Below are 72,089 nucleotides of genomic sequence, written 5' to 3'. Positions count from 1 at the left end.
TAAACTTCTCCATTCTCCGCTCACGCTAATTACTTGTCACTTTAACAACGTCACGTCTACCCGTCGCTGATTGGTCCACTCCGCTGTCTGTTTGCTGTGGCTTGCTCCGCCCTCGGAATTTGATCCGCTGGACGGTCGCCAGACTCAATCGCTGGAACAGCGGTGAGTCTGGTATACCAGACAAGGGCAAGACAGGTGAAATCTTTGATACTCTCTAAAGACAAATTCCAAATACATTGTGGTGCACCAAGCGCCCCCTAGCAGTCATTCTTTGTCCCGCCGACGCTTTGAGCCCTACTTTGACCCCCTCGGAATGCTTCAAAACTCACCAAACTCAACAACCAGGTGAACACTGGTGAAAACTTTGATAAAATGTAAAAAAAGAAAAAAATAAATAAAATATACGTAAATGTGTGTAGCGCCCCCTAGGAACAAAAGCAACATTTCATTTCTTCACATCAGTACTATATGAACGCTCCATACGCGACGCGGTGCCCAGACTGCCGTAGTACTACACCCAGATTTCTTTGGGTGGGCAGAGCGTGTCGGTGGGTGGGCACTGCCCACCCCTGCCCCCCCCCCCCCCCCCCCCCCGGTAACGCCCCTGCCGTAGCCTGATGTACATCGCCACAAAATCCTAATTACGCATCACGTCAACGCTTGGTGAAGTGACTTCAATGGCCTGTGATTGGTCTGGTCAGACTGTTGTTTCCAGTTTAGCGCGAAATCACCGCCATTTACAAACATTTTTGCACTACACTCAAAAATGGACCAAGCCGACTTGAGGATCATCAACGAGTTCCGCAAGTACGACCAGCTATACAATGTTTGTCAAGGCATTATAAAGATTGCCGAATGACAAGCAATTCATGGAAGGAGATTGCTGAAAATACGGGGCTGCAGGTCGTCAAATACATAAAATAATGGAAGCACCTCTGAGACAAGTATTTGGGTGCTCAGAAGTGAATGGCCACACGAAGCAGTGACCCAGCAGGGCAAAAACTGCCAGCTTTTATATCACTTTATGTCGTCTTTCTGGTTGGTGCACTTTACCATTTATTTTGTACATATGTTTGCTGTGAGACTGTGATTTATTTACATTTACACTTCAAGTATATGAAGAGTAAAGCACAGATTTGGTGTCAAAAGAGTTGCTTTGATTTTTAATTTTCAACAACAGACAGTTTACTCACTTGATACATCATCAGTGATTGAAAGTGCCTCGGCACGCCATTTCATTTTGCCGCGGCACAGTACCTTGGGGTGACTGAATCTGACGGTGCTTTTATGGTAAACGTGGTTACCATCAAGGCTTCCAACGGAGTTTGGAAAATTCCATAGCCGCCAGAAATCTGCTATGGCTTCCAACTGGCTGGTTGTAGGACGCGGCAAAAATCAGGTTGGAGGGCTTTCTACCATGCTTTGCAGACCTCGGACATAACACTGGACACAGTCCTCGACGCCAGTTTGAAGCTAGCCACCACAACTTGCTGGTTTCCATCGGAGGCTAGAATTCGTAATGTGACTGCCAGTCTCTGTGCGGCATCAACAGGCATGCTGTGCGTTGTCTGATGCAAAAGCAAAGGCTGTATACTGAGCAGTAGATCATCAAACCGGACCGTTGACATGCGAAAGTAGCAAAAGTGCATTTCCGAATCAAGACGCAGTGGGCAAATCAGTGTTGTAAATTCGCCGGTTCTCAACCTTGACTGGTTTAGTGGTTGGACTGACCACCGTCACCTATGCCTCAACATTTGTATGATCAACATTTGTTGTTGAATGTTGATGTTCCACCTCCGTTGCCATTGTTGTCTAACCGGAAGAAAACTAAAGGAATTTGACAGGAGTCCCCCAAAACCGTACTAACATACCCACATCCCTCTAGTGTCTTTGCGGTGAATTAAAGAGCAACGCATTCCCTTGAGGCAGAACTTCGAATGCTCATTGACGACGTAGGGTTTACGCCAGGGTTCTCCAAACTTTTTCCTGTGAGGGTCACACACAGTGCCCTTCATAATTATTGGCACCCCTGAAAAAGATGTGTTTTTTAGCTTCTAATATATATATATTTTAATTCAAATAATATGGGACCTTAATGGAAAAAAAGAGAAAAATCCAACCTTCAATACAAGTGCATTCATTCAGTGGGGAAAAAATCCCACATAAAGAAAAAAATTATTTGACATCAAATAATGTGTGTCACAATTATTAGCACCCCTGGTGTTAATACTTTGTACAACCCCCTTTTGCCAACAAAACAAGGTCTGGGGACTGAGATGGCCATGGGAGGAGCTTGATTTTGTGTCTGGTGAACCATTTCTGTGTAGATTTGGCCATATGTTTAGGGTCGTTGTCTTGCTGAAAGACCCAGTGACGACCCATCTTCAGCTTTCGGGCAGAGGGCAACAGATTTTGATTTAAAATCTCCCGGTATTTCAAAGCATTCATGATGCCATGCACCCTAACAAGGTTCCCAGGGCCTTTGGACCGAAACAACCCCACAGCATCACTGACCCACCCCCATACTTCACAGTGGGTATGAGGTGCTTTTGAGCTTTTTGGCAACAAACACTCTAAGTGGGCCTGGCGTGCCACGAAAGATGTGCATGCTGAAGGGCACTGTAACTTTTCCCTTCTCTGATGAGGGGCCGGGGTCAGTTTGTAACAGAAAAAGTGTGACGATTGCAGGAGTGCCTAAATGTAAAAATGTATTGTTTTTCAGAAAGCCACAATCAAATAACCCTTCTGGATTCTTCACGGAACAAAAGTAAATAAAATAAAAATAATAATATGATATAACATAATAATAATAAATAACAATGAGAGAAAAAAAACATTCAAAATGCTCTCTGGTATTGTTCAGGGGGCCTGACCAAATGTGGAGGTGGGCCGTAGTTTGGGGACCCCTGGGTTACGCCTTTGCTACGCCGTCACCTCAACACAGAAGCATAAATTAGGCTATAGTCCAGTCCAACAGCTTTGTTATCCTAATGGGTTGGTTTCTTTTCCCCTACTGTATTAAAAGAGCAATATTGTGAACTTTTATTTCAATACATTAAAGGTAAAAAGATGCTATATTTAAACCCATTCCATTAGATGACATTTATCATAATTAGATACAATATTACAAAATGGTTTCAGATAGATAGTTCATATGTAATAAACTATATGTAAGCATCACTTAAGTTTCTTTCTCCATTTCTTTCTCCTTTCTTGCCATTTTATATGCAAAGACATTCACATTTACATACCTTCAGACTCACTGGTACCTTCCGCATGGCTTAGGGGAAGTTTACACAGAGACACTCCGACACCAATCCATAACATTTGTGTTGTGAATTGGTCTCGTCTTTTGTGGTTGACGGTGAGACCGGGGAGCCAAGACGCAATTAAGCTTTTGATTGTAGGCTCCAAAGTGGAACGATTCATTTGCAGGGCTTGCTCCACAGCCATATAAAAGGAAATCATCGCAAACTTTCTTGCTGTAATGACATCATCACACCCCCATACCACTTTGGGCATGTGCAGTCGCCACGAATGATGGCCCCGTTGCCTTAAGTATCCCTCAATGTTTGGTTGCTTTGTTTTGTATTTGTTACAGAGGTTGTATGTCGTCAGTGGAGAAGCATTCAGTCCCTGTGAGAAATATTAGAACCAAAAAGGCAGGAACACTACTGCAGTTTTAATTGTGTGGCCTACGTATAACACCATAACCATAACAACATACGAGACTATTTGGAAAACACACCACTGCTGTCGACAGGCATGTCCGCTCGGCTTGCTGGGCTCAGTCCTCGGCCGCGGCGGCCAGCACTCAATGCTCGCTTAGCCGCACTGCGCCGTTATAGCGTGGCCTCCTGAATTCTCCGGGAGTTCCCCTCCCTTTCACCTTGCCCAGCTTGCACTTCACTTTCATCTCAACTTTCTTCATAATTATGGAGAAAAAAAACACATTTGACAGGAATCTACATATCTCTCTCTTAGACAGAATGCCATCCTAAGAGTTCATGCTCAGTGATGATGCACAGATAATAGGAAGCACTTTACAATAAGGGTCCCTTAACTAACATTAGTTGATATATTTTTAGACAATAACTCATGTTTAAGTAACATGACAATAATTCATTTAATCACTTATCTAACATGTATTAATTTATTAATTAACATGAATTAATGCATTAAGCTAATGCATTTTAAGACAATAACTAATGTTTAGGTAACATTACAATAATTCATACACTAGAAACCCCTATTAAACATTTAGTAATATATTAATTAACATTAGTTAATGCATAACCAGACAGTAACTAATAGTTTGGTAAAATTTAAAAAAAAAAATATAGGCCTATATAGGCTTAGGGTTTAGGGTTAGAGTTTGTTAACTTAAGCATTTATAATTTTTTAGTTAAGGTTTAAGGTTAACCTAACCTTAAGTAGGGTATTATTTAATTAACCATTACTGAATGCTTTTTGGACCCTTATTGTAAAGTGTAGCACATTTGTCCCTTAACTAAGAAATTATAAATGCTTAAGTTCCCACCCTTAACATTTATTAACCATTACTGAATGCTTTTTGGACCATTGTTGTAAAGTGTAGCACATGTGTCCCTTAACTAAGAAACTATAAATGCTTAAGTTAACAAACCCTGACCCTAAACCCTAAGCCTATATAGGCCTATATATTTTTTTAATTTTACCAAACCATTAGTTACTGTTTGGTTATGCCTTAACTAATGCAGTTACTAATGCATTAACTAACACTTTAACTCATGTTAATTAATTTATAAATAAATGTTAGATAAGCAATGATGTTAGTCATTGTAATGTTAATTAAAAATTAGTTATTTTCTAAAAATGCATTAACTAATGTTAATTAAGGGACCCTTATTGTAAAGTGTTACCAGATAATGTTCATCAAGTTAGACCCTTGCAAACTTGATGAAATACAATGTGCCAATGCGATTCATGGTTAATATGACGGGGAAAATAAATGGTGTATCTCAATTTAAAACAAAATGAAGGGGAATGAAATGATTGAGTGAGCGGGGGAGAAACATAGGTAGAGGAGGTGATTGTTTGTTATGATTTTGAGCGTGGCAGGTAGGAGGGGGTGTCGATTGGCAGATAGGTGGCTTCCGAGAGGAGTCACACAGGCATAATGAGATGCACAATGAGCAGGGACGGAGAGGAAAAGACCTCAGCGGGTGGGCAGGCACGCTTCATGCAATTTAAGTGGCTGCATTTATGAGGCACTCTGATGGCGGCATGCTAATGATGAAGAAAAGGAAGAGAAATGTGAGCAGGTGTCAACTACAAGTCCATCGGTAAGGCGTTTTTTCTGCAAACCACCCATTTTTCCATTTCAAAGCGATGAAAAAAAGACCACAACCTGGACTCAGCATGGCCTTCAATGGTTTAATATGGAGTACACACAAAATTGGAATGTTGAATCAAGTTATGAGAGATTGGTTGAAAGGAGCTATTGTGGAATTCATCCCAGCCTCTCTATTCTTTCCTGCTTCTCATGTGTCAACGCATCATGGCCAATTGCAGTCATGAAACAGAGTGAGACTAAAGGATATCAATGGCAGTGATGGAGGCCATTTACTTTTTTATTATTCCAAATTCCTAACCTAACGCTGACCCATGCTGTTGTTGCCCCTGGGCTAAAGCCCAATGTCGCTCACATTTGCTCATTAAGTGCCAATCACCCACTACTTGCAGCGATAATTTGCTAGCACTTCGTGGCACTGCAGATGTCACATAATGATCCCCCCCATACATGCTTATACGACCTTTATTATTCTGTGGAGGTGAGCTTGACATGGTTTACCCTTGACAATGAACTCTCGCTCTGTTCACTGGCGGTGAATTGGGCGAGTCTCTTTTTATTCCCGTCTCATGGCCAGAACTTGACTGCACTCCCACTGCATTCAATTTGTTTTGGCCTGAAACACAACAAATTCTTTATGTGACATTTCATCTCTGCCAATCAACCTCTATATGCTTTAAAACAACTGGGAGCGTAACCTTTGATTTACAATCTGAGACGTGGTCTCTGCATTTCATGCCATTTCCAACATGTCTACTAAAAGGAATAAAAGCCCAATGTCCATTTATGTAGCTCCTATGTGTTTCCAGCAGGAAACAAGACAGCATGCAGAGATATGTAGCTTTTACTCCTCTTGTGTCTTGAATTGTTTCTGAATGAAGATGAAAAAGAAGTGATGTGGATTTCTTTGGAAATATTGTGTTATGTGTAAACATAGTGTTTATTTTATTCAAATAATAATTCAGTGCTTTCAGTTCACGATTCAGCTGTAAGGGTTACATACTAAAAGTAACACATCCATGGAACCTGATAAACATGCAATTGTGAGGGACAAGCTTTACATTAAGAGAATGTACAGTCATTTCCTATAATTATACAAATGAGTGTGCGTAAGACATGTACTGAACATGCTATTGTACATTGACAATAGAAAGACAGCGCTAGTTATAGAAGGAAGGTTACTATGTACACTCCCATTATTACTTGATTTGCAGTCTCTTAAGATAATGGTGAAAGGGCATGTGTGTTAGTTGTCATGTAGCAGGACCCAGCAGCCATTAGTGAAATCACTAAGGGCAGAACCGTACACTGAGTAATAAATATTCTTGAGTTGCGATAAACTAGTTACTCAGAGAAGTATAATACAGTGTTTCTGTTCCAAGTTATAGATATTGTTTTCATTAAGCGAATAATTCATGGTAGAATCGTTTATCGAGGCATACACGTTATTAGCAGTAAATAAATCACTCAGGCAGAACTAATGGTTATGGTCATTCTATAGTGATGAATGTTTTCCCTTGCAGTGATGAAACAAGTCACATTTCCTAAAATATCAACAGTCCTTAGTCCCTTACACTGGCTGTGTAAACAGAATGCTGTAATTCCACTCCCAGTCAGCACAAAAATAATAATACAAACATTTTGCTATACAAGTTTAAAAGAAAGTTTAATACAATGCTCACTTGGTACAAGTGTAATTGCTTACAAAGAGTCGAAATGAAGACAAACTAGTATGCTGTATTAACCATTAATAACAATTCTAGGTTCGTATGGATGATTGTCATTGAATGTGATGAGGTGCACCAGCATAGCGGTGATCGAAATTAGGAGTGTCAGGTGTCAGCCATCGTGATCCTGACTTTAATTGACAAGTTGTCACAGTGCGGGCATTTTTCAGGCAAATAAATCATTCAAAGCACAATGGGAAAGAGACGTTTCATGCTTCCGTTCGAAGTATGAACACTCAAAATGCACAATGTGTATGCTCAGAAAGTACCGTATTTTTGGACTACAATTCGCAGTTTTTTTTTTTTTTTAATAGTTTGGCTGGGGGTGCGACTTATACTCTGGAGTGACTTATGTGTGAAATTATTAACACATTATTATATCATTTCACATGTTATTTTGGTGTTTTGGAGTAACACTGATGGTTTGGTAAACTTGTTAGCATGTTCTTTATGCTATAGCTATCTGAATAATTCATAATGGCTATATTACGTTAACATACCGGCCACGTTTACAGTTCGTTGTTCATGCATCATGTAACATTATCATACTGCACACCTAGCATGTTGTTCTCTATTGTATTTTTATTTAAAATTTCTTTTTATGATGACATTTCTGTTGTATGTGTTGGATTTTATTAAGTAAATTTCCCACAAAAATGCAACTTATACTCCGGTGCGACTTATATGTTTTTGTTTTTTTTTGCTCTTCATTGCACATTTTTGGGCTGGTGCGACTTATACTCAGGTGCGACTTATAGTCCGAAAAATACGTTGTATTTTAGAAGTAAGAATATTGACCTCTATGGGCACTGAATTCTTTACTTTGTGTTTGTGTATAATTGGTCCAAGTATGCATTGTACTGTGATGTGTATCTCTAAATTAAAGATGATTCGATACCTATCTCGATAATTGGGGTGCGATATGATTCAAGAATGGCTCAACTTTAAAGTGAAGCAATTCAAATTGGTCCGATTCAGTTTCTGTTGAATTGGATTCAGTATGATTACAGGGGCGGAGCTGGTGTGTTTGGTGGGAGGGGTCGGTGCCGGGCCTTTAGGGGACCTGATTTTGGGGCATAAAGTGGGCGTGATTGGAAAGAGGGGAGGGTCTAAAACAAACGTAAGATGATGCAGGGAGCTATTATATAGTGTTTAACTGTTAACATATCTCTGGTAGGACCCCCCGGCTTGGCTGGGTGTATTGATGGGCTCGTGTCGTTAGTGGGGGCCCACGAGTCACCAACAGTGACAAATCTCGCCTGAGTTTTAAGAGAGAAGACTCTCAAAAGAGTAAATGCAGCTTTCAGAAGCTGCATCAGAAATATAAAACAGATTTATAACTGTTTGAGTTTGCCATCGGCCAGTTCAAGCTACATTTAGACCGGTTGACAACCCCGTGTACCATTGCACATGCATCTTTTATAACCCCAATTCCAATGAATTTGGGACCTTGTATTAAACATAGATGAATAGAAAATAAAATGATTTGCAAATCATGTTCAACCTGTACTTAATTGAATACACTAAAAATAAAAGATATTTAATGTTCAACTCATATATTTTATACTGTACATATGCTAAACAGCCGAACATGTAAATAAAGCTAGAATGGTAAAGAATTCTGCCTACATTGCTTAGACAATTAGGCTATGTTCAGACCGCAGATGTCATGCACAATTCCGATTTTTCATCATATGTTTTCAAAGACCAAATGTGAAGTAATTTCATAAAATGCCAGATAGGATCACAATTAAAGTAATTAAACATTGTCCAACAAATAAAGCATGAAAAAATAATTTATATGTTGTATATTTGACAAAATTATCGGGTTTCCGAAGTTCAAGCCTGAAGGGGACGAACCCGGAAGTGACATGTCACACCGAGAACAGCGATGGCAGCGCTCCATACGGCCGCCATACAAAGCCCTTCAAACAATGATTCAAACAGCGATATAAGCGATAGATCGAGCGCAAGTGAGGAGATCCAAGTCTTTGAAGAGTTGGAGGAAGAGGAGGAGGTTGGAATTTTATGTTGGACCGTACATGTATTAGTCAGACGCTAATCAGGATGCAAACAATGTGCCCAGACTACCTGACATGGAATGGAGACAAGACCCATCGAGATTACAAGATTGGTAGGCTGTTATCATTTTTATGATTTGAAGCATGTCAGGTAAATAAACCACCTACTATTGCCTGGGATAAAAGAAAACTTTTGACGAATCCCCGATCATGTTGTGGAATGAACAGCAGAAGCTAGCGACGTTAGCTTTTATCTACCTGACATGTTTCGGCGAACACTCCCGCCTTCGGACCCTCTACAAAGGGGGAAGTGTTCGCCGAAACATGTCAGGTAAATAAACCACCTACTGTTGCCTGGGATAAAAGAAAAGTTTTGACGAATTTATAAGCGTAGGCAAAATGAACTCAATACAACTATGATCAGGGATTGTCATGAGTTAGCTTCTACTGTTCATTCCACAACACAATCGGGGTTTTGTCTCGAGTTACCATTCGGCTAACGTCGCTACCTTCTACTGTTCATTCCACAACAGTTGGCAGCTCTGCTTTGATCATCAGTCATCTATCCAAAATCACACTTACTTTTTTGCAAAAACTTGATCATAAGCAGACTGTTTGAGGAAGCAGGCATCTTCGAAGTGTTTGTAGCAGAGAACACTACTCGGTGATGGCGTGAAATTCATTCGCTTCGTGCGAACGAAAGATGTCAATTTACGTGCCCTGCTATCCTTTGGCCACTCATACAACCCTCTTTAAATTGAAAACTATACATCGCCACACACCGCCGTGGCATCTTACCGAGAATCAATGCAACAATACTGTTCTATGGCGGACTTCCCAATTCTCTTCGCAATTCTCTGTGTAACATAATTTCCGAAGATTTCCGAAGATTGTCGAAGAAAAGCATTTTCGTTGTCAAGGGCGTTGCTATGGGTTAAACAAAGAATCTGGAAGGGTTGCGTTAAAAAATATAACAAAAATATGCTTATAATTGTTTAGCCATTGATATTATTCAAAAACATGGGTGGCCAACCTTACTTCACATTTGGTCTTTAAGGTGTGCTTGTTCAGACTGCCTTTTTCCAATGAGCCTGGTCAACTCGCATCCAACATGCACTGAGCAAACTGACCTGCATGTGCAGAAGCATCAAAACAAATGACAACACATGCTGGCTCTACGTTATTCTAGGGTGACTGTATTTTTGTTTCCAAAAAGAGGACAAAAATAACACACATAAATAATCCCCGGTTTATTTTTATATTCAAAGGTTATACAGTGGGGAGAACAAGTATTTGATACACAATCAATGGGAAAACCGATTGGCAGTGGGGAGAACAAGTATTTGATACACAATCAATGGGAAAACCGATTGGCAGTGTATCAAATACTTGTTCTCCCCACTGTATGTACTGATAGCATGCATGACACACACGCATACAGTCAGAATGCTCTGACTCTCGGCAATGTAAGCAATATTGACATATCGCTCATTTGGTGCACAGAAAGAAAACAGAGCATTTTCAAGGCTTATTCTTTTTTTTCATTTTGTTTTTTTATGACTATGGTCAAGCTCACCTCCTCCCTAAAAAGCTGAGTTTAAGCTAGGTGCTAATGCTAATGCACAACTCCATCACTGCCGTCTTCCCTGCCTGTCTCACTCTTTGCTGACATAATTGCTGCATGAATTCCAATTTGGGGGACTTGAGCGCTCAGAAAATCATGTCCCAGATCTAATTTAAAACAAAAAACGAAAGTGACCTACATCGGATTTGAAATGGTCCACTTCTATGCGACTTGTCCTGTTCAGACCGTCAAGTTAATGCTTCACTTGAGTTATAAAAACATGAAGAAATTGGATTTGTGCATTAAGAAGAGCTGCGGTATGAGCCTAGCCTTGGTGTCCTCAGTTCCCAAACGTTTATTGATTATCATTATCAAAAAAAAAAAAGGTTACATAACACCATGGTGAACATGACCCTGTCCCAGCTCTTTTGTAACATCTGGCAGCTATAAAATTCTAAAATCATGATTATCTTCTAAGAACGATACATTAAATCTGTTTGGAATGTATTGTTTTTGTAGTGTATTTTATTTAATAAACATTGCACGTGTTTTGCTAGTCATTGTATTTTGTTTTTAATCATGTTGAACACAATGTCATCACTATTTTGGAATTTGGGTTGTAAAATTTTCACACTTTGGAACTTTGTGTGGAATCACATTTCTATGAAGTGACTGTCACTATCCCTCTTTGGCTAACTTTTCTGTTCTATATTAGCTTTACTTTAACTGATTAAAAATAAAAAGGCCCAGGGCAATGACACATTAACACTTTACAAAATGTCAAGTAGGGAGCCGCAAAATACTGTCCCACAATTGGCCCCGAGGCTGCAAGTTTGTGACCATGGCTGTATTTTATATGTTCATACATTGATGAACTTTCGTGAGGACTTATTGTGGTGGAGTTATAGAACATTGTTTCCCTACATGTTACGTAGCAGTGGGCTGTATGTCCTGTCTTTTTTTAGTGATTGTGTCCTTGGTGTTTTCAGCTCAACGGCTCTTTTATCTGCCACTGTGCACCCCAACACCACCTTCCCTCCTTACAGCATCATGTGAAAGGGTGACGACGGTACTCTTTCCCTTTCCCATGCTCCATTTCCTATTTTCCTCGCTTTACCTCCCCCCTTTGGGGAGACCACTGTGCAGTCTGTGTACGAATGACCTGTCTTATCATCAGCTCTGCAGCAAATGAATTTACCCCGCTCCCAGTTCCTGTTGATGGTCAACCAAGTCTTCCTTGTTCCTTTCAATAACACACCACTATCAAAGTCTTGACTTGCTGTGATGCATGCCACGGGGCTGCTGATTAAAGCTGAGACACCACTGATCTTGGCGTGAGTGAAGCCTCTGCAAGATTCCGACCACCTCCGAGGCAATCATGGGCAATTATTGCATGTTGCACATAGGAGGGAAGATTAATTTGATGTAAATGTCATGCATTTGAAATGGGGGGAAAGGATCACTGTGTACTGTAGAATATGGCAAAAATGAGGAAATTGGCAACTTGTCTAGAGCCTTGTGCATTAATTCTTTGGTTGCATTATACATTTTTACACTTAGTTACGTGTGAATAACAGAATGAATTCGGTAATTTGATATGACTGTGAATAAAAAAAAAAAAGCCATATAATTTGAGTCAAATAGCACTTTAAAGCACTTTGAATTACCTTGTCTAGAATTGTGCTATATGATTTAATTTGCCTTGCCAAGAATAGGCAAGGTTTATCATTTGGTAGATGACTCTATGACATACAAACATTTAGGAAATAATTATCTAAACAGATAAGTCAAAATGTTCATAGATGCCTAGCAGTATGACAATCATTTTAATTGGATGTTCATTGTGTGAAAGATTGCATCTATGAATTTGGATAATTATTTACTACTATGGTTTAACTAGAGTTGGGCATCGAGCATCGATGGGACCCGGTTCTAACACTCGGATGCTCCCGGATCCGTTCGAACTTTAAAATTTCGATTCCATGTTTCGATGCCCTGACCACCGAGCGGAAAAAATTGCTGCCAAAAACCACGAAGAGAAGCCACAAGAAGCGCATGTTTGTGCATTGCAACTTGATTACAACCATGGACACGGACAGTGTGGCGGTGCTCATAAGTTTGGCTCAACTTTAGAAAAAAAAAAAAAAAGACCAGTCAGTTCAGTGCAACATTTGCAAAACATGTATATCATGCAAAGCTGACTGCACGGCCAATATGATTAAACACCTCCGGCTTCATGGAATACAAGTGCCAACTGCATAGCTGAGTGCTACGTATTTGACATGATGTGCTGTCAGAAACAGGTGAGTAAAACAATACATTACGTCTGTCTTCTGCTGTCCCCGTGACCCGAGCCCGGAATAAGCAGTGAATGGATGGATGGATGGATGGATGGATGGATGGATGGATGGATGGATGGATGGATGGATGGATGGATGGATGGATGGATGGATGGATGGATGGATGGATGGATGGATGGATGGATGGATGGATGGATGGATGGATGGATGGATGGATGGATGGATGGATGGATGGATGGATGGAATAGTACGAGAATAAACCGTATTATTACGTCAGGCTACGGTCAATACCACATGTATATAGAACTAGATGCGACTGACAAACTCGCTGGCATTAGTAAACAGCCACCATCTTAAAGCAGTAGACGCCTCCGTTAAAACCAGTAGTATTAAAATATCTTCAAATTATAATCAATTGAAGAATTTATACTAATGCTTCGTCGTACCTCCCAGCTAAGGTACATGTATGGCAAAAGAATATGTATAAATGTTTTCTCAGTGAGCTTTTGAAAAAGAAACATCTTTGTCTAAGTGCACTCCTGTGGAAAGAAACTTGATCACATTCAAGTTCAAAGACTGATATTTATATACAAGTTAAAAATAGCCCTGTGAGAAGTTCATATAATTCATTAATTTCACATTATTTGTATTAATAATAAATAATAATAATATAAATAATAATAAATAATAATTAATTTTAAATTCATATAATTTAAACAATTGTTGAGTAGTTAAGAAGTTATTTTACATTAATATAAACTAATACATATTTAATACATATTTAAACTATACATTTTTTCACCCTGCCTCTTAAAAGAATCGGAATCAAGAATAGTTCGGAATCATAATCGAAACATGGAATCGGAACCGGAATCGTTCAATTTCAAACGATGCCCAACCCTTGGTTTGACACACAGAATTTTGTGCGCTGGGAGCACACAACCAAAAAATTACATTAAATTAAATTAAAAAATGAAAAGAGTAGACTCTTCTTTCAAAGAATTATACCATTATTAATTCTTTAAAACTCAGTAGGCAAGTAGTAGGCAGTAGGCAAGGCAATCAAAAATTACCAAAAAGTTGAGGAAATATTTTTATGGGAAGAAATATATCAAGTAGAAAAATGGCTTTTTTGGTTTTGCAATTCTTCAAAAACAACGAAAAGAGCAAATATTAATGAAAAAGGGCTTTTGATGGTGAAATAAGGATTTATGTATAAAAATGTATTGCTCCATTGGACTGCAACATCTTTTTTTCACATCTGTGACACTCATCTACCAATGTTCATTGTCTCAAAGTTGTGTTGATCTTTAATCCGATTAAAGAGTTGTGGCATACCTAATTTGCATGCACAGTTGCACGTCAATGTGTTTGTAGCTGTTGAGAATTCAGTGTTTTGTTGCTAATCAAAACAGCCGCCAATGCACATAAAAGTACAGGCATAACGATAAAAAGCTCATTGGTCAAGAGACAATGCACTTATTTACATAACATCCTATATTTACGTGCAGCGCAAATCTAGACTAGTGTGAGTGGCGTTTCAGATCTGGTGCTGATAATTTTATGGACACATGCAAGCATATGCCATGGAAAGAGAGCAGGATGTGCAATTCAAGAGCCGGAACACCGCAAATAAGAAAGCTTACTTCACATTTCCTTTCACAATCAGAGGAATTGTTGCTGTTGTTCGTCCTCAGCAAGATGGAAGGAGGAACAGGTTTGCTCAATGGAAGGGTGACATGTTTGGTATGAGAAAATACAAGCATACCTCACAAGGAGATTATTTGAAGTTGACTCGGGAAGGCTGTGTTGTGAAATGTGCACAGAGTAAGCTCCTCTCAATTCGTATCTGTGTGACTCTCCATCAACCCCCACCCACTGGTACCATGGCCCGTGGGATGCTTTTAGAAATATAGCAATGACATCACTAAGAGATAATTAAGTGTTTTATTATTTATTTGCGGCCCACTACAAACTTGATCGTGGCTAATCACAAACAGGGGTGAAAGTGGCTAGAATTTCTTGCCGGAACTCCCCGACGTGAAGGTTGCCAAAGAGCCAGAAATTGTATTTATTTATTTATTTATTTACCTAGGGAGCGGGTCAAATCTCTTAAACTACTGAAATGCAAAGAAAACTGTTTCAGCACATTTATTTCTATAACACATACAAAAACTGATTTTCATTCAAAATTGTATTTTTTCAATGATTTGCAAAATAAAAGTTAACAAAAACAGCAACAACCCCAACCTCCATCTCCTAATTTTTATTTTCCCTCATTTCATCACATACTAAATGCCAAATCTCAATTTTAACTACTTAAGAACATAGGATGCATATTAAAATTGGATTAATGTAAAGTGATGTAAACATGTACTTTTTTTTTTTTTTTTAATAGTAAAGATATAACATACACTCAGAAAAAGAAGTACAAATGACTTATATCATGCAGAGTGAAATGGAATATATTTTGAAGATCGTGCAAACATTGACTTTTTTAAATCATAAGGAAATGAATAAGTAGCCTAACATACTGTAAATGAACAAATATGAGTCCAAAGTGCACATTGACAGCTAAAATGTTCGGAACCTCCCCATCAGAGCAAATAAAACTAATTATGATAAATAATCCTCCTCAACTCTTTCGTTGCTCTTAAAGATTTGATCCATTTTATGTTGCATTGCCCTTTTTTTGTCGCATCGATTCAACAACCTTTTCTTTGCTGTTCCAGAAAACATGCACATTTGAACCAGTCAGAGCTAACTATCTCTGCTGATCACATGCCGTCCGTGGAATAAAATAAATAATAAATATTGGTGGAAACGAATTACGCTACACAAGCAATTTATTACGCTTGTTGTTAACACTTGTGTATGTAAATCTGATGTCGGTAGATTGTTTTCTTCTTGGAGATGAAATGCTTGTGTGGTATCTTAGCCTTTTTTTGTTTTTTTTTACATATTTTACATATTTTCAGAATCAAAGCACCGTGTACCGGAACAGCATTCTGGCTCTGAATCTTATACCGGAACTGCGTTCTGGCCCTGAATCTTATACCGGAACTGCATTCCTGACCGTTCTGCCCCACTTTCACCCCTGGTTACAAATGATTTCTCCCAAAAAGTAATTGCATTAGTAACTCAGTTACCTGAATGTGAAAGTGATTAGTTACTTGGCAAAGTAATTGGTGATAATTTTCATGTTTTTTTTTTTTTTCTAACGCATCTAGTTCTCTATACATGTTGCTAACGTTGCCGTGTCTGTCAATTCACATCTAGTTCTATATATGTGATATCTACCGTAGACTCATGTGGGCGTAGTTTGTAGGCTGTCGGCTACAGTCAGGTATTTTTGGAGCCACCTCGCATCGCGTTTGCAACGGCGTCACAACTCCCTTGCCTCCTCCCCACTCCTGCTCTTCTCTGTCGTCTCTGTGAATCCGTCTCCCTCAGCCTTTTCTCGCGTCATTCAGCCAACATAGTAACGCACGCCTTTCCATCCTCAGTAACAGTAACAGCGTTACCAAGATGAGAAAAGTAATTAACACTAGATGTCCCAGAGAATTCTGGTACTCTTTATAGTCCCAAGCAATGGCCGATTTGGCCTCTCCTCCGAAAAAACCCAGAGGTGGCCCAAATGACCCAAATGCTTTTGAATTAGCAAGTCGTTGTCTGACAGTCAACAGCCGTTCATATGGAAATGCAACCACTAGACATACATTGTGTTGGTATGCGGCCCAAATGGAGGGGAAGACACAACAGTAGTACTATACATGTGATCGTTTGTGTCAGTTCAAGTCAAGCTACATTTATGGGGTTTTGCACATTTTATTAATGTGTGTTGTTGTTACGGGTCCCGAAAATGGTACCACACAACAAGTACAATAGTCTGTGAAACAGACATAAGTGAATTGATTTCCGTTTTATTGAGTATGAAGAACAAACTGGACCTTTTACTCAAAGGTTTTCACACGTTTTCTTGTAGTAACTTCAGACAAAATGACCACAATTCATGCTTCATGCCCCTGATCCAGTCATTCTAAACTATAGACACAATCCTGCTTTAAACTCAAATTGCAGTTCTAAAACGCTTTTTTGCAAAACAATGTAAACATTTTGGCCATTCTTTTCTGTTTTTCTGTGTGGAGTATTGGAGAAGTGAGTTAAAAGTGATCCCAGTGCAAGCCCGGTTGCCTGAAGGACCTAGCGACGCCAATCCCCCAGGCCATGAGTCCACAACCGGAATGGCGATGCAACCTACTACGAAGCAGCGCAACCTTGCGATGAATGTTCGTCAGGAGTCAGCAGGGAACGAAAACTGCGACGAGGATTAAGTCGACAAAAGGAGGGTGGCGGACACAGCATACCATCGGTCCTCAGCTATTCCCTATCTTCTGGATCGAATCAACTGAATAAACTAATTACTGAATTATGAAGTAATCTATTGGATCTAATCTACATAACGAGCACATTGCCACGATCGACAATGGACTATTGGGAAAATGAACAATCAGAGGGGATGGTTATTATAAAAAGAAAAAAAAAAAAAAAAAACTTGTAATCATTACGAAATCTGAATGTCAAAAATTGATATTCGATATTTTCTACGACCTATACGGTATACTGGGGACAGGTTTCAATAAGCTTCGGCTTCTCCCGTCAGTCCTTTTCTTTTTGAGTTGAATTAATTGTAAACACATATAAATGCTGTATGTTTGTTTGGATTTGTCATGCCTAAAAGGAAAATAAATTTTAAAAAAATTGTAAAAAGCGTAAAACTCCATAAATAAAGTGTAAAACTCCATAAATAAATAAATGTAGCTTGACTTGAACTGACACAAACGATCACATGAATTGTGCAACCGTGGTGTGTTCCCCTCATTTTGGGCCACATTCTAACACAATGTATGTCTAGTGGTTGCATTTGCATATGAATGGTTGCTGTCTGTCGGGCAACGACATGCTAATTCAAAACCACTTGGGTCATTTGGGCCACCTCTGGGTTTTTAGGAGGCGAGGCCAAATCGGCCATTGTTTGGGAATATTAGAAGTATTTGTCTTTGGGAAAGGCCGAATTGGCCTCTGCTGGGTTTTCTAGTGTTAATTTGATGACTTACTACTGAAAAAAAAAAAAAAAAAAAAAAGGTCGTTAGTAACGCTGTTATATTCTAACACCGTTATATACAACACTGGTGGCCATAAAAAACATAAGAAGAGCTTTGCGTCTCAAAAATTAAATACAACTAATTTACAATCATTGTTGTTAGTAACGGCGTAGAATATAACAGCGTTACTAATGGTGTAATTTTTTTCAGTAGTGAGTAATCTAATTAATTACTTTTCTCATTATGGCACGCCGTTACCGTTACTGAGGATGGAAAGGCGTGCGTTACTATGCGGTACTATGTTGGTTGAATGACGCGAGAAAAGTATAAGGGAGACGCACTCACTGAGACGCCAGAGCAGCGCAGGAGTGGGGAGGAGTCAAGGGTGTTGTTATGCCGTCGCAAACGAGATGCGATGTGGCTCCAATAATACCTGACTGTAGCTGATAGCCTACAAACTACGCCCACGTGGTGCTATGGTAGATATCACATATACCGTAATTTCCGTACTACAAGGCGCTACTTTTTTCCCTCATTTTGAATCCTGCGGCGTATGCAATGATGCGGCCAATTTATCAGTTTTTCTAACAACCGCCAGGAGCGCTCGAGCATAAAATGTAAGTGTAAAACACGTGGAATATATGTGTCGAGGAAGACACTAGTTTGCACTCTTAGCCATATTTTAACTTTGTGCTTTGTGCACGAATAAAAGTAGCAGACCCTCATCTTTGTGAATTAGTAAAATTAGCAGACCCGCATCATGGAAAATGCTAGAAGAAATGGATATGACGTGCCGAGTTGAATTGAAGGCTTGGATGAGAGATCGTTTACCAAAACTGGCCGCACGTGAAGAGCAACTTTTGCACAAGTCTGACAGCGTGGAGCAGTATAAAAAAAATCCACCATCACCAACGGGTTTCGAAAAGCCGGTCTGCTGCGTGACGAAGAGGACGACACATGCTCAGGAGTGAGCTTGAGGAGTCAGCAACAACAGAAAGGCACGTCTCTCGCTCTTCCGCACCTCCCTTACTCCCGTAAGTCACATGCTATATTTATAACCCGATTTATTAAAGTATGTTATTAAAACTCAGAAAGCTCTGTGTATTTCTTCATAAATATCTCAAGTTACTATGTGGGCACACGCGGCTTATAAACAGGAGAGGCTTATGTATGTACAAAATGGTTTTTCCTTTAAAAATGTATTGGGTGAGGCTTGTAATCAGGGGTGCTCAATAGTCCGGAAATTACGGTATATAGAATTAGATGCGAAATGACAGACACAACAGCTTTAGCAATATGTATAGAGAACTAGATGCGTTAGTAAACAATCACCATCTTAAAGCAGTAGACTTCTCAGGAGGGCTCTGTTGTAGAGAACCTTCCTAGCGAACCCAAGTAACGTTTTATCTAAAACACTCCTAAATCGGCAAAATCTTGACTTGAATCTATCTTTAAATGATGAAACAGTTTTAAAACTTTCACATGTCGAAAGTAGACAGAAGGGAACTAATGCAATAACTGGATCAATTATAACAATTTTAACGGTTGATTCAGAACATTAAATGGCTTCCAAACATAGCAAAGGTTACTATCTTGTTATCGCAATATCCGCAATACCCCTGTGTCTAGTTAAGTTTAGGGTAAAGAATTTGCTAGGGCCACTTGTCCCAAAAATCCTTTAAACGTCACATAGCGTTACCTATGCTTTTTCTTGAGAAAAAAAAAAACATGAAAATTATCACCAGTTACTTTGCCAAGTAACTAAATTACTCTTACATTCAGGTAACTGATTTACTAACGCAATTACTTTTTGGGAGAAGTAATTTGTAACTGTAATCAATAATTTTTTAAAAGTAAGATTAACAACACTGTTTACAATGTTTTAAAAATGTGCAATCTCATCCCATGTTACAGTCGTCCATTTGTTCTTCCATGTTGGAAAGCGATTTTATTTGTTTTGGGTCATAGTGGAGCTGGATTTGGCCGCGAAAAGTCGGGTGAACGATGGACATATCACAAGTTTAAGGCAGGGCACATATTGTTTAAATACTGTACATATTTGTAATGAATTCAGTATTTTGCTACGTTACAAATTGTTTTTATATAGTGTATATTCTTTGTACTCTATAGAATAAATGAAATCCCTGCACTGTGATCAGTTCATGTATTTGTTGATAAGAGCTGGCACTAATCCCTTCCAGTAAATCAAGACTTACACATTTTTCAACTTGCCAGTGGGATGTGGGCAGATGCACCTGAAGACATGATGATTTGCTATGTTTGGTTAGGTACCCTGGAGACGCTCCGTCAGAACAAAGCTGTATACATTGATGAATATTCAGCTATAAACAGGAGACTAATTAATAGTTGAAAAAGACAGAATGTTGTACACATTCTGATAGTGTAGTAGGTATTTCTGTACAAGATAGATGGTAGATGATACTCAAGGGTACCTGGCAAACTAGCTCTATTCTCCTCATCATATAGCATATTATAGTACGGAGGAAAATATTGGTACATGTAGGCGACCTATACCAGGGTCTCAAACTTATCCCACAAAGGGCCATAGTGGCTTAACAAATGAGGTTTCTGCTGAAACAAGGAGCACCTATCTCGACACCAGATTGATGAAAAGGTGTCCTCTTGTTCGGTTGGAATGAAAATGTGCCCCCACTGTGGCCCTATATGGAATTGACCTACAGTATATTGTGATCAAATCATCACAAAACGCATGCCTGATTTAGGAACATAGATTGTGATCAAAATAGACATGTATCAAAGTTGGGTACTTTTTCTGCAGTAAATTGGTGGTCTTTTCTTAAGGCGCAAAGTGTCCTAAATCCCGCTGAGTGTTGGATTGGCTGTATTCAGTATGTGCACACACCTCCCTCCACAGGAGGTTAGCATAATGCCAGTGCCAGCTTCCACTTAAGACCCCAACCAAAAGTGGGACAAGGAGCGTAGCAAGGGATCAATGTTTACCCACCTGGCCAATTAGAAGACAGAAAAAACTACTAGATGTAGCCTGCATTCAGTAACAAGTACTGTTATGGCACTCAGCAGTTGCTAGGCAACACTATTATTGAGCAAACTTCTTGTGGGTACTGCTATTATATGTATAAATCACTGTAGTAATCTGCAGTTAAAGGGATCCATGGATAGAAAGACTTGTAGTTCTTAAAAGATAAACATTATAATGAGTTAAAATAGTTTGATATTGAAACCCGTCTTGATTCTTTCGTTTTTATACAATTTGTAAAATTAGTTTAACTAGGAGGTTGCCATTGTTGTTGACGTCCCGGGGTGGTGATGTCACACGGTTACGCTGCCGGGCTTTCAGAGTGCGACTCTAGTGACATAAACATGTCATCTGTTCAAACCTTTTAATTTGGACCCGAGAGGAACATTAATAAGCATGAGAGCGCTGTCAATGTTTCACAAAACGAGCAGCAAAAGGAAACTTAACAGGAAAGACGGGATGAGACGAGACAAGATTATAACATGGAATTGCACTAACCCGGTAGTAATCGTCTAGTGACAGTGACAATCTATGTCATCACCCCGAGCGTACATTGAACGCCTAAAATATAGCGCCCTCCGTAGGTCAAAACATGTACCAAATATTATAGATTTTTAAATCAATGGCAATATTTTAAGTGTTTCTAATAACATATTTTAGTAAAAGAGAACAATTGTGGCTTTTTAGAGCCCACAAGTCTTTAAGTCCGAGGTTCCGTTTAATATAAAGCGCCACAGTTGTTTGTGGAAGGGAAAAAACACCCGTCTGGTTATGTTTATTCTTGAAGAGTTCCCGAAACTGACTAAGATATACAGAGACAGATCAAGTTATGTACAGTAAATATATTTCTATTTTAAAAGTGAAGGCAGATAAGACACGGCATGTTTTAAGCAAGTGTCAATCTATCAGCTGTTTGCTAAGTTGTTTTCATTTGAAGCATCAATCTTGTTTGAAAAATTCGGCATTGTGGTTAGCTCACTGAAAGATGAGCTATGGGCTTCTGTCAGGAGGTGATCTATGCCCCGCTTGGCTGGGGGATGCCGTGTAAGCTGAAATTACGAGTGAGTTGACACTTTGGCATGCACAGGAAGATTGTTTATAAATGTACAACTGATTTCATATCCTCGACCCACTTTATATACTTGTGAGTATCTGAACGGAAAATACTACCATATGTGTAGCTTTTACTTGTGGCATATTGTGTAATATACTGTAGCATTTGTAGTGAATTGACTGTGTATCGTGCACTGCAAACACAAACACTTGATTTAAATATCATACTAAGCAGCAGTTTAAGAGTTGAAATTTGTTCCACCAGAAAATGAAGATGGGTTGTTTGATCTGGATTAAAAACTGAATCTGAATTATTTAGTTTTGAATTAAATGTATTTGTTTGAATATTCAATCCAATCTATTGACTCATTTAGATCTACCACTTCAAATTTTGATGGCTAAATTCAATTTCAGATTTAGAGTTACTCACATGAGAGTCCATTGTGGAAAAGCATTCGATCGCAGGTAACAAAATTTCTTCTCGGCCAATTAGCACATTTGTTTTGCGCATGTAACTCTTGGCATTCATGCGCACGTAAAAGGGAAATATTAATATACTGTCATCTTCTCAGTTATGTTTTTGTATGTCAAATTATAAGGAAAAGAAGGGAATGGAACTTGGAGGACATGTGGTTTTGTCACATTTCGTAGGCGCGGATGTTGTCGTTGTTGGGGTGATATGAGTCCAATCGAGTTCTTTCGAGCCACATTTTGGAGGTCTGCTAAACTGACAAGTCAGTGTTTATCTCAAAGATTCTGAGATCCACGCACATTTGCATATATGTCAGCTGCATTTCCTTCAAAAATACAAAAAAAAAAAAAAAAAAAATCAAAATAAATCACTCTGCATCCTTGTAGAAAACAATTTAATGCATTATTGTCATGGTTTTAAAGAAATTGTAGATAAATCAAAGGACAGTCTTTATGCAAGATGTAAGTGCATCATCTTGAAAGTGAATGAGAGGTTGTGATTGGCATCAAATGGAATAGGTGTTTCACACCCAGAAATGTGCAAACTCCCCTCTTTCAATTACACCTGTATGTCTACCAAATGATGAATACCTAATCTAGAGCTGTACTACGAATGAAAATGGAGCGCTTAAAATTACTGAAAATTTAAAATCAACTGACCATCAGAAAGGGACATCAACCTATAAATAACATTCCTGCATAGTACCACGGGCTATCAAGGGCTATGTACCGCGCTGGTTTAAGTGCTTTGTATGAATGTATGATATGTTCATTTCTCTCATTTAGAGTAATGCATTCTTTCTTATTTTACATTACTATCACATTAAATTATCATTTCTATAATAGTATAACCTTTATCCAAAAGCGACCCTGATAAGAAATCCAGCATATGCTGATTTATCTACCAATAAAAAACAGCACCAAAACACAGTCCAAATAGGTTCTGCTGGATTTGTTGTGTTTTGGTACTGTTTTGCTGGTTCAGAAAAAAAGCATATTATGGATTTCTTAGCAGGGGAGTAGTGTAAGAGATTACTCTTAGTAATGATATTACAGTTTCATAAGCTTGTAACATTGCTGCCACGACAAAATTCAATCTCTAACTATTTTTCTCTCAAAAGCACCTTCTCTGCTTTTCCTGCCTGTCTGAATTGGCACCGTTCATCCATAGTGTAAACAAATGCAACTGGATACCACTCTCAACAATTGGTTGTAGATCCTACGTGTTGAGTGCTGTAAATGCTGAGCTAACCTTACAAGTTGGCAGCCAGTGACTGGCCAATGCGTGGGGTGACAGAGACCCACCTGCTGCGATGCACGGCCCAGCATGACGTGTAGAGGACACGGGGTCTAAGCTTGGGAGCACAATGTGTAACCGGCAAGTTTCCTAGCTGCCGGCGACCACGTCACTGTTTGAAGGCTGCGGGGAGTCCAAGCAGGTGCCCATTATGCTAGCAGCAGCTCTGTGGCTAGTTAGATACTAAAATGTCACTTGCTGATATATAGCACTTTGTAACAGCAACGCACCTGCGTTATATATTACCTTTTGAGTAATGAGCCCCAACACTTGTGTAATAAAGACCCTGAAGAACATTCATCCTTTTTCTGTTCGCCTCGATCTTGCATGCATCTCAGGGAAAAAATGGAATACTGTATTTTCCGCTCTATAAGGTGCACCTAAAAGCCTTCAATTTTCTCAAAAGCCGATAGTGTGCCTTATAATCCGATGCGCCTTATACAGTAAATAGATCAATATTAGTTAATAATGGCATTGACATGACATTCCCTTAAAGCAGCTTCATCTAGTGCAGGGGTCGGCAACCCAAAATGTTGAAAGAGCCATATTGGACCAAAAAAACAAATATGTCTGGAGCCGCAAAAAATTAAAAGCCTTAAATAAGCCTAATAATGAAGGCACCACATGCTGTATGTATCGGAATTGTATATATTAGCCTCCTATCAAAATGACCAAGTCGGCTAAAAATACATAATGAACCTTCATGATTTAATGTTATTTTCACGGTAGTGATGCCACCTCAAGTTTAACTTCATTACAGTATTAATGAATTGTTTCATAGCTTTTATAAAATTATAGAAATGCAATAAATAAATCTGATTTTTGATGTCGTTATTAGTTTGAGGTTTCGAAAAACAAAATGGAACATGCATAACATGCCCCTTACTCGAGCTTTTCTTTGACTTTCTTTATTATCTCAGTTTTGATTTTGAAGTCTGCGCAGAAACATCATCAAATGACCACATATGCTAGCTCAACGTCATGCAAAGGTGATGATATTTTTGATTTCCATAAAGAGGACACAAATAACAACATAAATTGTCCACGTTTAGTCTTATATTCAAAGTTTATACGGATCGATAACATGCTGTCCGTGCATGACACACACACATACGGACAGTTTGTGACTCTCGGCCATGTAAGCAATCTTGAAATATTGCTCATATGGAGCCGAAAGAACATCGAGCATTCTCGGGCTTATCCTCAACCCATTTTATTTTTTTTTATAACTGTTGTCAAGCCCGACCTTTCCCCAAAGGCCGTATTCAAGGTGACAGCTGCACCGCTACCGTAGTGCGCCATCTCTCTCGCGCTTTGATGACGTAATTGCTGCATGAATTCTGATTTGGGAGATTACCAGTTCAGACCGCCACGACGTTCTGGAAAAATGTGGCCCAGTTCGGATTTAAACCACATACGAAAGTGACCCAGATCGGATTTGAAATGGTCCACTTCTATGCGATTTGTCTCGTTCAGACCGCCAAGTTAATGCCTCACTCGAGTCGGAAAAACACGAAAAATCGGATTCGTGTATTAAGACCTGCAGCATGAACCTAGCCTAAGTTCTTCAGAAGTAATGGAATTGCACTTTTTCTCTCAGTCACAACTGTGTGCTTGGCTGCCAACAGGTGTTGTGGCTTGTTAAGAATTAAGAACGTTAAGAATGTTTGTGTCATTTTTGTCCTCCTACAGAAACCATATCAAAACAAAAAATATATATTTCCCTCAACCATCTTTGTCCATTTTCAAACATTTTTGAAAATGCTCCAGGGAGCCACTAGGGCAGCGCTAAAGAGCTCTCAAAACACGAGTTGCCGACCCTCGATCTAGTGGATGCATAATGCAACCCCAGCAACTACAACTACTGCGCCTTATAATGCATTTTTTTAAGATGGGCCATTCATTGAAGGTGCACCTTATATTCCGATGTGCTTTATAGTGCGGAAAATACGCTAAATGGAAATTAAACGAGGAATATAACTCATAAAATAACTAAATTCTGCAGGGAGTAATGAAGTAATGTAGTGGGCATTACTATTTCTTAGATTACGAAATAATAGACCAATAGTAGACTGTAGACCAAATTGATGTAATTTCAATTATAATGTCCTCCAAACCATCAACGTGCCTCCTAGACCCGATCCCAACCAAACTCTTTTAAGAGACCCTGCCTCTAACTATTGATATTATCTTAAATATAATAAATACCTCATTAGTTACTGGCCACGTACCGCAGTCCTTTAAATATGCAGTTATTAAACGGCTTTTGAAAAAACCCACTCTTGATCCTGATATTTTGGCCAATTATAGACCTATCTCTAATTTACCATTTCTCTCCAAAGTCCTTGAAAGAGTGGTAATTAAACAGCTCTGTCAGCACCTACAGGACAATAGTTTATTTGAACATTTCCAGTCTGGCTTTCGAGCTCATCATAGCACTGAAACTGCATTAGTCAAAGTAACTAATGACTTGTTACTAGCCGCTGACGTTGGATTAGTCTCGATCCTGGTTCTGTTGGACCTGAGTGCAGCCTTTGACACAATCGACCATAATATCTTATTGCAGAGATTAGAATGTGACATAGGCATTAGAGGAGCAGCCCTCTGCTGGTTTGAATCATATTTATCTAATAGGTACCAGTTTGTCAATGTAAACCAGCAATCATCACCGTACTCTAGGGTTAGTTATGGTGTGCCGCAAGGATCGGTCCTCGGGCCCATCTTGTTTACGCTGTATATGCTTCCTCTAGGTAATATCATCAGAAAACATAGCATTAACTTTCATTGTTATGCTGACGACACACAACTGTATTTATCAATTAAACCTGAGCATATCAGGCAAGTGGACAAACTAAGCACCTGCGTCCGCGATATAAATACCTGGATGAGCACTAACTATCTTCTACTTAATCCTGAAAAGACAGAAGTCCTTATAATAGGCCCGAAAAGTGTGAGAGACTCTTTAACTGCCCAGATAGTCACTCTGGACAATGTAAGTGTAGCCTCCAGCACCACAGTTAAAAACCTAGGAGTTTTATTCGACCCTGACTTATCGTTTAAAGCTCACATTAAACAAACCTGCAGAACGGCCTTCTTTCACCTGCGCAACATAGCCAAAATTAGAAATATTTTATCTAAAAGCGTTGCAGAAAAATTAATTCACGCGTTCGTTACATCGAGATTGGATTACTGTAACTCCCTACTTGCAGCTTGTCCTAAAAGTTCCCTAAAAGGTCTTCAACTTGTCCAAAACGCAGCAGCAAGACTTTTAACTGGAACCAATAGAAGAGAGCACATCACCCCTGTGCTCCAGGCCCTTCACTGGCTTCCAGTCGAGTTTAGAATTAAATTTAGAATCCTTCTTCTTACATTTAAGACCATTAATGGGTTCGGGCCATCTTATCTCTCCGATGCTCTGGTTCCATACCGCCCCAACAGAACACTCCGCTCTCAGAATGCAGGTCTACTGGTAGTTCCCAGGGTTTCTAAGAGTACTGTCGGAGCTAGAGCCTTTAGCCACCAAGCCCCTGTTTTATGGAATCAGCTTCCAGCTAATATTAAAGAAGCCGAGACAGTCTGCACATTTAAGATTAGATTAAAAACGTTCCCATTCAGCAAAGCTTATGGTCAGGCTAGTTGAAGTCGGAGTAGACTCAAAGTTTAGTCTAAGCTGCACTAGAAGCTATAAAGCTGGGGGAAGTACAGCCACTGAGTTCTATCGCCTTTCTCACTCTACCTACCACTTATCTTACTTTATTTCTATTTTCTAATGTTAATATCTAGTTGTCTAGTCTCTTCATCACTAGTCACCTGGTGTCCCCTTTCCGCCCTCCCCTCTGGGGAGGGGCTATTTTTCAGCTGCAGCCTCCTGACTGTCCGGACACCAAGCTGGATGGACGTCCTCGTTGCTACCCCCGTCTCATCTGGCTAGATGGACCTCTTCTTGTTCCTTTACTCCACCGCATTTTTTACGGACTGTAACTTCGCCTGCTAATTCCCTTTAGCGGTCCTGGGGCTTCCTGTCTATCCGTCCTTGGAGTGGATCTCTCCTGACTGTGGTACTCCCCAAGGTTTCTCGTTTTCTCCCGAAGACTCTGGAGTTTTTGAAGTTTTTCCTTGCCGACATGGAGGGTCTAAGGATGGGGGATACCCAGGACTTGAATTTATTTATTCATCTTTGTTGCTTCGTTTGCTGTTTCTGATTGTGTATCATATTGCCTCTGCAAAGCCCTTTGAGACAACATTTTTGTGATCTAGGGCTATACAAATAAAATTGAATTGAATTGAATTGAATTGAATTAAAATATATTACTTTTTTGAGTAACGCCCCAACACTGTTTAATACATATACAGTAGCCTACAACAGTCATCATGCATGGTTGTCGAGTGGTTGGCATGTCCACCTCACAGTTCTGAAATCAAGGGTTCAATCTTGGGCTCAGCCCTTCCTGTGTGGAGATTCTCCCTGCCTGCGTGGGTTTTCTCTGGGTACTCCTGTTCCTCCCACATCTCAAAAACATGCATAGTAGGCTGATCAAAAACTTTAAAGTGTCCCTTGGTATGAGTGTTTGCCTAAATAGTTGCTCGTATCCAGTGACGTGCGGTGAGGTTCATGGTTGGTGAGGCACTGACTCCTTTAGTGTCAGATTTCCAAATATATAAACCAAAAAGGGTAGCTTATTCAATTGGCTACTGGTTATTTCATATCTCATCAGCATTCTTCACAAAACAGGCACACACGGTACATATTATCGATACGTAAAAGTAAGAAAATAACATGCATTTGCTCTACACCCTCAATGTGTTGGCCGTCACCATTCTATAATTAATGCAACATAAATGAGAGTAAAGAGTGGTGTACAAAACCACAGAATTCAATTCTGACCTTTAGTGAAATATTCAGTTGTTTTTAAAACTTTTAATTCTGAAACTTTAATCAATTTATTACAGATTGCTAAACAAAAAGTGTGAAAAGAAAAATAATATTTTATTTAAGGCCAAAATTTAGTTTTTAAATATTCTATTGTATTTTTCTTGGTCCAAGCTCTTTTTTTTTTTTTTTTTTTTAATAAGATTGAAATGAAAACTGTTTGTGGTCTTGCGCCTGTCCTTCACCACAAAAACCGGCGTTACTTTGGAAGGGCATAGGTTTTGTCTCAACATTCGTAGGGACGATATAATAGCATAACCTGCATGTAGGTACACTTTTTGCTGGGGGCGGGACATTAATTGGACCAAACAGATTGGATGATGGGGGCAAAGGGCCACATTTCTAGTGTATATGAACCTAATTAATTAATTGGCAAAATGATCAATGCAAAATAAATCCTTATCTACTGATAATAACTTTTACGTGCATTGGTTTGGATGATACACTGTTCAATTCAAACCTTTGTTTTCAAAAAATACTAAAGAAACATTTTGAAAACTTCCTGAATAAATGCCTGGTTTTTATTAGCAAACATAAACATAGTGAAAATAATTCACTTAATAATGGTAGGGTCAATTCTATCCTTACAACATATGGAACTATTGAAAGATCTAAATTCTCTATATAACTGAACATTATATCATGCAAAAAAGGTAAGGTTGCTTAAAAGTTGGTGGGGACAATTTTAGCATGCTGAAAAGTTGGTAGTGTTATGTCCCTACCGTCCCTATGCAAACCTACGCCCTTTTAGTAAAAGTCCTCCTTATTTTCCTTTACTTTAAAAAAAAATCTCTCCGCCTCAATGGAGAGGATTGCTTCAATTAGATCGTTCTGTGTTCTATTTGACAAGCCAGAAAACACAGTGGATGTGTCCAAATATCTAGCTAACCTTTCATCTTTCTCAGCAAAACCATGTAATTGTTCTACATATATGCCACTTTTAGAAGAGCTACACGCTCATCGTTACCACCAAATGTTAACTCCTGTTTAGCTAGGATGCAGGTTGCATTAATGAGGTCTTTCAAACTCTTTTCTTTACCTTAGCTTTTGAGGATGCTACCGTTGAGCTTCCGCTGTTCGTCAAAGCCAAATCGATTCTTGAGCTTCCAAAAGTTTTTAAAGCAAACAGGCTTTGAATGTGAGTGGTCGAGCTCTCATGTTTGCTGAGGCTTCGTGGTAGTTTTTTAATGTCACGATATCTCGTGTTAGTCCAGACATTGGCACAAGTTGAGAAGAAAAGGCAGGGAAAGCAGCAAAGGCGATTTTTCGAAGGACAGCCACATAGACAGTCTTTTCGGGTGTACCAGTCCGTTTGAAAAGCGCGAGTTATCCTCTGTCCCGTAGTTTGAAGCAAACCTTTTAGCTCCGGACAACACCGGCGTTGTGTTAACCGCGTCCACTTTTAACGGAAAGTCCAGTTTCACGTACGCCCCCTTGCAGTGCGGCAGAGTACTATCTGCCGCAGCCTGTGTCTTTTCACTGCGGTTTTATTTCGCATCAGCAAAACTAAATATGTCGCTAACAAACATTAAACTTTAAGGGTTAAAGACATTAGCCAGACTGAGGAAAATCAGGTCAAATAAACGTATCTGGAAACATTATAATGGCGACATGCAGATGTACGGCAACCAGCACGCTCCAATTCCATGTATCAACCCAGTTTGTTAAGGATTGCGCAATCAGAGGTGAGGCTTTACTCATTGCTGCCGCACCTCTCGTTTCATTTCTTTATTTGAACAGGAAATAGGCAAATTCAGCGATTTTGACTATAAAAAAATGTTTGAAATGAGTCATAAATAAAGAGCAATGGACAAATATTAATATAAATTTGATGCTATTATTATTTTTTTGTCATGATGACAGGTGAGGCTCTGCCTCACCTGCCTCCCCTGACCGCACGTCACTGCGAGTCGTATCCTTGTTCCCTGCAATTGGCTGGCAATCAATTTAAAGGTGTATCCTGCCTACTGCCCATAGTTAGCTGGGATAGGCTACAGGACCACCATGACCCTCGTGAGGATAAGCGGTTCGGAAAATAAAAGCATAAATGAATGAATGAACAAGTCATTATATTCTGGTGATAATTAGGCCTGTTGCGATAACAAATTTTAGTGTGCGATAATTTATCTCATAAATTATTGCGATATGCGATATTATTGCGCCCCCCCCAATTTTTTTTTAAAACCAATTTACAATAACACAGTGAGAATACAGTATGTATTAATAGATCAAGTACACCCATTTAAACGCGATAAGAAATCACAACTAAAAACAATAGACCATGCCTCTTAAGTAAAAGAAAACAATATTAATACCGCACAGAAACACAGAATAAATAAAATGTGTTTTTCAAGAAAAAAAAAATACAATTGCAGTTAATAACTTAAGCATTTAGGCAAATAAAAACTTTTCCCCTCATAGCTTCCGCAATGGTGTTCCATAGGGATGCAACTATACAGTTAAGTCACGGTTCAGTACGATTTTCGATACGGGGGAGACGATTTTCGATTCGATATATTTAATGCTCTGAAAAAAATAACAACTGTATTTTTTTTTTTTTTCAAACGGGCAAAAATTAAAATTGCCATCATATAAACATGCATTTTAGTGCATAATATTTATGTGCTTACTTCTTACTGATCTGGAGAAATTTAGTATAAAAGTGCTGAGAACAATCTTTACTGTTGTAAAGTGAGGCGGGGCACCCTGTTGATTGCTACAGCTCTCTTAGCAGCTAGGTTTACTACATGAGCAAGTCATCCTATTTGTGGTCCGAATCCATCTGTGTCACGTACTAAATTAACAATATTTGCAGCATTATCTATAGTCACTGGAATGGATTGATTTAGCCTTCTTAACTTCCATTCAGTCATGGCGGTTTATAATTCATCGATGTAGTATATGGACTACGTCTCCCATAATCACTCTGGGCTCACGTAGCCAATGGCATAGGACGTAGCACATCTAGTTTGCTATTTCCTGATATTTTGTGTGTGCGCGCATTAAAAAAGTTAGCAAACGCCACAGAAGTCACATCTGCTTATTACTGCACAACACCAGCATATGACAATCGACTTTCATAAACAGGACGAGTTTGAAGCACAGCACTCTTAATCTACCACTCAAATATCCGGTGTTGTGCTGAAAAGTAGCCACCCCGCGTGAAATGTCACCCCTGACGGGAGCGCCCACACGTCAACAACACCGGCACGCCGGAGATGGTCCGCAGTCAATCCGGAGCACTGACGCGGCCGGTATACGTTGAACAATAGAATATAATGGGAACGATTGGCTCCGGCGCTATTTTTTGCCGGACCAGGAACGAAGATGCATTTTGCGCAGTTGGTAATAAGGAATCCGAAATTTTAACAGCATGTCTGCCGCACGTGCGCACGCACGTGCACGCGAGGCGATAAATCGCAGCGGAAAAATTACCGCCTTCATTTTTATTTATCGTGCGATAAATGGAATTATTGCATATTGCGACAAGCTTAGTGATAACTACTTATAAGTATGACACCACTAAGCATAACAAGTGTGTTTATTTGTTCCCAACAAAGTAAACAAAAACATGTATACAACAAAAATCTTCTAAATAATTGACCCGATGTGAGTAAAAATTTATGGCTTAGCAGCTTAGCTGTAGCTTAAATGTTTAATTGTTTCAAGTGAATATTCACATCTATGATATATATGAGTGAACACAAAAGTTTACTATTCCATTCTAATGCTGCTGACATTGCACTCATTTATAACTGGCTCTTAAAAAGCTGAATTTATGTTCAGCTTTTATTATTGGAGTCAGACTGTAAGAATGCATTACAGTGAGGGCAACTAGCCAAATTGCCTATTAGAGCATTTTCTCAGATGTGCAGCGTATACGCCGTACTCTCCTTAGCCAGTGCATATAAAATAACCACTAAATATTATATAATCTGGTATAAATCCCGCAGTCCATAGTGGTTCAAAAGGATTTTGGTATCATTGCCTTCAGCTGTGACTCTAACCCGCTCTCTTTCCCCTTTTCTGGTAGTCCAGCAGTGCCAGTTTGGCCGGGAGCTAAGTGATCACAGGAAGGAGTAACATTTTTGAATTCATGGGAGGAGTGAGTTGCACAGGCCGCAGCATCATTCTCCGCCTGACTTTGTGCATATTTTTTTTTATTGCCGACACACACCGCTATGATTCAAATTGAATTTTAATGGTTTTCACTGCTAAAACCATATCACTGTCATTCCCTATTTGTCTGCGGATTTGTCTCCAGCCTGTTAATGCTCTTTGTGATCGTTTGGAGTATTTGCCTTGCCAACACATGCCAGGTATGCCATGGGTCCTCCTTTTGGAGAATTTGCTTTTATTAGGTCTAGGAATCAAATAGTTCTTTTTGTCATGTAAATCTTGCATTAAACTGCATATAGTGGATTTATGCTAGACATACAAGAAAGAGCTTTTTTAGGCAAGGCAAGGCAAATTTATTTATATAGCACAATTCAACACAAGGCAATTCAAAGTGCTTTACATCACATGAAGACCATAAAAATCACATTTAAATCAACACAACGTAAAAACCAAGACAAAATGATCGCATTTAATCACAGAATAAAAATAAATAAATAAAAATAAAACAAAAATAAAAATAAAGCAAAAACTACTACTACTGATAATCATTGAAATCAGCAATGGAGATAAGCACAAGAGGAATAGAAAGCAGGTAGGTTGAAATATATAGACAGTTATGGATATGCAGTGCCAAACAAAAGCGTTTTTAGCCCTGATTTAAAGGAGCTAACAGTTTGAGCATACTTCAGACGTTCAGGTAACTTGTTCCAGAGGTGAGGAGCATAATAACTAAATGCTGCCTCACCCTGCTTTTTAAGCTGTTGATTTGATTATGAGGGTACTACCCCAAAAGCATTTGCTCTTACCTGCAATCCAAATTACACAAGACACAAGATAGCACATGTGTAAGAGATGTTATTACATGTAATGTCAATTATGTAATTTTATTAAATTCTCTGGTATATCCTTTCACCATATAAAGGATTTAACCCTACTCCTACGTGTTGGAACAGAAAGGCAAAATATTTTTGTTTGGGACCTAAAACATTTAAATTGGTCAAATTTTGGTTTACATTTTTACGAATGAAAACCAGAGAGCTATCTACTGTATGGATTAAAATAAAAGCAATTAGGGAGCGGATTGAAGCTGGAAAATGAATCGAAGTCAATACAAAAGCATTGGCCATAGCAAACATCCATAATCCATCTGTTATCTCTAACGCGTACCCTGATAATTGTTGTGGGGGTGCTGGAGCCTGTCAAAGCTAACTACATGTGTGACGCAGATACACACTGAAATGAGAAAGTATAAACTTTTCAATCAACTGGTCACATCCAATCCTCTACAGTAGCAATTTAAGTTGGCCACAATGTTGAAAACGCAGGAAGTTAACCATTAGTTTTAACAGTGAAAATATTCACATTATCATCTCAATGCCTGGCCTGGTTGAGGAGTAATACCTAGAGGAGCTCACCTATTTATATTCATGGTTGTTCACATACAGGAAAGGGACAGTGCAGTCAACCTCTTTGACATCAGCCAGCTGAGGGGATTCCAAGGGAACAGGGATTCCGAGGGAACAGCAGATGGATAAAGTGAAGTTAATACCCTCCAAATTTGTGCACACAATGACCATAATCCTAGGTGAATTTAACCTCAAGATGCTTCATTTAATTTCCTCTTAGATGACCTTCACTTTCTTTGTGGGTCACATCTCCCGTACTCAGGGATGTGTCAAGCAAGCAGCTCATTCACGAGGTCTGTCTCAGTATACAAGCCCAGATAAGTTGTACATGATACCGGGGTAAAGGGTTCATGACTCTCCAGCCATTTTTTCTCTAATTTCCTAAATATTAGGGACATTTTAGGGACATATAATTAGGGTTGGGCATCGTTTGAAATTGAACGATTCCGGTTCCGATTCCATGTTTCGATTCTGGTTCTGATCAATTCTGATTCTTTTAAGAGGCGGGGTAAAAAAAAGAATACAAGAGGCAGGGTAAAAAAAAAAAAAAAAAGTTAAAAAATGTATTAGTTTATATTAATGTCTTAACTTCTGGATGATTTTTTAAATTAAATGAATTTAAAATTAATTATTATTATTCATTATTTTTATTATTATTCATTATTAATACAATTAATATGAATTTGATGAATTATATGAACTTCTCACAGGGTTATTTCTTACGTGTATATAAATATCAGTCTTTGAACTTGAATGTGATCAAGTTTCTTTCCACAGGAGTGCATTTACACAAAGATGTTTATTTTTCAAAAGCTCACGGAGAAAACATTTACACATATTCTTTTGCCATACTTGTACCTTAGGTGGAAGCTACGACGAAGCATTAGTACAAATTTATCTATTGAATATAATTTGAAGATCTTTTAATAATGTTGATTTTAACGGAGGCGTCTACTGCTTTAAGATGGCAGCTGTTTACTACCGATGGCGAGTCTGTCATTTCGCATCTAGTTCTTTCTACATGTTCTAATGCCACTGAGTCTGCCATTTCGCATCTGGTTTTATAAACATGTGATATCGACCATAGTCCAACGTAATAATGCATTTTATTCTCATATTATTCCATCCATCTGTCCGTCCGTCCGTCCGTCCGTCCGTCCTTCCATCCATCCATCCACCGCACCTTGTCCATGGTTGCAATCAAGTTGCAGTGCACAAACATGCGCTTGTTGTGGCTTCTTCTTCGTGGTTTTTGGTGGCAAATTTTTTCCACTCGCCGTACGGGGCATCGAAGCATGGAATTGAAATTTTAAAATTCAAATAGTTCCGGGACCATCGGAGCGTTAGAACCGGGTCCCATTGATGCTCGATGCCCAACCCTACATATAATGCACATAATTTTATTTCCTTTTGCAAAATTGAAGAAAACTGACGTGATTATGCTATGATAGACATGATTATGCTATGAAAACAGGAATGGCATTTGTTATTGATAGAACCAAAAGAATCAATAGAAACAACAGAACAAAGACAGGAATATTACACAGCGATAGCCTCAATCTCTTAAATATATAATAATAATAATAATAATAATAATAATACATTTTATTTGAAGGTGCCTTTTTGGCACTTAGGGCTGGATGCTGTTATTTGTGTTTCTGTGGCGCACTAATGTTCAGATTTTTGTAACGTCATTGCAATAAATAGGTTTTATGCTCTGAGCATATCACGATGTCTACCACCCAGCACTTGAGCTGCTGCACTCTGATTAGAGTCAATACTGTATGTGGCTATATTTCACAGGTCGGTTACTTTTCCAGTCCTATCTATGTTCCATGTGGGCATTTGGTATACCTTAGTATCATATTGAATGTTCCTTGTAGAAAATTGAATCTGGATCCACCCTTAGTATGTGGTTTCATCAGCAGCAGTTACAGTCATGTGAAAAAATTTGGACACCCCATGAAATAGTCAGTTCTTCATTAAGAAATGTTCACATATCCATGTCTGATCTTGCTTTTCTTTAATTGCAGGTAAACAAAAAAAAATTGATATTGTTTTACTCATCAAACCAAATATATCAACAAAAATGCATATTCTAACTGAGGAAGAAGTTGGGCTACCCTACCACTTAATAGCTCGTGTTACCACCTTTGGCTGAAAGAACTTTAGTGAGAAGCTTTTCGTAGCCATCTTCCAGTCTTTGACATCGGTCTGAAGAAAGTTGCCCCACTCCTCAACGCAGAATATTTTAATCTCTGAGATGTTTGAGGAGTTTCTTGCATGTACAGAAATTGTACAGAAAGAAATTGATTTTCACAACCAAAGGTAGAGTCCATTTCACATTAAGAAATGGTTATTACAGTAGTATAACTCATGATTGCACTTGACAAATGTGCCAAAACAGACCTTCTCACTGTGTAAAGATTTTTTTAAAGTGAAATGCTTGGACCCATTAATAGTTCAAACTGTTTGTTGTATTTACTTTGTTTTTGTACCTCATCCACAACTGCCCATCCTTTGCTGGCTTGAATGTGGGCCATGGCTGAGCTCATTAATATGGCCGCACAATCAAATCAGGTCAGATGGACGCAGTGATGCCTGGAGGAGTTAGTTTGATAGCCAGCTCCAAAATGCCTTTATAATCAGTTAATTAGACATTCACTTAATGGTCCTGCAGCTATCCTATCTCTTGATAGTTCCTCGATAAGGTTTCACTCCTGAAAATGGAGTGTCACAGGCCAGTGCCTTATCAGTCCAATCCAAGTAATGGGAGAGTCCTCATTAGGATTAGAAACAGCCTGTTTCCTGATTGTAGCTGACCATCAGGACAGCCGTCAGCATGAAACATGGACATTGGACATTCCTACCAAGAGCTGGAGCTGAACCCTGCTGATTTGAGAGGCTGGTCACACTGTGGACTGGTTGCTAGCCAAGTCTTTGCTGATGTATTTTTCCTCCCTTTGATACTACCTTTCTGTTGGTAGTAAATACATGACGTAGATACTTTTAGTAATGATTTGATCAATCAAACACCAATCGGTATCGGTTGTTAAATAATTGACACAGCTCAAGAGGGCTCACATTTAAACTGATCCCGTCCAAACTACTTCAGGACTTCCCTAGTGAGATAATTGAATCCAACTGCCTCGTTCCTACTAAAAATGGAGCCATTCAATTTTAAGTCATTTTAAAGAATGAAACATGATTCCAAATCACTAGTGACTTCTGCATATATTCTCATGTGTAAATTATAACAGCTGCTAACTTTATCGCATTTAAGTATAAAAGATGAGAGTATGTTAGTCTGTGTGAGCTCACAAGCTGTTCAATTTGATGCGTTTTGGTCGCAATCTGTCATCACACACATTTAACATCATCGCCTGCCTTTATTTGAGATTGTTCCATACAGGAAATTATCACTTTCTTAATGCCCTTGTAACAGTTATGACAATAGTGGCTTTAAATGTGCCAATCATTTCTTTGTATTGCCACAGGTTTCTTGCTGTTTTTGGTCCATTTAAGGAAAATCTCTACTTTTAAAAGGTAACATGTTGCACGCTATTTCCTGCTGAAATGTGCAGGGATTGTTTCTGCCTTTGATCTTGAATGACGGGCAAACTGAGATGCATCAAAATATTGTCATAGGTCAATGACAATTGGGGGTCAGCAAACCGCGGCTCTAGTGCTGCATCTGGCTCTTTGCCGCTGCCCTGGCGGCAAAAATGTTAAAAATGTTTGAAAATGGAAAAAGAGGAGGGACTTATATTATTTGTTTTAATATAGTTTCTGTAGGAGGACAAACATGAAACATTAATCTAATTCATTGATATTGTAATCATGTTTAACTTCAACAGGCGGCATCATACAACAGAGTTGTCATGCAAAATAAATATTTAATCATGAAGGTTCATTATGTATTGCAGCCAACTTACACTGTAGTCATTTTGATAGTAGGCTAATATAGCTATCATAGATACATACAGATTGTGTTGCATTCATTATAAGCTATTATATAAGGTTTTAATTTTTTTCGCGACTCCAGACATACTTTCGTTTATTCATTTTCCATGCCGCTTATCCTCACGAGGATCACGGAGGTGCTGGAGCCTATCCCAGCTAACTTCGGGCAGTAGGCGGGATACACCCTGAATTGGTTGCCAGCCAATCACAGGGCACAATGGGACAAACAAATGGACAATTTGGAGTGTTCAGTCAGCTTACCAGGCATGTTTTCCAGACATACGTGTTTTTATTTTTGGTCCTATATGGCTCTTTCAACATTTTGGGTTGCCGACCCCTAACACAAGTCAATGAGTGTTCTTGCAGTTTTCTTCTGATTTTCCTGACTGCTAATCTATAATTGTGTTGTCTAATGTGAGTTACCACTTATCTGTGTATAACTACATCTTTTTGAGACTTGAAATAAGTACAGGCTCCTAAAGAAGTCTGTTTAAATTGATAACTCATATACTGTATTCTACGACTTGTGATTATAATAATAATTATTATTATTATTATGATGATTTTTGTCGAGCTAAAAAAACAAAGATAATTGAAAGATCAGTATAAAGCTATGAGGTCCTCCAAATGATTGTTTCAAAATACTCAAATTCAATTTTTTTGTAATATTCATATAATAATGCTGTTACAGGTATTACTGAGGTGATAGTTACTATCAGGGTCTTAGTAAGGCTTGCGCTTGTTCCAACATGTATATACCGTAGGCCTTCTTTGTTATGATGGAAATAATGTCATGGTCTGTATTTGGTTTTTGATTTTGAATGAATGAATTTGAATGAATTTATTGTCATTGTCATCATCATCAAAGTGGCACACTATTAAGTGGCATATAAAGGGTTTATACAGTGTTTGTCCAGCTTCTGCGGCTATAACAGCTTCAACTCAAATTAGGAAGGCATTTCACATGAATAGGGAGTATAGTTTTGAACCTTTGACTTACAGAAAGCCTTTATGAGCTCACCACTTTAGATGACAATGCTAGAATCTCCTTTTTCGTTCAAATTATCCCAAGTGTGTTCTAGTGAGTCATGGTCAGGACTTTGTAAAGACCAGTCAGATACGTTAATCAACACCTACTTTCTCATCCATGTCTTTACCTTCTTATATACTCTAGTGCAAACTCATTTCAGAAAAGGCCATGCTCAAATCTTTCCAAAAAGTTGGCAGCATGAAATTGTGCAAAATGTACTGATCGATATACCATAAAATGAGAATTGTATGGAACCGTGTGCATGTGCCCCATAGTGAGGTCATCGGCACCAATGATTTTCTCAGCAGTCCTGATTGTCCGTTTCTTTCAGATTTTGCCCTTCTTTGTAGCAACACTAAATGAGACTGTGATAGATGAGAACAGGACTAATTCAATGACTGCTCTGTAGAGTTCCTCAACACCTACACTGGCAGATCTGGCTTCCTCAGCAACCGCAGGGAGCGCATCCTGCGTTTAGCGGTGATAGCTATGTGAATCTGGTTAGCTGAGGCTGGATCCGGCACGCAGTCACCTGCTATTGGGTCCTGGGAAAATGATTCTGAATGCAGATCTGAAGTACACAAACTTACATCAGTTCGTGTGTTGCTGGTGTGTTGCAGGATGACGTGCAGCCCCATGTTGACTGCATCCTCTACCAACTGGTTTGTATGGCTGGCAAACTGCAGGGGGTTGAGCAAAACAACCACAATACTAGTGAGCGTATTACAAAGGTGACCGACCATCTGTGATGCCATCTTGAATCATCTGATTGGCTCATTTTAGAGAAAAAAAAACAAATAATACCCAACATAAACTTCCCCTCCTCCATAAAAGATGCCATAGAGAACGTCTCTACTGCTTTCTCACTGTTCAGCTCTCCACTAGAAAGTTTTTAAAACATTTTTATCCCCGCAGTACATAGCGAATCCCTGAATTCAGCAAGCGATTACGGTCCTATCCTCTGCCCAATCCATCATGACAGCCGTCCCGGGGAATAGTCCAGACAAAGTGGCGCCCATGCAAGTACAGGACATTGGTGGTAACAAGATCACAGCGTGGAAATAGGAGCTGGTAGCCAAGTCATTGAAATGGGAATGATGTAATTGATCACGGTGAAGAAACTAAACTTAATGTTCTAATCTGTTTGCTACATTTTTAGTAATCAATATAAATGTAATTTTGTCTGCCCATTTTTTGGCTTTTAACTTAGCAGGGACGGATGAAGTTGAAAAGTACGGGTAATACATTTGAATTTTGTGTCGATGCAATATAAATTAAAAAAAATATCTCACTGATAAGTAATATTATTAGAGCTAAACTATAATCGTGATTTACATTCTTAGCTACATACAACAGATGCAAAACAATCAAACACACAGTTGATGACTGCGCATCACATACAGTGACATCCTTTACTGTGAAAATACAAACTAAACCATGACAACATTAATGAGAAAAAAAATATTAAAAAAAAAAAAAAAAAAAAGTATTATTAGCAATCATAACAAAATAATAATTGTAAGTCAAAGTGAAAGGGAAAATGCATTAGCACAAATACTGTATGTTTCAAAGATTGGGCAATCATTTTGGTGAATTGCCTCTCAATACAAGAATGTTTAAGAAACAGAAAATGCTAAAATCCTGCTCAGGCTGAGAATAATTAGGTGCTGAATCAAGCAATAAACTCTTTCTCCTCCTCATCTAGTATGTTTTTTTTGTTTTTTTTTTCTTCAGAAGGTATTTGCTGTATTTTGACAAGTTCCAGCCCCAGATCCCCCAAATACATCATCCTGCCTATGTTTATGCGTTTTCTGTTACAAGTATTTGGGCTTTATCTAGTAATGGACGTGAGACATACGGTCGGCTGCGAGTAACAAGCAGTCCTGCGTTTAGCAGTTGCTGACAGTAGATGCACTTCAATCAGATACAATTCCACCAAGGGCCCCCCTTTATTTCTAGTGGAGGTAGATAGCACTGAAGTGTATGGAAAATGTGGCCCTTAGAGAAGATGTTCACGTTGGCTTCACCATCGAGCACGACTTTGACGACATCTGAGACGGGTGATCATCCTCAAGCATTTGCTAGCATGGAGATTGGAGAGAGGGACGCACTCTGAAACTTGGCCGAGGGAGAGTGAATCTTACTGGGTGCATGCTTGCAAAGCCTTGCTGGCATTTACACACCACGCCGTAAGTGGGAGCATGACATGCTTCTTCCCACGTACGCGCTCATAAAGCCTCACTGGCATGGTATGTGAATTGTGTAGACATACAGTGGGAAACAAGCTAAACAAAGTAGGATCCATTTTCAATGTCATAACAAGTAGTTGATTGAGAGTTGGAGCTTGAGAGGGCACGCCTATAATGTCTGCGACTTGATGGGGCAGCCTTATTTCCCCCCAATTAAAAGCCCTATTACATTATTTTTTGTTATCGTGAGGTTACCCTAACCCCTAACACTAATCCAGTGTCAATCTTTACTTGATATTGGGGGGGTTGCGCCTCCGTCCCCTTAGTCTGTCTCCGGCCCTGTCCGCCTCCCTGGGCGTGGCGGCTGCCGCTGCCCTCCTACCGGCGGGGTCGTCCTGCGGCCGGTTGCTCCGGTGGACACGCCCGCGGCAGCCTGCCTCTTAACTCACGCACTCCTTACTTCAGCACTGTAAATATCTTTCACCCTGGCACTTACATACTCATTTATTTCTCCGGGGAGAGTTGGGACGGGGCCATACAGTCCTGGCCTGGCTCCCCCCTGTTTTTAGTGCATCACACATCAAGGTTGTGGGATGGTTGGGACCTGGTGGGGGGGGTGCCTCACGGTTACCTCCTCACGGCAGGCCCTACCATCCCTGCAACTTTTTTTAACGCACCACACATCATACGCCACAGGAGAGCTCTGGCAAAGGGCGGTGGGACTGAATTTCCATGCTGCGGTAGATGGGCGCGCGGGTGGCCAGGGGGACCACCCTGGATTCCGGAGGGGGGGGGGGGGGGGGCTCTTTTGCTGGGCTGTGGGAGGAGGGATGGGCTGCGCTGCCCCCCCCACGGGCACGCCCTCCCTCCCCAGGATGGCTGGGTGGGGGCCGTGGCCCTGTGTCGGCGCCCGCGTGGCGTCTCGGCTCGTCTGCGTGGCTGCTGCGCACCCAGCAGGGCACGTGTGCGGCTGGATGTTATTGGGTGCGCTCGGGCGGGGGGTCCCGGTGCCAGGATTGGCGATGGGGGGGCGTAGGGTCGGTCGCCAACGGGGTAACACTCACAAGGCATTCACACGATTACTAGGTTCTAGATCACAGAGATGATTTGTGTACACTCTAACCCTTTCTATCACTTAGCTTATAGACTCCCCCACCTTCTTCCCCCTTTTTCCCTGGTCAACAGGCCCCCCACATGGTGTCAAACAGGAAATACATTTAGCTGACGATAGCACCAACATATTAGTAGTTAGTGTAGATAGGCGTTCAATGTATTTCTTGTTGTTGTTTGTGTTTCTTCTCTTTCTTTTCTTGCGTTTCTTTTCTTCTGTTCCCCCATAACCCCTTCCTATTCGCTGTTTAGTCATAATAAGTGAGGTATGTTGAATGATCACAAAGGGAGTATGTCAGACTCTCAATGTGAAACATTAAAACTGTTCAGACTACCCGGGCACTTAGACTTCCATTCTCCGTGTCAAACAGCTGAACAGGACAGGTTTAAAAAAATAAATAAAATGAAATAAAAAATAAAAAACTCTTTACTTGATATTCTGTTGTCTCAGGGCCACGAAGAAACAATAGATTAGAATATTTGTTAACAGATAAAAGACAACAATGCATTAAGAAGTGGATTCTTAGTAATTGATGTCAAGATTTATCTATTTATTCATCGAAAAAATTAATCTGACCTTTGTTTTCGTATGTTGTATTGAACTGTATCGCTTATTTTTCCTACATTGTTATCGAAACGTATCGCTTCCAAACTGGTCTATATCGCAATCAAACGATTATGGTTAGAGGAATCCTTTTTTAATCTGGATAGCCTACATATCACACATAGGTCTACAGGATGTACAGTATCTTCACGGACACATCGCTCCACCAATACTGCCAAATCCCCAAATTCAAGGGCTTCTGTAATGGCTACAAAAATAGAGCCCACGGGGTCACAAAACCATTTCAAAACTGAGAATTGCTTCTTGGTGAATTATTGAGAATGACTACCAGTACAATACACTAAATGATGTATTCCAGTTGCTAGCAAAAATTTTAAAACATTTTAAAAAGGTAGGAAATAGTGTGGTGTGAAAAATCACCATGAAAGGTTATCCGATCACACAGATGTAAAAACAGTGTCTGCTTTATAAAACCACCCAAATATTTATAGGTTTTCATATTTTAATGAGGATAGCATGCAAATAATGGCAGAAAGGGGAATAATAAGTAAGTGAGCCTTCTGCCTTAAAGAGCAATTGAAACGAATCGTTACCAAACAATCTAAGTCAGGTGTGTGCCCAATCACAGACGATTGGTTTAAAGCTGCCCTGCCCACTATAAAACACACATCTGATAAGAATAGTCTTTATGAAAAGCATTGTCTGATGTGCATCATGGCTCGGTCAAAAGAGCTGTCTGAAGACCTGCGATCAACCATTGTTGATTTGTATAAAGCTGGGAAAGGATACAACAGTCAAAGAAGTTGTCTACAAATAAGATTTAGGCACTGTTGCTTCTCTCCCAAGGAATGGCCGCTCACCAAAGATGACGCCAAGAGTTCTGCGCAGAATACTCAGAGAGGTAAAAAAGAACCCTAGCGTGTCTGCTAAAGACTTACAGAAATCACTGGCACAGTCCAATATCTCTGTCCACACATCGACTATATGTAAAACTATGGCCAAGAATGGTGTTCACGGGAGGACTCCACAGAGGAAGCCACTGCTGTATAAAAGAAAAAACATTTTTGCTCGTTTAATATTCGCAAAAAGGCACTTGGACACTCCACAGAAGTTTTGGCAAAAATATTTTGCGGACTGATGAAACCAAATTTTTTGGGCATAACACATGTGTGGAGGGTAAAATGTAACAGCTCACTTACATAAACACCTCACCCCCACCGTGAAGCATGGTGGAGTGAGCATCATGGTTTCGGGCTGCCTTAGGGCCTGGACAACCTGCAATCATTAATGGAAAAATGAATTCAAAAGTTTTTCAGGATAGTTTGCAGGAAAAACCTGAGGCCGTCTGTCGGACAGTTTGAAGCTAAAAAGAAAATGGATGCTGCAACAAGACAATGATCTAAAACATAGAAGTAAATCAACTTCAGAATGGTTTCAGAAGAACAAAATACACATTCTGGAGCAGCCAAGTCAAAGTCCAGACTTGAACCCCATTGAGATGCTGTGGCATTACCTAAATACAGCGATTAATGCCTGACCTCCTGGAATCTGACTGAACTACAGCAGTTTTGTAGAGAGGAACGGGCCAACATTAGTCGTGATCGATGTGCCGGACCGATCTGCAGCTACAGGAAGCGTCTGGTTGAAGTTATTGCTGCCAAAGGGAGGGGCCACAAAAAATTAAATGTGATTTTTCACCCTCTTATTTTTCCCACTTCTGTCATTGATTGAATACTATCTTCATTAAAATTTGAAAACATATGAATGTTTGGGTGGTTTTAGTTAAAGCAGACACTTTTTTCATCTGTGTGATTTTGACAAAAACCAGATCACATTTGATGGGGATTTAATGCAGAAATGTGAGAAATTCCACAAGGTTCAGATACTTTTTCATGCCACTGTATGAATTCAGGAAAGTCGCTGGGTGCTGGCTGAAAGAACACTATAAATTCTTCTCCAGAAGTGTTTACATTTTCAAATGAACAGTTCTAAAATATTTTTTGGAAATCATTGTCCCAGCACTGGAAAGGCAGGCTCTATGTTGATGACCTAACCTGCCCTGTATATATTACACATTACATTGCAATCTGGGCTAGAATTTTTGATGGAAGTAACCTTAAAAAAAATATACAGCTGCTGATCGAATGATGATTCTTCTCGTTACACATCGTTTCCTGTCAATAAGCCTTTAGGTGACATTCTATTTTCCTCTTTTATTGCGGAAATGAAGAGTATTTTTAGAAAAAACATTTCACCTATTCACCTATCTACAAGAACCGCTTTGGAGTTCGCCATAGTATTTAAGCAGATAGTCGCTTCCTGGCCACGTCTGCAGCTCCCGCCTCTTTCTACTGAATTGCTCGTTCATCAGATGGTCGCAAAGTGGTTAGTCATTTGAGGTTGCCAAGATTGTACTGTAAAGATGAATGAATGAATCAGACAGCACCATCTTCCTTGCAAAGCTATTGGTGACCCTAGATTTGTTGAAATTAAACAGTTGCAGTGGATGGAATGTATAGTGATCTCTCTTGAAAGTAGTACTGATGTTTACATAGCATTAAAAAGAAAAGTACAAATATTTCTGATTTGTTGTATCAGTCTAGAAGTCTACAAAGTACATTAATTAAATTGCAGTAACAGCTAGGAAACATCTGTTAATTATCGGGGAAAATTATTCAGTATTTGGAAGTAAATTAATCACTGACAGTCTTTTTTTCACCAAATGTCAAAAAGCGTAGCATCTGATGCCAATTTGGGGACTCAACTGAACACAGCCGCGGTATTGTTTCCTATTATGTTCTCTGCAATTTCTGAGCTCAGACTGTGAGCAATCACTTTGCCGGTGCTGCAGTTGGTCGGCTGATGTGAGATCAACAATTTAATAGCATTTTGATGTCAATAGTGCTGGCGCATCCAACAAGCCGCTAAAAATATGTGACGTGATTGGTTGATGATGTACAGTATATACTGCAGATTTCCAATGCAGTAAAAGAAATGTTTGTGTTATGCTGCATATGTTACCAGAATTTCGCTTTTTGTACCCATGCATACCGTACACACACACACAGAAGAAGAAAACAAAAAAAAAGATGAAAAATGCTTTTGAACAATGATTTCAGGATGTACTTGAAAATAACTCACCTTACCTCAAATTTATTCTCGGAAATGTTATCATTAGGACATGAGCTAAGGGTGCCATAGACAACATATGCTAAGCACAATGAATGAAATGTACACTAACAAGGAAACATGAAGCTTGTTAGCCGGTAAATATTCATAAACAAGCCGCTTTGATATTAAAGCCGTAGTATTCAAAGGGTGATTAAAAAGTAGCAGCCTACTGTATACACAGAAAAATATGATGGTTGGATGAATGGATATATCTTTCTACTCCAGAATATAAACTTCACCACAGGTTAAAAAAATAAATATGCTATAATATTGTTCGTCATCACCAGGGTTGTCAGTAACACGTTACTAAGGAACGCGTTACTGTCAGAGGCGTAGCGTCCCATTAGGCATACGCAGGCAATTGCCGAGGGCCCCCAGCCAGCAGGGGCCCCAGAGGGCCAACAGATTTGGCACACAAAGATTTAGCACACTCAGCTTCCCCGCCCTGTCGTAGTTACAAGTATTGGGAGTGATCCAATACCACGGAATCATTTGGCAGATTATCTATCAATTTTGTTATCAGTCCCAATTAGCATACATGTTTAAGCAAGACCAATCAGTTATAACACTGCATGTATGTGCAAAAGAGTGATTCACCAAGAACTTCAAAAAAGGTCCTTGCTGTAATACATTATGATGGTTTTCACAGGCCACCTCATTATTCATGTGACTACTTAAAGAAATGGTGATTTTTCCAAAAAAGTCTATTAATGGGTCTATCGTATTCCTCGTTGAATACTCTATAAGAAAAATATAACATATATCCATCTAAAATAATCCTAAACAATTTTATTAGCAATTTTAATTCTCCTTTTAGCAAGATTCCTTGGGTATGCGGTATGTCACTGCGTACGTTCCCATAGCAACCAGTCCTGTTATTGTCCTACATCACAAGCGCTGCATATTCTGAGAACGAGAATAGGTGTAAGCGTAAAGTGCGCATTTCGAGCAGAGGACGGCCACCCCACATGTTAGAGGATTAGTCTGTTCGTCCATGAACAAATTTAAGTATTTCCTCTTCATGCCATAAAGTTCTTATGATAAGTTAGAGCCGTTATCAGCGTGACCGGTTCGTGTTTTTCCTGTTACGTCGGCTGGTTGATCCCACTCGTTCTCGCTGCGTCGAGGAGAGCATTCTTTACATTATATTCGCATTGCACATTTGCTTTAAGAGGGAAGGTGTTAGTTTAGCATCTTAAAATGATGTTGTACATCCATATGAGTGTAAAGTGCTTAGTTTTCACTACTTTTATGGCCAAGATGACCGCACGCAGCGCGCACTCGGATCCCCCCACCTTCGTGTTCATTTTACTGCGCAAATATGTATGTGTGTTACGTGACTCAGAGTGGGCGGCGATCAGGCCTTTTTTTAATTGGCAAAATGAAGAGAAGTTATCCGTCTGGAAATGAAAAAAGAAAGAAAAAAAAGCAGAAGAGGAGAAAAGGAAGCAAGACAGCGGTGAGTGTACTATGTTACTGTAGTTTTATGTCCTAATGTAGTCGAAGCACTGCAGACTAGCAGTAGTAGTAGTATTTTTATGTCCTAAACCAATTAACTGCCTTGACTTGTTGTAACTAGCTTGTTAGCGTTTGCTAACAGCATTGCAGCATGCTAGCGTTTCTTCATACATAAAGATGTTACCTAGAACATTAAATCAGTGTTTAGAATCACCATTCCCACTGATCAGCAAAAATGATAAGATGTTACATGATTCACTTCTGTGCCAGAATGTTATCCTTATTAAGTAAAAGCAATATAACTTACCAGCTAATCAGTAGAATACGGTATGTGTAAAGGTATATGTACTAAGCACAATAATAATAATAATCTGAAGTACATTTTGTTTATTAAGGCAAATGTGTGGAAATAATTAAGGATAGTGTGAAGTGAATGAATAATGCAATTGGGCGGGGGGGGCACTTTGAGTGTCCTAAAAAGCGCTCAATGAGAGCGAGGCGTTATTAGACTTTTATAAATATGCTATTGCTCCAAGTCTAACTGTCCCCCTTACTTGCACATCCTCAAAGGGCCCCATGTTGCCTGTTGCCTGGGCCCCCCGGGGACCCCTGCTACACCTCTGGTTACTGTAATCTGATTACTTTCGTTCAGTAACGAGTAATCTAACGCATTCATTTTTCGAAGCCAGTAATCTGATTAAAGTTTGTTTCCTTAGTGTCTGTGCGTTACTATTTTGTTTTTTTCCTCATGCTGTATGTAGAATAAAGAATACTGTAGTCATGTACCAAGAGAATCTGAATAGAAAATATTGCTCTTGAGTTCGGCAGTGACATCGGATGTCACGTTTTCTCATTGGGGGGAAAAAAAACGGGTCACGTGTATTACCACGCTATGAGAGCTGTTGGCGGCCAACAAACAACTGGCTACCTCTCAGGATGCTAACAGTGGAAGACGTAGGAGAAGAACCACAAACGGCTGCATTTGCTTATTGGACATACAGCCATGACTTCACATTTCTCTCGAATAAAGATGACCAAAAATATCTCCGTGCGTCGCAAACTTTGCGCTGGCTCAAAAGAGCAGTCGACCGCTAATACCTCTACATCTCATTCAAGGAACCACTTGGAATTACAGCACAACTTGACAAAAATCGAATCAAACCCATCAGGTAACGAGACAGCCAGCACTTTTACAGTTTGTAACCAGCCTTTACGTACATTTTATAGTTATAGTTTGTGCCATAGGCGCAGTGTGACTGTGTGTGTGTGTGTGTGTAGGGGCAAAAGAGCGAGTCAAAAGTTTGGACACGCCTCATCATAAAAGAGCGAGTCAAATGTCTGGACACGCCTCATCATGTTTGCTTTTTATATATTTTCACTACTATTGTAAATTTTCACTGAAAATATCAAAACTATGAGTGAACGTGAGGAATCATGTACTTCAAAACAGGTTTTATATTCTACATTCTTCAAAGTATCCACCTTTGAGGTGTCTCCAAACGTTTGGCCTATACTGCATGCATTATGAAATCCTTTGTAGGATTCTTGTTCATTTCATTTATTTTTGTTGTTTGTTTTATTGCTTTACAACTTTTATAGACAGCATTTTAACGGCTAGGTCTTTATTTTAAAGGGGGGGGGGGGGGGTTCAGAATTTTTGACATTAGGCTTAATCTTCGAGTTAGCGGGGGTTTAATTAGTCGTTGGAGTTGTTTTGAACAAATTTCGTGCAGTTTGTCAATTATTTGTTAGTTTCAGGGCTCCGGAGTGGCTGAGCTAGCGCAAGTCAATGGTGGTTGAAATCAACTCCATCGACCAACTAAACCCCTGCTAGCTCGAAGATAAAGCCTTATCTGAAAAATTCAATTACATGCGATGACATTTTTCGGTTGAGGCAGCAAAGGGAGAAAAATTAGGAAAAGTAACTGTCAAATTACTTTTAAAGTGACTTAATTACTTTGATAATAAAATAATCAGTAAAGTAACTAGATTACTTTTTTGAGGAGTAATCAGTAATCAGTTATTAAATTACTTTTTCAAGTAATCTGTGACAACACTGGTCATCACTCCCTAAATCCGAAATAAGATCATCAATGTCACTTTCAGAATGGCGATGTTTATCTTTATAAATGGCGTACAATAATAGCGTGCATCTTGTTCACATCGTTTTTGGTTGACCCCCCAATTTGTAGTTGAAAAGTGAACAATAGAATGCCACGGCTAATGTACCAAAAGAGAAATTAGTAGGTTCTAGAAAATTCCATATTTGATCTCTAGTACATTGGATGCCCTACTTGCAGAATTGCAGCTACATGGCATCTGGATTCTGGCTTTTTTTACTGACAATTTTCTACTCTCCTCCCTTCTTCCTGTTTGGAGAGAGGGGGCTAGGTGGCAATGTCGGAATCTGAGGCTGTTGCTGTTGCTGTAACCAGGTCAAAATCTGATGCTGTCCACCTCCCAGGAGGCCTTGCTGCAGAATACACCGACCAATCGGGTCAGGTCTTGAGGAAAATTATTTACTTCTTCAAGTGTCCACCTGTAGTGCTTTATCTCACTAAATGGACTCTTATGTGGTTTTAACCTCCATTTTACGGTACCATTCTATCTGATGATTATTGGCCACTTAGCATCCGTCCTGGTCCGCCTGGAAGGGGGATTCTACTATCAGTGGTTCTAATGGGTTCTTCTTTCACCACAATTAGTTTTTTCTTAGGTTGAGTGTGGGCGTGGGGTCATGGGATGGCGCTGATATTTGTAGTTGTAGGCCTTTGAAGACCTTTATACTCTTCTGTGATTAATCGCTTGAGAAATAAACTTAATTTGATCATTCGGGCTTGTCCATATTTTCATAATGTTTCATGTGGTTTTAAGAACAAATGTATTTGAAGTTAATGATCCATTTACACTTTGCATTGCAGTGTGCATTCTTTTTTCACTGATATGATCTGTAGTTACTGGTGTTTATTCGTCAAACCCTTTCTTTTATCCCAGGCAATTGTAGGTCATTTTATTTACCTGACATGTTTCGGCGGGCACTTCCACCTTCGTCAGAGGGTCACTGATGTTGGTGTGACGCGTCTTTATCAGCTGATGGATGAAGGCGTGACTCACCTGCCAGAATGACAGGAGAGTCACGCCCTCTGCTGCCCATTCACTCTTCCAAGATGCTGTTCCAGGTCGTAGAGAGCATGTATGCCCCCTCGTCCCTGTTGATGGTCCTCGGGCCCCGCTTGCGGATCTCAATGGCCTCCCTGATCCAGCGCTGATGTTTGTTTTCTTCGGTGCGGATGACTCTGGCCTTTTCCCAGTCCATGATGTGGTTTTCCCTTTTGCAGTGATCGGTGATGGCTGATTTGTGATGTTCTTGTTGTGGTTGTTCTTTTATTGACCTTGTTTGTCTCCTCAACAGGGACGAGGGGGCATACATGCTCTCTACGACCTGGAACAGCATCTTGGAAGAGTGAATGGGCAGCAGAGGGCGTGACTCTCCTGTCATTCTGGCAGGCCTTCATCCATCAGCTGATAAAGACGCGTCACACCAACATCAGTGACCCTCTGACGAAGGCGGAAGTGCCCGCCGAAACATGTCAGGTAAATAAAACGACCACAATTGCCTGGGATAAAAGAAAGGGTTTGACGAATTTATAAGTGTAGGCAAAATAAACTCAATACAACTACTGGTGTTTATGTATATGTCAAAATGGAAACAATTCAATGATCTAGTAAAGTAAATTATTGCCTTTTTGACAATTGCTGAAAGTAAATAAATTAAAAGTAGGCATTTTTTAAAGGACAAAATTCCTATATTTATAAAAATAAACAAACTGATGTACATGACTTAGACAAGACCGATGATACCCTGAAATTAATATTTTAGTCTCTTGACAAAACACTGACCTACTGTAAGCCTGGGAGGATTCACAGTTATGTTCTCAGACTGTTTTGCTTCATCCTACAAGGGGTTTTAAAAACAAAACATATTTGAAAAATTCAAACACATAAACAGTGAAAGGAAAGCTATTTATAATGGTTTTAGTTGTTGTTTTTCATGTCATTGGGGAAATTAATGCCAAAATCGAGGAGAAGACGTCTTTCTTTGGCAATCACCCAATGTAAAAATGAGTCTCAAATTAAGACACCCATTGTAATTGTTGTGTTGGTGTTGCACATCGATTTATTCTCCTCATTGAATAACATACAATCAAGGACATTTGATTATACTGCATTCATTAGGCTAGAGCAGTGCTTCTCAATTATTTTCTGCGACGCCCCCCCAAGCAAGACGTAAATGTTTCGCCCCCCCCCAAACTCTCTGCCGTCACTGTAAATAGTATTATTTGTCTATAAAATTACTATCATAAATACGCATCTGCCTAATATTGTGTCCCTTTTTTCTAATAAAGAAAAAAAGTAACATAGATCAACTTATAATAAAGTATAACTTTATTAACAATGTTTTGTTTGTAGTAGAGAAGACTTGACGTGCATCAATTTGCCTGAATTAAAAAAAAAAGTCACATTCAAACTGTAAAAATACACTCAAGGTACATTTTTGACCATTTGATACTAAAAAATAAAATGTAATAAAATCAGTAAATAATAACAAATTCAAATTGATTAGAAACATTCCCTCATGAGGACAACATGCCAAAATATTTGACCGAAAAAACAAAAATGAATAAAGGAAAAAAAAGTGTCCTTGGACAGAAGGACAGTTTTTATTTTTGCTGCTCACACTCAGTGTTACCTCCTTTGCAATGGTGTGGAGTCATTTTGCAATGAGTATGCTAACAATGCTCACTGGTTTACTGATATAACACTGACAAAGCAGGACGATTGTTGGCAATATTCGGCACGTTTTCGCTGAAAAACAATCAAGCGGCTTATCAATGAGATTGGGGTCGAATGTCTTTAAGTGGCGTCTTAATTGATTTGGCTTCTGGCGGTCCGCTATAATTATTTTTAGACACAGTAAACAGTCTTTCCTCATCACCCACAGTATTAAAAGTCAAAGCTAAAAGGCAAACGGCACGAACAAAGCGCATTCTCGGTGGCCGAGGTAGAACCGTAGGTGAGGGCGGTCGTCGTGACGATCCCAAGCCGAAAATGGCACTTATCGGGCGGCGGCGTGAGAACCGGACAAGACAGTGGGTCGCTGCGTGAGTGAGTCCTGTCGGAAAACGGCTTTCGAAAACGGCGGCGGCGCACTGCTCTTCATATTTGTTTTCTGTGTGATGAGTGCTCTTCCTTAGTTCAAAAATACTGCACGCACTCTGAAAATGAGAGCGCTACTGCCACCCACTGAGTGGATGCGCAAGTACACTTTATTCCAGTACGGCAGAAAAAAAAAAAAAAAAGCATGTTCCCCGAGGTCACATGCGCCCCCCCGGCATCGCTCTGCGCCCCCCCAGGGGGGCGCACCCCACTATTTGAGAAGTACTGGGCTAGAGCGATGAGAAGCAATTTGTAATTTCGTAGACGCCATCATTTCATGAGATTACTATTTTCTTTTTTGTGTGTGTGTGTCTGGTTTCACCTGCCCCCCCAATTAAAAATGGCTGTTTGCTCTTTTCTTTAAAGCTTTCCAAAAAAAGTTAACAGTAACTGTAATAATTGCCCCCCCTCCCCCTCCCCTCCGCCTTCGCTCAGCCTAAATGGGAGCAGGCTGCAATCACAGCACAGTGATTGAATTTCAAACAATGCTCGTGCCGAACTTGCCAAAGTTGACACAAGGCCAAGCCACAGAAAACCATACCATGAGACCCAGAAGAAAGTTTTTGGTGAAATCTGACAACAGGTTTTGGTTGGCCCGATTTGGAGTTTATTTGGTTAATTTTCTTTTTACTACTTTGCGACATTTTGGACACTTTTTGTTTGGGTAAACCGCTTAAGCCACTGTAAAGCAGACAGGACCACTGATGAATATATTTTCACTGGACAGTCTGGTTAGTTGCTCACAATTCAAAATTAAGAGTTATTAAGCCATAATTTGTACTTAATAAATGTATTGCTTATATATTTATACACACATACTTTTATTTTGCTATCCCTATGTAAACCTTTCCACTATTTTTATACACGCAGCAACCCCAAATCAGATGCAGGCATTTTGGATATCTTATATCATGCTTAACATTAAATCTTTACAATACAGTAATTATTTGGCATATTTTTCCCTGGCGCTTATCCCATTTGTTAACTGTCATTTGTGTTCTTTTATCAAGACACTTCATTATAAGTATGTTAAATTGACTCAAGAAGAAATCAGACATGTGGAATACTTATTTGTCATTAAGTACACAACCCATTCTAATTGTGGTCTACATGCTGTAGATTGGACCATCCACCTGCTGACATATTGCTGAATTAAATGTAAAGTCAAACGGAAAGAACTCACTGATGTGGAACCAAAAGCTAACAGAGATTTTGCACAAACTGTCACGTCTGGGTGAGGGGTTGTCATGTTTTGGTATCTTGTCTCTTCCTGCTTTATTTTGAAGCCTCACCCTCCTGCTTCCACCACTCACCCTTCCTGCCGTCTCACCTGTCACTGATTATGATTACCTATTGTTCCCACCTGTGCCCCATTCCTCATGTGCTTATATTGTTTGTCACTCCCTAGTCTCGTGCCAAAGTGTCTTCGCCCTTCGTTGCCACCAAAGCCAGACCATAGCCAAGATACAGTATTCTAAGTTGTAAGTTGCTCATAGTATTTTGCCATAGCTCTTTGTTATTTCGTGCCTCATGCATAGCCCTTCGTTGTAGTTGTAAACTCCAGTGCATTTTGCCTGGCTCTCTTGTTTCTCGTTTGTATCATTTTATTTTATAGCTCGTTATTCCCTCCTTCTGGAGCGCCCTCAGTTTGTTCCTGCTTCTTATTGTTTGTGTTAAATAAAAGACTGAACTGAATTCTGCACGTGAGTCCGCTCCCTTCCATCCAAGTGTGACAGTACACTTTGGCCAGCTATGGACTCAGCGGAATTCGCCAAGCTTTGCGCTTCGCTCCAGGGCCACGACAACACTCTCCCGTCAGGAGCAGTTCCAGTCAGCCATGGCCACCAAGTTGATCCAACTCACAGCTCAACTGACCGACCTGGCAGGTAGGCTTCAGCCTGTCACTACGCCTCCTGCGGCACAAGCTGTCCCTTCGCCTAGCTTTTCCGCTCATTCCGGGGGATGTCCTCAGTTGGCGCCACCGGAGCGTTTCTCGGGAGAGGCCGGCAACAGTAAGATGTTTATTACTGACTGTACACTTCATTTTGAATGTTCTCCGGGTGAGTTCAGCTCGGACCGAGCTAAGATTGCGTACATGATCACACATATGACTGACCGAGCCCGGGCCTGGGGGATGGCTGAGTGGGAGCGCAGCTCCCCAATTTGTCACACCTTCACTGCTTTCAAAGAAGCCCTAATCATGACGTTCGACCCAGTCTGCACCGAACGGTCTCGAGCGCGGGAACTGGCAAACTTGCTGCAAGGCAGCCGCTCAGTTAATGATTACGCCATCCAGTTCCGCACCCTGGCCGCAGGAAGTGATTGGGGGCACATGGCGCTCTACGACACCTTTCTGAAGGGGCTTTCCATTCCCATCCGGGAGCAACTCATTCCCCTGGATCTACCGGATGACCTCGACTCACTCATCGCTTTAGCCATTCGAACAGACCATCGGCTGCAGGAGCTCCAGAGGGCCCAACCAAATCGCCCTGAGAGGCCCCCTCCCCGGGCATCTGAGCGTCCTGAGAGGTGCCCCCCTTCTCTGCATCCTGCCCCATCGCAACGAGTAGATGTGGAGCCCATGCAACTAGGGCCGACCGGTCTCTCCAGAGAGGAGCGCAAGCGCCGCCAGCTGGAGGGATGCTGCTACTACTGCGGGGCCTCAGGACATCTGGTGGCCGCCTGTCCTTCCCGCCGCGACCAACCCAAAGAAATGCAACGTACTCAGCCAAGTACACCACGCTCGACCACCCCTATCCTGGTAATGCACAAGGCTAGAATCAACACACTCCAGGCACTCATAGACTCGGGAGCAGATGAAAGCCTGATGCCATGGGGGGTGTGTAAACTGTTGGGATTGCGGGCTGTTCCTCTCAAGCGACCTCTGGTGGCCAGGTCCCTTGACGGCACCAGACTGTTCACAGTAACCCACGCTACCGAACCAGTGGGGGTGGGGGTACAAGGACATACCGAGACCATGAGCTTTCACCTGTTTTCAGCATCTACACAGACTGTGGTTCTGGGGTTTTCCTGGTTATGTAAACACAGCCCACAAATTGAATGGAGAACTGGGACAATTACGGGTTGGGGTAGTGACTGTGCAGGGAACTGTGGGGGGGTGTGTGATACAAGAGCTAAGAAGGTTGATGTTAATAACGTGTCTCTCTCTACCTCCTCAGGACCGGAGATCGACCTGAGCGCAGTTCCCCATTGTTACCATCATCTAAGCCGGGTCTTCTGCAAGACCAGTGCAATGTCCTTACCTCCTCACAGACCCTACGATTGCGCCATCAACCTCATTCCTGGGTCCACCATCCCAAGGGGACGGCTCTATTCGATCTCTGGCCCCGAAAGACAAGCCATGAAGGACTATATTCAGTCCTCGTTAAAGGCAGGTTTGATCCGCCCTTCTTCCTCTGCCGCTGGGGCAGGCTTTTTCTTCGTGGGGAAGGACGGAGGCCTGCGTCCATGTATTGACTATCGACAGCTGAACGATATCACGATTAAGAACCGTTATCCACTCCCGTTAATGTCATCAGTTTTCGATCAGCTGCAACAAGCCAAGGTGTTCACAAAGCTTGACTTAAGAAATGCCTACCACCTAGTTAGAATACGAGAGGAGGACGAGTGGAAGACTGCTTTTAACACGCCAGATGGCCATTACGAGTACCTTGTGATGCCTTTTGGTCTTACCAACGCGCCAGCTTTTTTTCAGGCTATGATTAATGATGTCCTACGTGACTTTTTAGACCGCTTTGTATTCGTTTATTTAGATGATATTCTTATCTACTCACCCGATTTAGCCACCCACCGGCAGCATGTAGCCACAGTTCTAGAAAGGCTCTTGGCTAACAAATTGTACATTAAGGCAGAGAAAAGCCAATTCCATGCCGACACCATCTCCTTCCTGGGCTTTATCGTAGCCCCTGGAAGGGTTCAGATGGATCCGGCTAAAATCAGCGCTGTGGTTAATTGGCCAACCCCCGATAGCCGCAAGAAGCTCCAGCAATTCCTGGGATTTGCTAACTTCTACAGGCGGTTTATCCGAGGCTTCAGCGCAATAGCGGCTCCCCTCCATGCTCTCACTTCTCCGCAGGTGCGGTTCTCATGGACCGCTGAGACACAGACCGCCTTCCAGACCCTCAAGACCAGTTTCACCACAGCACCCATACTGAACATGCCTGATCCCCTCCGACAGTTTGTGGTGGAGGTTGACGCTTCTAATGAAGGTGTTGGGGCCATCCTCTCACAGCGCTCTGAACAGGACGGAAAGATTCATCCCTGCGCTTTTCTTTCACGGAAACTCTCCAAAGCTGAGCGGAACTATGACGTGGGAGACCGAGAGTTATTGGCCGTGAAGACTGCTTTGGAGGAGTGGCGTCACTGGTTGGAGGGGGCGGAGCACCCTTTTCTTGTCTGGACAGACCACAGGAACTTGGAATACCTTAAGACTGCTAAGAGACTAAATGCTCGTCAGGCCAGGTGGGCGCTCTTCTTTAACCGCTTTTCGTTTTCCATCTCTTACAGGCCGGGGTCCCAAAACAAGAAGGCTGATGCACTCTCTCGCCTCTACGACCCTGAGCCTGTGGCCAAGGAGCCTGAACGCATCCTGCCACTGAACTGTGTGGTAGGGGCGGTGACTTGGCAAATAGAAAAGGAGGTTAAGCTGGCTAATGGGGAGGCTCCATCACCACGGGGGTGCCCAGAAAACCGGCTGTTTGTCCCAATCGACTTACGCCCCCGGGTGTTTCAATGGGCCCACACCTCGCCGCTTTCCTGCCATCCGGGAGTTCGGCGGACTATTCATGCCATCTCCCGGAGGTTCTGGTGGCCAGGGATGGAGCCGGAGGTCCGGGAGTACATTAAGGCATGCTCGGTCTGCGCCCAGAACAAGAACTCCAACCGTCCACGCATGGGACTGCTACAGCCACTGCCCATCCCCTCCAGGCCATGGGCAGAGATATCCATGGACTTCGTCACGGGGCTCCCAGTCTCACAAGGCAACAACACGATCCTCACAGTGGTCGACAGATTCTCAAAGATGGTTCGTTTTATTGCTCTGCCAGCCCTGCCCACCGCCAAGGACACCGCCGAGATCATGATGAGGCAAGTGTTTCGGGTTCATGGGTTCCCCAAGGATATAGTTTCCGATCGAGGGCCCCAGTTCGTGTCCCGATTCTGGGGGGCCTTCTGCAAGCTGATCGGAGCCAAAGCCAGCCTCAGCTCTGGATATCACCCGGAATCCAACGGCCAGACCGAGCGCCTGAACCAGCAGTTGGAAACCGGCCTCCGGTGCCTGGTGTCCCAGAACCAATCAACATGGAGCAACCACCTGGTCTGGGTCGAGTTCGCCCATAACACGCTGCCCACCTCAGCTACGGGTATGTCACCGTTCAAGTGTGTCTTTGGCTATGACCCTCCAGTTTTCACCTCCCAGGAGCCGGAGGTCTCAGTCCCCTCCGCCCACGCCTTAGTCCGCAGATGCCGGCGCATCTGGGAGGCTGCACGTCTGGTCCTCGCTCGTCAGGGGGACCGAATGAAGAGAATGGCAGACCGTCGACGACGCCCGGCGCCTTCCTACCGGCCGGGGCAGCGGGTCTGGCTCAACACTCGGGACCTCCCCCTTCAAGCCTCATCCAAGAAGCTGGCACCCCGCTTTGTTGGACCGTTTCCCATCTCCAAAGTGGTGGGACCGGCAGCTGTTCGACTACGCCTTCCCCGCACCCTTCGAGTCCACCCCACGTTCCACGTGAGTCAAGTGAAACCCGTGGTGGAGAGCGCCGTGCTGCCGACTCCGCCCCCGCCACCCCCGCTGGAGATTGACGGTGGCCCCGCCTACAAGGTCAAGCGGCTGTTGGCGGTCCGGTCCAGGGGCAGGGGCCGACAGTATCTTGTGGATTGGGAAGGATACGGCCCTGAAGAGAGACAGTGGGTCCCCTCCCGCTTTATTCTTTGCCCCAGCCTCATCGAAGACTTCCACAGGGATCATCCTGAACTGCCTGGTCCGTCTGGGATCCGGTCCTAGAGGGGGGGGTTCTGTCACGTCTGGGTGAGGGGTTGTCATGTTTTGGTATCTTGTCTCTTCCTGCTTTATTTTGAAGCCTCACCCTCCTGCTTCCACCACTCACCCTTCCTGCCGTCTCACCTGTCACTGATTATGATTACCTATTGTTCCCACCTGTGCCCCATTCCTCATGTGCTTATATTGTTTGTCACTCCCTAGTCTCGTGCCAAAGTGTCTTCGCCCTTCGTTGCCACCAAAGCCAGACCATAGCCAAGATACAGTATTCTAAGTTGTAAGTTGCTCATAGTATTTTGCCATAGCTCTTTGTTATTTCGTGCCTCATGCATAGCCCTTCGTTGTAGTTGTAAACTCCAGTGCATTTTGCCTGGCTCTCTTGTTTCTCGTTTGTATCATTTTATTTTATAGCTCGTTATTCCCTCCTTCTGGAGCGCCCTCAGTTTGTTCCTGCTTCTTATTGTTTGTGTTAAATAAAAGACTGAACTGAATTCTGCACGTGAGTCCGCTCCCTTCCATCCAAGTGTGACACAAACTACCCCTACAAGTTTAACTCCTGATAGAAACGGACTGTAAATAACATTTCAAACATGATATGATTGACATTTTTAAAAAAAAATTTCCAGGCTTCTCCTGCTGAGGTGGAACTACATCAAAGGGAACAAGCACTTACTAGCTACGTCATGGTAATTTGTAAAATGTGACATTTTTATTATTTATTTATTATTTATTATTATTGTTATAGTTTATAAAGCAGTTTTAGTTAATAGAATCAAGGTTTCTTTTGTTGATTGACAAGATGTTCATCTTGTAAAGGCACTGTAAAGAGTTAAATTTAAGGTTTGTGTTATATGGGGTGCACATGAAATAGCCCTGACGACAAGTGGGATCCAGGGCCGGCCCTGGGTGACTAGGTGCCCTAGATTAAAGTGTCGCTGGGTTTGTCAAAAATTTTGTAAATATTGTATTTTCATAATTGAAAGGATGTACAGTTTAAATCCAAAACACTGTGGGAAAGTTATTATTTGTAAATAAAAATAAATCACAAATCATCCTTATCGCACTTGTTGCAATTTGTTCATATAGTAACACAAGCACAATCATATAATTTTTTTTAAACAAATACAGCCATATACAGTAATTCTCAAGACTTTTCACCTCTTGGGTTTCAAGACCATTTGATAGCAGCACAGAGCAAATGAACCGCTACGATGTTTTGAATCAATTTGTTATGTTCGTGGGCAGAGAACCTCAAAACAGGAATGTGAGATGGCGAGGACAGGCAGTCAAACAATTTATTTAAAACAGGGCCGGAGGTACTTGGCGTGGAGAGCCTGGGCGATGGTACCAATTAACGAGAGGCGTAGGCGAGATCCTAGGACAAAGCAAATAGGTTGATGATTAGATGAGTATATGTTGAAATATTCACAACCCGAGAAATCATTAAAAGTGGACTGAAAGAGACAATCCAGCGACGTGGTGGAGCTCTGGTTAGCCTATGTAGGCAGATGGTGATTGCTGACACCTGCCACTGCTCCACCTGTCAGGTGCTGGCCCTGTAATATGATGACAGACACACCCACAGCCTTTCCCAGCTCGGGGCCTGACACAATTGGCTGCAAAGCTTCATTCAAAGCTTCATCAAGAAGCTTCACTTGACCATCACTGTTCAATGTAAACTTTCACTTCCCTTGAGAGAGAGCGACAAGCTCTGCTGTCAACACTGTTGTCGTACAACATATTGCCACTCATGCCTCCCAGCATGCAACGCAGCACTGTAAATATTGTTCAAAGTTCTTGTTCTGCACAAATTATTTCTTCAGTTACTGATCCAGTTGCTTCATTAATTGCTAGTTATTCCACATTGTTTTTGTTATGTGATGATTATGATTTTGTTCTGAAACCGTGAGTTTCAGTGGCCTTTAATCTAATCACCTGCCATTATTTGACATTGTATGTTAAGTGGATCTGCTTACATGCTGTAAGCGTGAACTGTTCCTCCCTGCCATTGTAGCCTCTTGAACTGGACTTCATGTTAGAAAAAGGTTAGGTAAGCAAAGCATGACAATTTTTCAGGGTGTTTTTTTCCCAACAAAGCAATTTGGCGCCCCCTCCACTAAATGGCGCCCTAGGCAACCGCCTAACTCACCTATGCCCAGGACATATGAATATATAGTTTGTGATGGTTGAAACGAAGAAGTACTTATCTTGAACCTCACTCCAAACGGATGTCTTTACAGTGCGATATGCCCCGTGTCATTGAAACATGTTGCTTACCGTTTGTCTTAATTTATTAATAATATTTCAACACGTTAAAGACTGTAATATCTACAGTAAATTCAATCATTTACAGTCATCTTAGAATTAAGAATGTGCTATTATACATCTACCCATTTTCTAATATCACCTATCCTATTCAAGGTCACAGGGAACTGAAACCTGTCTCAGCTGACTTAAAACAAACTCCACTCTCCACTGGCAGTAATCGAATATATGTATTTACTTCAGTATGTTTTGTCATAATAGTAATAGTGGCTGAAAGTTAGCCGCAGACACGGTCATAATTATCATGAAACTGTTTCACCACCATTTTACAACAGACTGTAAAAAAGAACCAGACAAACCCCCTGGTCACGTCATCCATTGTGTTGGCTGGGGCATGGCCCAGAAAGTCATACATATTGACATTTTTTTAAAGAGATATGCACCCCCCCCCCCCCACCCACACACACACACACACACACCATTCCTGATTACAATTCTCCTAATTACTTGTAAAAGTTTGTCCCAGGCTTTAAACATTTTTAATGGTAAAATACAGTGTTTTTGATTGGGTACTCTCTGAGGGCTTGCGGTGTTTTGAAGCCAGACTCCAGTAGCAATCTCCAGTACTCTAGATTTATATATAAAAACTTTAAGTTTCTCCTTTGTTACAGCTAGTAATATTTCACTTCATTTCACCAATCAAATTAAACCAAACAGTCATGTCCCCATAGCCAGACACACAGAAGTTGAAATGACCATTTAGTACTTGCAACATGGCAGAAACAACTTGGGAAACAACAGTGGGTAACTATGAAAAGCAAACGATAGGCCACATGTTGTCACCTGTCTGCCTTAAAATTACCACGTGTTGACCAACAAGAATTCCATTTGCTGCAGATTACCATGTGATCACTGCACGGTAAAACTGTAATCGCCCACAATGTAGTTGCAGAGGGATAACTGTATGGGTAATGAACCCTAACTCTAAAATGTTGTTAATGTTCTTCAGCAGGTGCACAATATTGAAAATGTAATGGCAGTATGGTGAGATAGTTACAAATTTACAATGCTAAAATAACATAATTAAGTTGCACTGCACTTCGGATACTTACAGGTCACCGATCTTCAAATCAAATCAGCTAATTTCCCATACTATGTTTGCAGAATTTTTATATTAACTCTTAGATGCACAAGTGACTAGACCCTTCCATGAGTGGATCAAAAATAACCCATACTAGAATCAATGTGTTTTTATTTTATTTTAGTTAAGAAGGATCAGTTGTATAATATTTAGGATTATATTATGGATAACACAAGAGTGATTTCAAGTTTGAAATATCTTTATTTTTACTTTTTAACATTTTTTGGAAAAAAAATTTTTTTTTACAAGAACAGCAGTATACTTCATCCTGTCTTGTATTATATCGTCAGTGATGAAGAGCTCCCATGCATCTTTTCTTTTTGTTGAGGAAGTGGTGCTAAACCCTTGTGCAGGCCCTGACCAACTTCTGAGTATATTGTGGCTCTGTGTCCTGCCCTGGTTGGGGGGTAACTTGCTCGAGTAAGACCCCTACCAACTCATTACGCTGGCCATGAGTTGGATTGATCCTGTTCAGTTTGATTTCCAGTTGCACGACTGCCACTGCCACTTTGACAATAGTCTTGGTCCTCATCTTCAGAAATTTTGGACTCTTAAGTCGTACCCCTTTTCTACCTTGCCATCATCCAGCATCTGTAGGACCATTTCAGCTGTGTATCTAGCAGCCATGACACCTTGGATAAGGAAACATAAGAGTAATGTTTTCAATTGATCAATATGTAGCGATACAAATAAATAAACCCACACACACACACACACACACACCGACACACTACATACACACTTATGCTAGCTAACTTAGCTCGCTAGTGTTAGCTCCTTATGAAGTAGACTAATTTGTCGATAAAAAATAGTAACAACAATCATTAAAGACGCACGCATAACATTTTATATGAAGATAATACTTACACGTATCAGCTCTTGCTGTGTAAAATAGTCTTCCTGAGGGGTGACACTTCTGATATACCTCGTCTGTGTGGTCCACAGTTAATTTATTCCTGACAGCCAAAGTTGATAAGAATCAAAGTTTCTCATTGGATTCCATAGAAAATGCATGTGGATCATTTTTGACCTACTTATGGAAGCTTGGGGTATTAATACAAATACTACAATTTCTTCAAATGTATCAAATTAAACATGTAAATGGAATTATATCAAAAACATGTTTTTTTTAGGAATACCTGGATTATGAAATGATAACAACTTTTCATTACGAAGATAATGGAATACAGACATAAGTAAACAACCTCACCGGTTCATTTTTGACCCACTTCAGCTTTTAAGGGTTAAAATACCAAGAGAGAGTTGCTGTATATTGATCACAGTTCATGTTCATCTATGCTAGATTATTAAATATCAAAAGCAGTAAAATGTTAGTTGTCATCTTATCCCCTTACAAACACACACAAACTGAGTTGCACAGAGTAAATGACTTGTGCAAATAAAAAGGCATGTGAATTTCAATAGCTTTAAGTGCCTTTTTCACACAAATCCATTTCCATCTAGCTGTCGTCACGGGCAGTACAATTGAGAGTCATTTATTTTTTGGCCTTGCGGAGAGAAAACATGGAAAGGAGGTTGAAAGCAGATGGATTTTAATGTTATTTCCACGTAGGAGGGGAATAGTGGACTATCGATGTTTTATTTAGGCAGTGACAAAGATTAAACGGTCAATCATGACATCTGTTTTATAGTTTGACAGCTCAGGCCTCATTGTCATTGTTGATCTAGTCTCAAACCTGTTATACCGGTATTCACACCTGGCATTTTGCTAAAAAGAACATGTGCCTCCTCAAACAATGAAATGAACTGTAATAATGGTCAAGTAGTTTGAATTAGGAGCAGTTTACATGGCGACTCTACGACACCAGACTTAATGACTGTGTTAAGGAGTGGCCTCACGTCCATATGGTGTCGGCGAAGATGGATGCCAAAGACGCAAAATTTGGAATCCTGCCCCCAAAGTGGAAGAATTCGATTGCGGGGGTTTGGGAGGGGGCTTGCTCTGCATCCATATCAATGGAACGCTCCTGCGCCAATAACGTCAGCACTCACACACGTCACTTTGGGCGTGCGCAGCGGTGCTACTAAACATTAAAAACAGAAATGGCAGAACGTCTGCTTTAATTTACTGTTTTAATAATATTTTTAATTTAAATATGTTGAATGTTTCCATTTTTGTGCCTTTTGGAGCAAAAGAAAAATGCCATTGCTTGCAGTGGCGGGCATGCTGTCTTCTGGGCAGAGGAGGTTGTTGGGGTCAAAGTGCATCATTCGCTGTCGGCTTGTAAATCTGCACTGCCCCCTTGGGCCTACATCGTTTTGATGCGGAATTGTGACATTGGTTGAATGGTGATGTAACCATATACGTATATTTAATGAATTTTTTCTTCTCGGAGAGTCACCACGTAAACGGACTCTTAGGTTAGTCTAGGATGGGTCAGATAAACAGGAAGTTTCTATTTCTGGAATGAGAACATCTGTTGAAGTGAAAAAAAATTCTGGCTTGTCACAGGTCACAATGACATTTAAAGTGTCAGGAGACTCAAAGTGCTTAATCAAATCTTGAAGAGGTGATTTCAAATGCCAAGAACACTATCAATGTGTGATAAGAGATGTCACTGTGTTTTTCCAACAAGGTGATTAACAAAAAAGCAAGCACATTTTAGAGTATGTTTCTCTAACAATTGATTAGCATGGTTACCGGACCAATTTCGCTTTAGAAGGAAATAAGTTGCAGTATGTTCAGAAAGGGTGATGTAACCGTATGGTATAAGAAGCAGCGACCAGACAAAGATAATGTTCTCTTTCTTGCATTCCTATTGAATCGAATGCTGTAAGAAGCTCTCAGTTTTTAATACTTATTATATATATTTTTTTATTCCTCCCAGTGATAGGGTCCCTTACTGAGATAAATCGACTATTAGAATGAACATCGATAGATTGTAGAGGATTGATCCATCCAAGGGCATTTGCAGATTTTTCCGGTCGAACTGAATTAAAGGAAGGCCTATCCCCCAGATATACAGTATATACCCTTTTCTCCAGTATAAATCCATATATATGATTTAAATGGTAATACTTAGCGTGGGAGAATTTATGCATTACTTCCTGTATCTTTTTTTTTTTTTTTTTTTTTTAAGTTTTTATTAAGAAGTTTTATAATTCTTATCTTGATTAGAGTTTCTGTATTTTTACAAAATGTTTCAATTTACTCTAAGTGATTTTCTGAACAATACAAAAAATACTATTTGTGATCAATTATGTTCCCTTTTTAAACTTGTTGAGTCCCTGACCTTTATTGAGGCTTACTTTTCATCAATGAGCAGTCTTTTTATAGAACAGGGGTCTCAGGCTGCGTTTACACTAGGACGGATCATTTTTTTGCCTTGTCATTCGGACAATATTTTATACCTAGGTTTAAGGTGCATTTAGAAATGCCACGCGCCTTCAAGGGACACCTGCATTCACGCAGACTACGCAAAAAGCAGCAGCCTTGTGTGTGACGTCATCGTCCGCGCGGGTCGCCTCTGAAACAGAAGTTTATAATTTTTCGGTGGAAAGTGATCCCTCGTTTGTCACGGTTAATGGGGACCAGAACCCACCACGATAAGTGAAAATCCGCGAAGTAGCACCCCCCCACCCAAAATATATATATGTATATTTTTTTGTGTGTTCAATGTATTTATTCAGATTTAGCATTGGAAACTAGATACATATTAAGTGGGGAGAACAAGTATTTGATACACTGCCAATGGGTTTTCCCACTGTAAGACATATTTTTCTTTTTTTTTTTTTTTTTTTTCCAAAAGTATAATTAAAGTATAATTTAAAAAAATCATTTATAGCTGGGTTGAAACAAAACTAGTTGCGGAATGTTGTAAACAGGGGTCTCCAGGGTGAAACGGACAAATTAAAAATAGTTCGGGTACTTAATGCACAATGAAACAGCTATGGCAGCATATAGACATATTGTTCTATCAAACACAACAGTTATTTTGGCTTAAAATACAGCAGTTTATTTTAAAGAGGGGTGCAAGAGCAGAAACTGCTTTTTCAGCCTTGTCTGTGTTTTCTGTCATATGTATATATTTATATATATATACACATATATATATATACATATATGTATATATATATATATATATATATATATATATATATATATATATATATATATATATATATATATATATACACATATATGTATATATACAGTGCCTTGCAAAAGTATTCGGCCCCCTTGAACCTTGCAACCTTTCGCCACATTTCAGGCTTCAAACATAAAGATATAAAATTTTAATTTTTTGTCAAGAATCAACAACAAGTGGGACACAATCGTGAAGTGGAACAAAATTTATTGGATAATTTAAACTTTTTTAACAAATAAAAAACTGAAAAGTGGGGCGTGCAATATTATTCGGCCCCCTTGCGTTAATACTTTGTAGTGCCACCTTTTGCTCCAATTACAGCTGCAAGTCGCTTGGGGTATGTTTCTATCAGTTTTGCACATCGAGAGACTGACATTCTTGCCCATTCTTTCTTGCAAAACAGCTCGAGCTCAGTGAGGTTGGATGGAGAGTGTTTGTGAACAGCAGTCTTCAGCTCTTTCCACAGATTCTCGATTGGATTCAGGTCTGGACTTTGACTTGGCCATTCTAACACCTGGATACGTTTATTTTTGAACCATTCCATTGTAGATTTGGCTTTATGTTTTGGATCATTGTCCTGTTGGAAGATAAATCTCCGTCCCAGTCTCAGGTCTTGTGCAGATACCAACAGGTTTTCTTCCAGAATGTTCCTGTATTTGGCTGCATCCATCTTCCCGTCAATTTTAACCATCTTCCCTGTCCCTGCTGAAGAAAAGCAGGCCCAAACCATGATGCTGCCACCACCATGTTTGACAGTGGGGATGGTGTGTTCAGGGTGATGAGCTGTGTTGCTTTTACGCCAAACATATCGTTTTGCATTGTGGCCAAAAAGTTCAATTTTGGTTTCATCTGACCAGAGCACCTTCTTCTACATGTTTGGTGTGTCTCCCAGGTGGCTTGTGGCAAACTTTAAAGGAGACTTTTTATGGATATCTTTGAGAAATGGCTTTCTTCTTGCCACTCTTCCATAAAGGCCAGATTTGTGCAGTGTACGACTGATTGTTGTCCTATGGACAGACTCTCCCACCTCAGCTGTAGATCTCTGCAGTTCATCCAGAGTGATCATGGGCCTCTTGGCTGCATCTCTGATCAGTTTTCTCCTTGTTTGAGAAGAAAGTTTGGAAGGACGGCTGGGTCTTGGTAGATTTGCAGTGGTCTGATGCTCCTTCCATTTCAATATGATGGCTTGCACAGTGCTCCTTGAGATGTTTAAAGCTTGGGAAATCTTTTTGTATCCAAATCCGGCTTTAAACTTTAAACAACAGTATCTCGGACCTGCCTGGTGTGTTCCTTGGTTTTCATAATGCTCTCTGCATTTTAAACAGAACCCTGAGACTATCACAGAGCAGGTGCATTGATACGGAGACTTGATTACACACAGGTGGATTCTATTTATCATCATCGGTCATTTAGGACAACACTGGATCATTCAGAGATCCTCACTGAACTTCTGGAGTGAGTTTGCTGCACTGAAAGTAAAGAGGCCGAATAATATTGCACGCCCCACTTTTCAGTTTTTTATTTGTTAAAAAAGTTTAAATTATCCAATAAATGTTGTTCCACTTCACGATTGTGTCCCACTTGTTGTTGATTCTTGACAAAAAAATTAAATTTCATATCTTTATGTTTGAAGCCTGAAATGTGGCGAAAGGTTGCAAGATTCAAGGGGGCCGAATACTTTTGCAAGGCACTGTATATATATATATATATATATATATATATATATATATATATATATATATATATATATATATATATATATATATATATATATATATATATATATATGAATGTATGTATGTATGTATGTATGTATATATACACACTCACCGGCCACTTTATTAAGTACACCTGTCCAACTGCTCGTTAACACTTAATTTCTAATCAGCCAATCACATGGCGGCAACTCAGTGCATTTAGACATGTAGACATGGTTTAAGACACGCACAACCATCTCTAGGGTTTACAGAGATTGGTCCGAAAAAAAAAACAATATCCTGTGGGCGGAAATGCCTTGTTGATGCCAGAGGTCAGAGGAGAATGGCCAGACTGGTTCGAGCTGGTAGAAAGGCAACAGTGCTTCAAATAACCACCTGTTACAACCAAGGTAGGCAGAAGAGCATCTCTGAACGCACAGTACGTCGCACTTTGAGGCAGATGGACTACAGCAGCAGAAGACCACGCCGGGTGCCACGCCTTTCAGCTAAGAACAGGCAACTGAGGCTACAATTTGCACAAGCAGAAGATTGGAAAAACGTTGCCTGGTCTGATGAGTCTCAATTTCTGCTGCAACATTCGGATGGTAGGGTCAGAATTTGGCGTCAACAACATGAAACCATGGATCCATCCAGCCTTGTATCAACGGTTCAGGCTGGTGGTGGTGGTGTAATGGTGTGGGGAATATTTTCTTGGCACTCTTTGGGCCCCTTGGTACCAATTGAGCATCGTTGGAACACCACAGCCTACTTGAGTATTGTTGCTGACCATGTTCATCCCATTATGACCACAATGTACCCAACTTCTGATGGCTACTTTCAGCAGGATAATGCGCCATGTCATAAAGCTGGAATCATCTCAGACTGGTTTCTTGAACATGAAAATGAGTTCACTGTACTCATATGGCCTCCACAGTCACCAGATCTCAATCCAATAGAGCATCTTTGGGATGTGGTGGAACGGGAGATTCGCATCATGGATGTGCAGCCGACAAATCTGCACCAACTGTGTGATGCCATCATGTCTATATACTGTAGACCAAACTCTCTAAGGAATGCTTCCAGCACCTTGTTGAATCTATGCCACGAAGAATTGAGGCAGTTCTGAAGGCAAAACGGGGTCCACCCCGTTACTGGCATGGTGTACCTAATAAAGCGGCCGGTGAGTGTATATATATATATATATATTAATAAATGGCTTTAAAGCGCTTCAAATTTAATAATGAGCGTAAGTTTTAAACGTGACTGTCCCACCGAATGTTTATTTTTAAACAACAATAAAGTAGAAAAATGCTTCATTGCGTGAGCCCACTCAAATCCACTCAAGCTGCTCACTTACACACAATAAGTTGCCACAGCAATTGTTAAACGATGATTGACACATGCGGCACTTTGAAGTTTTGGCTTCCAAGCATCTGTGGCAACATCAAAACTTAACGTCTGTCAATCATCGTTAACTTTAATAAGCAACTCCAGTGCACTGCCTGACCAACAAAGGACAGAGAGTGAGCCTATGTGATCGGCTCGGGACGGCTCATCTGTATTTATTTATTTATTTATTTATTTTGTAATAGAAAAAAAAAATCCACGATTGACTGAGGGTGCGAATTTTGAAGTGCAAAGTAGCGAGGGATCACTGTAGTTCAATGTCTTCTCCGGACATATTCAAGCGTAAAATTTACAAGCTGTTTCAGTTGTAAAAAGAGGAGCAGGAAAGCCGCTTGTGTACCAATCACCTATGTTATTTTATGAAGCCGTAATGCCGCACAAAAAATGGCGATGTTGTCACTTTCGTTGGCTCCGATGTTTACATCGGTAGCTGGCTGCTACTCTAGACCGGGTATCCAGCGTTTAACAAATTAGCTGGCTCTCTAGCCCGTGTAATAAAATATACTGCCAAATGTACATTAGTGTAGGCAACATGCCGTACAGTATGAAAATTTGAACGTTGAATGCCATTATCCGTCCTAGTGTAGACGTAGCCTCAAACTCATCTGGGGTCATTGAAAAATAAAGTCTGGGTAAGTCTGGGTCACATCAAGTACTTGTATTCCAAGAAAGAGGAGTTGTAAAAGTTTCCAAAAAAAAAAAAGAAAAGAAAAAGTCCAAGTCATCAAATTGTCACAGTCATTATGAATAACAAATGAAACCATGAACATTTTTTTTAACATTAAGAAGATTGGTGACCCACTCCCTCTATTCATTTTTCTATTTTACATATTCTTCAGCATGTCTATATAAAGAATGATGTCTTACTTGGTAATTATTGAGCATCTCACCTTTCTGAGTGCATATAATACACGCTGAGGTCAGGGTGCCTCTGTACTAAACAAAAAATATTTTGTCTCCCACCTTTTCTGTAAATGCTATGTTGGTTGCCATCCTTTTCTCTTCATGAGGTTTAGTGAAAAACATGACTAGGTCTTGATATATTTTCCTTCCACCTGGTGTCATTTGGAATTACAGTATTACATTTGACTTTCACAGGTTTGCAGTTGGAAATCACATGATCACGCCGGTCTGCTCAATCACGTGGCATCTTTAAAGTGCCGTAAAAACTAAACTATTTGACATCGAGTCAACATGATTCGAATGCGTGGATTTGTTTGAACATTTCTCCCATTTTTTTATTTGGCAGTGATTTATTTGACCCCGATTGACTCGTTTTCGATTCATGGTAGGAAATATGTTTTTTTCTTTCCACAAGAGGGAATGCTTGCTCTTTGGACGGGTAATTTTTCATTTTTCTAGTTTGAATTCGATGAGTTTTGTTTTATTTATTTATTTGACCTAATTTGGTCATGCAATAAATTACAGTCTTCTTCTTCTTTTCCTTTCGGTTTTTCCCCTCAGGGGTCGCCACAGCGAATCAGTTTTCTCCATCTAACTTTTTTCATATATACGATGTTGTGGTAAGAAAACTATACATCATTATATAAAAAAATACCACACTGTATTCAGTTACTTACAAAGTTACTCATTACTTGAGTATTCTTTTCACAGGTATTCTTTTTTACTTGTACTTGAGATGTTTTTTGGATGACTACTTTTACTTTAAAAATTGAGATATGATTTTGCAGTTACACAACTATTACTCAAGCCAAATTTTAGGCTACTCCTTCCACCAGTATACTAATTTGAAAAAATGTGCCCCCAACACAGCACCATCCCACCACCCCGCTCCTCCCTTACTGGTGGTTTGCTTACTTGCAGATTTGAATTTACTTTCAAGAAAAACATTCTGATTGATACCAATGAAAGACCTTTACTTTAATGACATCTTGTAGAAACGTTCTATTTGAGACAAATTCAGTGGCTTGAAATTTAAAGTCTTGGATAATATGACTACTGTGGTTGACAATTTACTTGAATATTTAACTATTGAAGTGTGTGTGGAAAGAAGTAGAAATATGCTTATAAGTTGTATATATAGATCACCAGGGACAAGTATTGAGGTGTTTACTCAATGGATTGAAAGTATGTTTGCAAGTAAGAGTAATAAGGCTTTTTTTATTTGCGGGGACTTTAATATTGATTTGTTAAATCCAAATAAAGTTAAAGCTATAGATGATTTCATTGACACAATGTACAGCATGAGCCTATTCCCAAAAATTACTAGGCCCAGCCGAGTCACAACCCATTCAGCTACACTAATTGATAATATATTTACCAATGATATTGAAAGTCAAAATGTTAGTGGGCTATTGATCAGTGACATTACAGACCATTTGCCAATTTTTCTGTTAGTAAAGGAAAACACAAGAAGAACAGCTCAAATAGACCTAAACAATAT

The sequence above is a fragment of the Corythoichthys intestinalis genome, chromosome 11, assembly GCF_030265065.1.
Source record: "Corythoichthys intestinalis isolate RoL2023-P3 chromosome 11, ASM3026506v1, whole genome shotgun sequence".
Taxonomy (NCBI): Eukaryota; Metazoa; Chordata; class Actinopteri; order Syngnathiformes; family Syngnathidae; genus Corythoichthys; species Corythoichthys intestinalis.
The sequence above is the reverse complement of the archived record's forward strand: the minus strand, read 5'-3'. Positions refer to the sequence as shown.